The sequence below is a fragment of the Barbus barbus genome (assembly GCF_936440315.1).
Source record: "Barbus barbus genome assembly, chromosome: 17".
NCBI classification, from domain to species: Eukaryota; Metazoa; Chordata; class Actinopteri; order Cypriniformes; family Cyprinidae; genus Barbus; species Barbus barbus.
In genome coordinates this window covers 30341651-30413739 of record NC_136745.1, presented here as the reverse complement: position 1 = coordinate 30413739, position 72089 = coordinate 30341651, and the positions used below count along the sequence as shown (strand labels likewise).

The window sequence follows — 72089 nt, the reverse complement described above, 5'->3', positions numbered from 1 at the left end:
TGTCCTCACTGAACATGAAACTGCTGCGTTTTGTTACACAATCACAGTCAATCTGGAGCAGAGGTTGCGTTAGACTTTAACATTGTCCGTCATTTTGACGGAAAGGGTCGTAAAAATTCTGTCATAATCTATTATTACCTGTCATTTTCATTTTCATATTTTAATTATAATAACATATTTAATTGCTTTTATTTTTGTTCACATTTTCATTTTTAATAATTAACCTAGCGGACCAGCTTATTGGCTAATGCATTTATTTATTTATGAAGAGAACAGATGAATAGAGACTGCATCACTTTTCATGTTAAACACCGCAGTGACAGCAGAAGCCATATGCTTGGGCTGGGTAAAATAAAATATATAAAATATTTCTCTATATTAATAGATTCTTATTTTTATTAACCAATATCGTTTCTTAACTCCCAATCGATGCACAGTAGGCTACACAGTATAGCAAGCTTTGTGCGTTGTTACTAATCAAAGACATAGCAGAACTAGTGAGTTTTATTTTGGTTCTGGAGCTGATGATCCAGCGCTCTGCTGTCTCACTGGAGCGCACTCGTCACCAACTGGACAGGTACAAATTACAATATATCACCCTGAGTGTAATCTGTCAAAGTGACGGGCGGCCTTCAGATTTTTCCGTCACTGCTAAAAAAATTCAGTCAATAATGGAGAATTTTTGGTTTAAGCGACCTCTGATCTGGAGATATTTGATGTTTATTTATATGCAGTGTTGTGGATGAGATTAAAAAAAATCAAAAATTGAAAATCTGCTGAAAATGTGCTCATCCTCAGGCCATCTTAGATGCAGATGAGTTTGTTCCTTCATCAGATTTGGAGAAATGTAGCATTCCATCACTTGCTGCTTGGTTGAAACAAGTCCATCATTAAGGCATTTTTAAACTTCAAACCGTTGCTTCTGCTAAAAATATGAATCCATAATCCACAATAACGCTTCCTCCAGTGGAAAAAGTGGTCTGGTCTGAATCAGGAGAGAAATATGCACAGGTCAAGCACCGTTTACACAGATCAGTGGCGGAGGAGAAAAGCCGCAGTGGGTGATGAAACAATTGAAGAGTTTCAAAACATCTGATATGAAAAAGTTGATTCATTATCAAAGTCATTGCTGTGCTCAACTTCATCGCACTAGCGATCCAGCGATGAGCCAATCTTGAATATCTTTCAGTTCACATGTCACAAAAGGAGAAGTGGATTTATTTTTCAACCTGCTTACATCACTGGCATCTTCTTGAGAAAACTTTAGAAAAGTACAACTCTGACAAAAGTAAATGCACTAATTTTAAAACACTTCTTTTTACAATATTCACTCCAAATTCACCTAAAGACCTCATTAAAGAGTTTTTTCTGTCCATCTTGAGAGTGTACACCCACTTTCAGCTCTCCATACAGGATATGTTTTGGTAGATGTTTGTTGAACATTCTCACAATGTGTTCGGCCCAGCGGAGCTGAGATTTTTGCAGCATTGTGAAGATACTGGTCCTTTCAAGTATTTCTGTGTTGGGGACTTGGGGACCTGACACTTCACTTTCAACAGTTTGCGGAGGCAGCAGAGATAGAAGAGGTTTAGCTTCTTAGCATGTCACTGGTAGACTGTTCAGGAGGGCTGGACTGGACTGGGACAAAAAAACATTTTTGGTCCAGGTGGCCCACCACCACACACATATATGATATACACTACCAGTCAAAAGTTTTGAACAGTAAGATTTCTTCTGCTCACCAAGTCTGCATTTATTTGATCCAAAATGCGGCAAAAGCAGTAATATTGTGAAATATTTTTACTGTTTAAAATAACTGTTTTCTATTTGAATATATTTTAAAATGTAATTTATTCCTGTGATTTCAAAGCTGAATTTTCAGAATCATTACTCCAGTCACATGATCGTTCAGAAATCATTCAATATTCTGATTTGCTGTTGAAAACAGCTGAGTATAATTTTTTTCAGGTTTCTTTGATGAATATAAAGTTCAGAAGAACAGCATTTATCTGAAATATAAATCTTTTGTAACATTATAAATGTCTTTCACGAGTTCACCCTTACATCTAATCTGATAGCAAATAGTAAGCATATTTCGGCGTGCTGTCCTGGGGGAGGGCTCCGAGCCCAGAATATGGCTCGAACCCAGAGAACTCCCCAAAAGAAGCTTATAGGCATGGGACAGCAGTCAGAGAGCAAACATTTTAGTTGCCCCCCAAAGTATGCATGCTGTGAAGAGATAGGAGTTAAAATTTGCAAATAAAAGGAGGCAGGTGACCAGAGAGCTCGTGCAGTGCTCGACGGGAACTGCGGCTTGCAGCATCGGACTGGCGAGCCCTACGTGCCGCTAGAAGAGGAGCAAGATGGCAGATATCAAATGAGGGACTCTCATTAATAATGTGGTGAGATCTTGTTTTTTTTTTAGTCTGTTAGCTAAGACTTAACCATTTCTATCTAGTTCAGACTGTGAGAAAGCAATTACGTCCATTGTCTTTTCTCGAATGGATTATTGTAATTTCCTTTATTATGGAGTTGATGTTTGAGCACTTATGTGTTTACAGAAAATCCAAAATGCTGCAGCAAAAATTATCAAGTCGGCAAAGAAATATGAATCTTTGACTCCATTATTAATTTCATCAAGTGGCTGCCAGTACGACTTAGAATTATTTATAAGATCCTCGTACTTGTTTATAAGGCCTTGCACAATCTAGCTCCTGTGTATTTGTCTGGTTTGATGGCAATTTACACCCCCTCTAGATCCTTGAGATCAGAAAATCAACATCTGCTTTGCACTACCAGGACAAAATATAACCATAGAGGTGACAGAGCTTTTTCTCGAGCAGGCCCTAAACTGTGGAATGACCTCCCTCAATGTATTCGATCTGACAAATCCTTACCCATGCTCAAAGATATGTCAAAACAACATCTTTTAAATTCAAATAGGGAGCTTCTTTAAATTGGTTAATGTTTATGTGATGTGGATATGTTTATTTCTGCTATCTTTTTGTGTTTTTTAGCTTGTGATTGTGAAGCACTTTGGGCAACGCGAGCTGTATTAAACTGTGCTATATAAATAAATAAACAAACAAAAAACGTGAAAGATATTAAAAATAAATACGAAAAAAATAAAAATCACATGTACGTAAGCATTCACATACTTTGTTGAAGCACCTTTGGCACCAATTACAGCCTCAAATCTTTTTGGGTATGATGCGACATGCTTTGATCATAATTATTTGGCAATTATCTGCCATTCTTCTCCTCTCCTCTTCACCTCTCAAGCTCTGTCAGGTTGGATGGGGGTAGATGCACATTTTCAGGTTTCTCCAGAAATATTTGATTGGGTTAAATCTCAGGCTGTGGCCACTCAAGGACATTCACAGAGTTGTCTATAAGCCACACTTGTGTGTTTAGGGTCATTGTCCAGTTGAAAGGTGAACCTTCTGCCCTTCTGAGGTTCTAAATGCTCTGGGCTGGGTTTTCATTAAGGCTATCTCTATATCTTGGTGCATTCAGCTTTTATTCTACTCCGATGTGTTCTTCTGTCCCTGCCGCTGAAAAACAACCCCACAGCATGAGGCTGCTACCAGCACACTTTACTTTTGGGATGGTACTCTGCAGGTGATGAGCAGAGCTGGTTTCCTTCAAACATGATGCTTAGAATTGAGGTTCATCAGACAGAGAATCTTGTTTCTCAGAGGCCAGCTCGAGGACGAGTCCTGGTTGTTTGACACTTCTTCCGTTAAGGGTAACAGAGACTACGCTGTAAAAAAAGAAAAAAAGAAAAAGTGGATTCAACTTAAAATTTTAAGGCAACCAGCTTCAGCAGATTTTTGAGTTTTCTCAACTTGTTGTTTTAAGTTTATTCAACAAGAAGTTGAGAATCTCTTACAAAAATAAGTTGAGAGAACTTAAAAATCTGCTGAAGCTGTTTGCCTTAAAATTTTAAGTTGGCTCAACTTTTCTTTTTTTCTTTCTTTTTTTCTTTTATTACAGTGCATGTACACTGAAAAAAAAAAAAAAGGTTGAGCCAACTTAAAATTTTACGGCAAATTTTTAGTCAGATGACACAAAAACAATAAAACCCATTAAAAAGGAGGCATTTGTTGCATCCAGTGGGGACATAATTACTGATTATAATGACTCATACTGTCTTTTTATGCGCCGCGTTGCATCATGATTTGTGACATTTGTGATTGGAGAAACGACAAACAACAAGTGCTACTCTACACTGCTCAAAACTCACGTTTGAATCGTCAGTGGCAAATTCTTCAAAAAACAAAACGTATTTACAGGCTGTGAGTCAGAAGAGACTGTCCTTGCAAAATTGGAATTGCCCCACTTTATAGAAACAGCCTTTGTGCAAGCCAGCATTATATGTTACTCTTCCAGGTTCAGGACATAGTCCTCTGTAAAATGCACTGCACACACTCTAATATTTGGGTTGAACTGTTCTGGAACAGTGTTGTAAATACAACTTAACCACTGATTTCTAGTTGTGTCCTCTTTTGGAAGCCCAAACAAAGTACTTTTGCTTTCACAACGAAACACAGTGTCTCCAGGATATGACGCCGGCGGCAGCAACAATACTACAGACAGAATAATAGTTCTGCCTTCTTTCTTTGCGTAGACGTTTGGGCGGTGTTTTGCAAATTTCCCCACAGCGTGACGTAGACATGTGGTTCGTGTTTGAATGAGCCGTTTTAGGAGGGCATGGACAAGTCTTAACTTTTATAAAGAATATCTCTTTGGTTTTGAGACTTCTGGGATCTTATCTATGCACAAACAGCTTGTAACTCTCCAAAGAGAAAGGAAAACTTGAAATCGCATCATATGACCCCTTTAAGTTTATGGACCTGTTGCTATGACAGCAACTCCGGGATGGTCTTCAAAGAACCAAACAATCCAAGATCATGCCAAATCATCAACAATCAAATCCAGCTAACTGAGTGACGTACGAAGAACGGACCCCTGATATTTTATTCGTATCCAGAATGAGGCGATGTGAACATCAAGCTGAGCTTTGTCTCATCCTCAGACGTCATGCCCACAGACCGCTGGCTGAGGTTAGTTAGGGTTGTATGCGGTTTCATCACATGCAATGTTCAAATCTTTTGTTCTTACGCAAGTGCATTTTAAAGTGTATTATGGTTGCTGGTTTACTTAGTGTTTTAACACCAAATCAGATGCAATGTGACAGACATCTGTCCTCACTGAACATGAAACTGCTGCGTTTTGTTACACAATCACAGTCAATCTGGAGCAGAGGTTGCGTTAGACTTTAACATTGTCCGTCATTTTGACGGAAAGGGTCGTAAAAATTCTGTCATAATCTATTATTACCTGTCATTTTCATTTTCATATTTTAATTATAATAACATATTTAATTGCTTTTATTTTTGTTCACATTTTCATTTTTAATAATTAACCTAGAGGACCAGCTTATTGGCTAATGCATTTATTTATTTATGAAGAGAACAGATGAATAGAGACTGCGTCACTTTTCATGTTAAACACCGCAGTGACAGCAGAAGCCATATGCTTGGGCTGGGTAAAATAAAATATATAAAATATTTCTCTATATTAATAGATTCTTATTTTTATTAACCAATATCGTTTCTTAACTCCCAATCGATGCACAGTAGGCTACACAGTATAGTAAGCTTTGTGCGTTGTTACTAATCAAAGACATAGCAGAACTAGTGAGTTTTATTTTGGTTCTGGAGCTGATGATCCAGCGCTCTGCTGTCTCACTGGAGCGCACTCGTCACCAACTGGACAGGTACAAATGACAATATATCACCCTGAGTGTAATCTGTCAAAGTGACGGGCGGCCTTCAGATTTTTCCGTCACTGCTAAAAAAATTCAGTCAATTACGGAGAATTTTTGATTTAAGCGACCTCTGATCTGGAGATATTTGATGTTTATTTATGTGCAGTGTTTTGGATGAGATTCAAAAAATCAAAAATTGAAAATCTGCTGAAAATGTGCTCATCCTCAGGCCATCTTAGATGTAGATGAGTTTGTTCCTTCATCAGATTTGGAGAAATGTAGCATTCCATCACTTGCTGCTTGGTTGAAACAAGTCCATCATTAAGGCATTTTTAAACTTCAAACCGTTGCTTCTGCTAAAAATATGAATCCATAATCCACAATAACGCTTCCTCCAGTGGAAAAAGTGGTCTGGTCTGAATCAGTAGAGAAATATGCACAGGTCAAGCACCGTTTACACAGATCAGTGGTGGAGGAGAAAAGCCGCAGTGGGTGATGAAACAATTGAAGAGTTTCAAAACATCTGATATGAAAAAGTTGATTCATTATCAAAGTCATTGCTGTGCTCAACTTCATCGCACTAGCGATCCAGCGATGAGCCAATCTTGAATATCTTTCAGTTCACATGTCACAAAAGGAGAAGTGGATTTATTTTTCAACCTGCTTACATCGCTGGCATCTTCTTGAGAAAACTTTAGAAAAGTACAACTCTGACAAAAGTAAATGCACTAATTTTAAAACACTTCTTTTTACAATATTCACTCCAAATTCACCTAAAGACCTCATTAAAGAGTTTTTTCTGTCCATCTTGAGAGTGTACACCCACTTTCAGCTCTCCATACAGGATATGTTTTGGTAGATGTTTGTTGAACATTCTCACAATGTGTTCGGCCCAGCGGAGCTGAGATTTTTGCAGCATTGTGAAGATACTGGTCCTTTCAAGTATTTCTGTGTTGGGGACTTGGGGACCTGACACTTCACTTTCAACAGTTTGCGGAGGCAGCAGAGATAGAAGAGGTTTAGCTTCTTAGCATGTCACTGGTAGACTGTTCAGCAGGGCTGGACTGGACTGGGACAAAAAAACATTTTTGGTCCAGGTGGCCCACCACCACACACATATATGATATACACTACCAGTCAAAAGTTTTGAACAGTAAGATTTCTTCTGCTCACCAAGTTTGCATTTATTTGATCCAAAATGAAGCAAAAGCAGTAATATTGTGAAATATTTTTACTGTTTAAAATAACTGTTTTCTATTTGAATATATTTTAAAATGTAATTTATTCCTGTGATTTCAAAGCTGAATTTTCAAAATCATTACTCCAGTCACATGATCGTTCAGAAATCATTCAAATATTCTGATTTGCTGTTGAAAACAGCTGAGTATAATTTTTTTCAGGTTTCTTTGATGAATATAAAGTTCAGAAGAACAGCATTTATCTGAAATATAAATCTTTTGTAACATTATAAATGTCTTTCACGAGTTCACCCTTACATCTAATCTGATAGCAAATAGTAAGCATATTTCGGCGTGCTGTCCTGGGGGAGGGCTCCGAGCCCGGAATATGGCTCGAACCCAGAGAACTCCCCAAAAGAAGCTTATAGGCATGGGACAGCAGTCAGAGAGCAAACATTTTAGTTGCCCCCCAAAGTATGCATGCTGTGAAGAGATAGGAGTTAAAATTTGCAAATAAAAGGAGGCAGGTGACCAGAGAGCTCGTGCAGTGCTCGACGGGAACTGCGGCTTGCAGCATCGGACTGGCGAGCCCTACGTGCCGCTAGAAGAGGAGCAAGATGGCAGATATCAAATGAGGGACTCTCATTAATAATGTGGTGAGATCTTGTTTTTTTTTTAGTCTGTTAGCTAAGACTTAACCATTTCTATCTAGTTCAGACTGTGAGAAAGCAATTACGTCCATTGTCTTTTCTCGAATGGATTATTGTAATTTCCTTTATTATGGAGTTGATGTTTGAGCACTTATGTGTTTACAGAAAATCCAAAATGCTGCAGCAAAAATTATCAAGTCGGCAAAGAAATATGAATCTTTGACTCCATTATTAATTTCATCAAGTGGCTGCCAGTACGACTTAGAATTATTTATAAGATCCTCGTACTTGTTTATAAGGCCTTGCACAATCTAGCTCCTGTGTATTTGTCTGGTTTGATGGCAATTTACACCCCCTCTAGATCCTTGAGATCAGAAAATCAACATCTGCTTTGCACTACCAGGACAAAATATAACCATAGAGGTGACAGAGCTTTTTCTCGAGCAGGCCCTAAACTGTGGAATGACCTCCCTCAATGTATTCGATCTGACAAATCCTTACCCATGCTCAAAGATATGTCAAAACAACATCTTTAAATCTTTAAATGGGTTAATGTTTATGTGATGTGGATATGTTTATTTCTGCTATCTTTTTGTGTTTTTTAGCTTGTGATTGTGAAGCACTTTGGGCAACGCGAGCTGTATTAAACTGTGCTATATAAATAAATAAACAAACAAAAAATGTGAAAGATATTAAAAATAAATACGAAAAAAATAAAAATCACATGTACGTAAGCATTCACAAAGTTTGTTGAAGCACCTTTGGCACCAATTACAGCCTCAAATCTTTTTGGGTATGATGCGACATGCTTTGATCATAATTATTTGGCAATTATCTGCCATTCTTCTCCTCTCCTCTTCACCTCTCAAGCTCTGTCAGGTTGGATGGGGGTAGATGCACATTTTCAGGTTTCTCCAGAAATATTTGATTGGGTTAAATCTCAGGCTGTGGCCACTCAAGGAGATTCACAGAGTTGTCTATAAGCCACACTTGTGTGTTTAGGGTCATTGTCCAGTTGAAAGGTGAAGCCCTTCTGAGGTTCTAAATGCTCTGGGCTGGGTTTTCATTAAGGCTATCTCTATATCTTGGTGCATTCAGCTTTTATTCTACTCCGATGTGTTCTTCTGTCCCTGCCGCTGAAAAACAACCCCACAGCATGAGGCTGCTACCAGCACACTTTACTTTTGGGATGGTACTCTGCAGGTGATGAGCAGAGCTGGTTTCCTTCAAACATGATGCTTAGAATTGAGGTTCATCAGACAGAGAATCTTGTTTCTCAGAGGCCAGCTCGAGGAAGAGTCCTGGTTGTTTGACACTTCTTCCGTTAAGGGTAACAGAGACTACACTGTAAAAAAAAGAAAAAAAAGAAAAAGTTGAGCCAACTTAAAATTTTAAGGCAACCAGCTTCAGCAGATTTTTAAGTTCTCTCAACTTATTTTTGTAAGAGATTCTCGACTTTTTGTTGAATAAACTTAAAACAACAAGTTAAGAAAACAAAAAATCTGCTGAAGCTGGTTGCCTTAAAATTTTAAGTTGAATCCACTTTTTCTTTTTTTCTTTTTTTTACAGTGCATGTACACTGTAAGAAAAAAAAAAAAAAAGTTGAGCCAACTTAAAATTTTACGGCAAATTTTTAGTCAGGCGACACAAAAACAATAAAACCCATTAAAAAGGAGGCATTTGTTGCATCCAGTGGGGATATAATTACTGATTATAATGACTCATACTGTCTTTTTATGCGCCGCGTTGCATCATGATTTGTGACATTTGTGATTGGAGAAACGACAAACAACAAGTGCTACTCTACACTGCTCAAAACTCACGTTTGAATCGTCAGTGGCAAATTCTTCAAAAAACAAAACGTATTTACAGGCTGTGAGTCAGAAGAGACTGTCCTTGCAAAATTGGAATTGCCCCACTTTATAGAAACAGCCTTTGTGCAGCCAGCATTATATGTTACTCTTTCAGGTTCAGGAAATAGTCCTCTGTAAAATGCACTGCACACACTCTAATATTTGGGTTGAACTGCTCTGGAACAGTGTTGTAAATACAACTTAACCACTGATTTCTAGTTGTGTCCTCTTTTGGAAGCCCAAACAAAGTACTTTTGCTTTCACAATGAAACACAGCGTCTCCAGGATATGACGCCGGCGGCAGCAACAATACTACAGACAGAATAATAGTTCTGCCTTCTTTCTTTGCGTAGACGTTTGGGCGGTGTTTTGCAAATTTCCCCACAGCGTGACGTAGACATGTGGGGCATGTTTGAACGAGCCGTTTTAGGAGGGCATGGACAAGTCTTAACTTTTATAAAGAATATCTCTTTGGTTTTGAGACTTCAGGGATCTTATCTATGCACAAACAGCTTGTAACACTCCAAAGAGAAAGGAAAACTTGAAATCGCATCATATGACCCCTTTAAGTTTATGGACCTGTTGCTATGACAGCAACTCCGGGATGGTCTTCAAAGAACCAAACAATCCAAGATCATGCCAAATCATCAACAATCAAATCCAGCTAACTGAGTGACGTACGAAGAACGGACCCCTGATATTTTATTCGTATCCAGAATGAGGCGATGTGAACATCAAGCTGAGCTTTGTCTCATCCTCAGACGTCATGCCCACAGACCGCTGGCTGAGGTTAGTTAGGGTTGTATGCAGTTTCATCACATGCAATGTTCAAATCTTTTGTTCTTACGCAAGTGCATTTTAAAGTGTATTATGGTTGCTGGTTTACTTAGTGTTTTAACACCAAATCAGATGCAATGTGACAGACATCTGTCCTCACTGAACATGAAACTGCTGCGTTTTGTTACACAATCACAGTCAATCTGGAGCAGAGGTTGCGTTAGACTTTAACATTGTCCGTCATTTTGACGGAAAGGGTCGTAAAAATTCTGTCATAATCTATTATTACCTGTCATTTTCATTTTCATATTTTAATTATAATAACATATTTAATTGCTTTTATTTTTGTTCACATTTTCATTTTTAATAATTAACCTAGAGGACCAGCTTATTGGCTAATGCATTTATTTATTTATGAAGAGAACAGATGAATAGAGACTGCGTCACTTTTCATGTTAAACACCGCAGTGACAGCAGAAGCCATATGCTTGGGCTGGGTAAAATAAAATATATAAAATATTTCTCTATATTAATAGATTCTTATTTTTATTAACCAATATCGTTTCTTAACTCCCAATCGATGCACAGTAGGCTACACAGTATAGTAAGCTTTGTACGTTGTTACTAATCAAAGACATAGCAGAACTAGTGAGTTTTATTTTTGTTCTGGAGCTGATGATCCAGCGCTCTGCTGTCTCACTGGAGCGCACTCGTCACCAACTGGACAGGTACAAATTACAATATATCACCCTGAGTGTAATCTGTCAAAGTGACGGACGGCCTTCAGATTTTTCCGTCACTGCTAAAAAAATTCAGTCAATAACGGAGAATTTTTGATTTAAGCGACCTCTGATCTGGAGATATTTGATGTTTATTTATGTGCAGTGTTTTGGATGAGATTCAAAAAATCAAAAATTGAAAATCTGCTGAAAATGTGCTCATCCTCAGGCCATCTTAGATGCAGATGAGTTTGTTCCTTCATCAGATTTGGAGAAATGTAGCATTCCATCACTTGCTGCTTGGTTGAAACAAGTCCATCATTAAGGCATTTTTAAACTTCAAACCGTTGCTTCTGCTAAAAATATGAATCCATAATCCACAATAACGCTTCCTCCAGTGGAAAAAGTGGTCTGGTCTGAATCAGTAGAGAAATATGCACAGGTCAAGCACCGTTTACACAGATCAGTGGCGGAGGAGAAAAGCCGCAGTGGGTGATGAAACAATTGAAGAGTTTCAAAACATCTGATATGAAAAAGTTGATTCATTATCAAAGTCATTGCTGTGCTCAACTTCATCGCACTAGCGATCCAGCGATGAGCCAATCTTGAATATCTTTCAGTTCACATGTCACAAAAGGAGAAGTGGATTTATTTTTCAACCTGCTTACATCACTGGCATCTTCTTGAGAAAACTTTAGAAAAGTACAACTCTGACAAAAGTAAATGCACTAATTTTAAAACACTTCTTTTTACAATATTCACTCCAAATTCACCTAAAGACCTCATTAAAGAGTTTTTTCTGTCCATCTTGAGAGTGTACACCCACTTTCAGCTCTCCATACAGGATATGTTTTGGTAGATGTTTGTTGAACATTCTCACAATGTGTTCGGCCCAGCGGAGCTGAGATTTTTGCAGCATTGTGAAGATACTGGTCCTTTCAAGTATTTCTGTGTTGGGGACTTGGGGACCTGACACTTCACTTTCAACAGTTTGCGGAGGCAGCAGAGATAGAAGAGGTTTAGCTTCTTAGCATGTCACTGGTAGACTGTTCAGGAGGGCTGGACTGGACTGGGACAAAAAAACATTTTTGGTCCAGGTGGCCCACCACCACACACATATATGATATACACTACCAGTCAAAAGTTTTGAACAGTAAGATTTCTTCTGCTCACCAAGTCTGCATTTATTTGATCCAAAATGCGGCAAAAGCAGTAATATTGTGAAATATTTTTACTGTTTAAAATAACTGTTTTCTATTTGAATATATTTTAAAATGTAATTTATTCCTGTGATTTCAAAGCTGAATTTTCAGAATCATTACTCCAGTCACATGATCGTTCAGAAATCATTCAAATATTCTGATTTGCTGTTGAAAACAGCTGAGTATAATTTCTTTCAGGTTTCTTTGATGAATATAAAGTTCAGAAGAACAGCATTTATCTGAAATATAAATCTTTTGTAACATTATAAATGTCTTTCACGAGTTCACCCTTACATCTAATCTGATAGCAAATAGTAAGCATATTTCGGCGTGCTGTCCTGGGGGAGGGCTCCGAGCCCGGAATATGGCTCGAACCCAGAGAACTCCCCAAAAGAAGCTTATAGGCATGGGACAGCAGTCAGAGAGCAAACATTTTAGTTGCCCCCCAAAGTATGCATGCTGTGAAGAGATAGGAGTTAAAATTTGCAAATAAAAGGAGGCAGGTGACCAGAGAGCTCGTGCAGTGCTCGACGGGAACTGCGGCTTGCAGCATCGGACTGGCGAGCCCTACGTGCCGCTAGAAGAGGAGCAAGATGGCAGATATCAAATGAGGGACTCTCATTAATAATGTGGTGAGATCTTGTTTTTTTTTTAGTCTGTTAGCTAAGACTTAACCATTTATATCTAGTTCAGACTGTGAGAAAGCAATTACGTCCATTGTCTTTTCTCGAATGGATTATTGTAATTTCCTTTATTATGGAGTTGATGTTTGAGCACTTATGTGTTTACAGAAAATCCAAAATGCTGCAGCAAAAATTATCAAGTCGGCAAAGAAATATGAATCTTTGACTCCATTATTAATTTCATCAAGTGGCTGCCAGTACGACTTAGAATTATTTATAAGATCCTCGTACTTGTTTATAAGGCCTTGCACAATCTAGCTCCTGTGTATTTGTCTGGTTTGATGGCAATTTACACCCCCTCTAGATCCTTGAGATCAGAAAATCAACATCTGCTTTGCACTACCAGGACAAAATATAACCATAGAGGTGACAGAGCTTTTTCTCGAGCAGGCCCTAAACTGTGGAATGACCTCCCTCAATGTATTCGATCTGACAAATCCTTACCCATGCTCAAAGATATGTCAAAACAACATCTTTTAAATTCAAATAGGGAGCTTCTTTAAATTGGTTAATGTTTATGTGATGTGGATATGTTTATTTCTGCTATCTTTTTGTGTTTTTTAGCTTGTGATTGTGAAGCACTTTGGGCAACGCGAGCTGTATTAAACTGTGCTATATAAATAAATAAACAAACAAAAAACGTGAAAGATATTAAAAATAAATACGAAAAAAATAAAAATCACATGTACGTAAGCATTCACATACTTTGTTGAAGCACCTTTAGCACCAATTACAGCCTCAAATCTTTTTGGGTATGATGCGACATGCTTTGATCATAATTATTTGGCAATTATCTGCCATTCTTCTCCTCTCCTCTTCACCTCTCAAGCTCTGTCAGGTTGGATGGGGGTAGATGCACATTTTCAGGTTTCTCCAGAAATATTTGATTGGGTTAAATCTCAGGCTGTGGCCACTCAAGGACATTCGCAGAGTTGTCTATAAGCCACACTTGTGTGTTTAGGGTCATTGTCCAGTTGAAAGGTGAAGCCCTTCTGAGGTTCTAAATGCTCTGGGCTGGGTTTTCATTAAGGCTATCTCTATATTTTGGTGCATTCAGCTTTTCTTCTACTCCGATGTGTTCTTCTGTCCCTGCCGCTGAAAAACAACCCCACAGCATGAGGCTGCTACCAGCACACTTTACTTTTGGGATGGTACTCTGCAGGTGATGAGCAGAGCTGGTTTCCTTCAAACATGATGCTTAGAATTGAGGTTCATCAGACAGAGAATCTTGTTTCTCAGAGGCCAGCTCGAGGAAGAGTCCTGGTTGTTTGACACTTCTTCCGTTAAGGGTAACAGAGACTACACTGTAAAAAAAAGAAAAAAAAGAAAAAGTTGAGCCAACTTAAAATTTTAAGGCAACCAGCTTCAGCAGATTTTTAAGTTCTCTCAACTTATTTTTGTAAGAGATTCTCGACTTTTTGTTGAATAAACTTAAAACAACAAGTTAAGAAAACAAAAAATCTGCTGAAGCTGGTTGCCTTAAAATTTTAAGTTGAATCCACTTTTTCTTTTTTTCTTTTTTTTACAGTGCATGTACACTGTAAGAAAAAAAAAAAAAAAGTTGAGCCAACTTAAAATTTTACGGCAAATTTTTAGTCAGGCGACACAAAAACAATAAAACCCATTAAAAAGGAGGCATTTGTTGCATCCAGTGGGGATATAATTACTGATTATAATGACTCATACTGTCTTTTTATGCGCCGCGTTGCATCATGATTTGTGACATTTGTGATTGGAGAAACGACAAACAACAAGTGCTACTCTACACTGCTCAAAACTCACGTTTGAATCGTCAGTGGCAAATTCTTCAAAAAACAAAACGTATTTACAGGCTGTGAGTCAGAAGAGACTGTCCTTGCAAAATTGGAATTGCCCCACTTTATAGAAACAGCCTTTGTGCAGCCAGCATTATATGTTACTCTTTCAGGTTCAGGAAATAGTCCTCTGTAAAATGCACTGCACACACTCTAATATTTGGGTTGAACTGCTCTGGAACAGTGTTGTAAATACAACTTAACCACTGATTTCTAGTTGTGTCCTCTTTTGGAAGCCCAAACAAAGTACTTTTGCTTTCACAATGAAACACAGCGTCTCCAGGATATGACGCCGGCGGCAGCAACAATACTACAGACAGAATAATAGTTCTGCCTTCTTTCTTTGCGTAGACGTTTGGGCGGTGTTTTGCAAATTTCCCCACAGCGTGACGTAGACATGTGGGGCATGTTTGAACGAGCCGTTTTAGGAGGGCATGGACAAGTCTTAACTTTTATAAAGAATATCTCTTTGGTTTTGAGACTTCAGGGATCTTATCTATGCACAAACAGCTTGTAACACTCCAAAGAGAAAGGAAAACTTGAAATCGCATCATATGACCCCTTTAAGTTTATGGACCTGTTGCTATGACAGCAACTCCGGGATGGTCTTCAAAGAACCAAACAATCCAAGATCATGCCAAATCATCAACAATCAAATCCAGCTAACTGAGTGACGTACGAAGAACGGACCCCTGATATTTTATTCGTATCCAGAATGAGGCGATGTGAACATCAAGCTGAGCTTTGTCTCATCCTCAGACGTCATGCCCACAGACCGCTGGCTGAGGTTAGTTAGGGTTGTATGCAGTTTCATCACATGCAATGTTCAAATCTTTTGTTCTTACGCAAGTGCATTTTAAAGTGTATTATGGTTGCTGGTTTACTTAGTGTTTTAACACCAAATCAGATGCAATGTGACAGACATCTGTCCTCACTGAACATGAAACTGCTGCGTTTTGTTACACAATCACAGTCAATCTGGAGCAGAGGTTGCGTTAGACTTTAACATTGTCCGTCATTTTGACGGAAAGGGTCGTAAAAATTCTGTCATAATCTATTATTACCTGTCATTTTCATTTTCATATTTTAATTATAATAACATATTTAATTGCTTTTATTTTTGTTCACATTTTCATTTTTAATAATTAACCTAGAGGACCAGCTTATTGGCTAATGCATTTATTTATTTATGAAGAGAACAGATGAATAGAGACTGCGTCACTTTTCATGTTAAACACCGCAGTGACAGCAGAAGCCATATGCTTGGGCTGGGTAAAATAAAATATATAAAATATTTCTCTATATTAATAGATTCTTATTTTTATTAACCAATATCGTTTCTTAACTCCCAATCGATGCACAGTAGGCTACACAGTATAGTAAGCTTTGTACGTTGTTACTAATCAAAGACATAGCAGAACTAGTGAGTTTTATTTTTGTTCTGGAGCTGATGATCCAGCGCTCTGCTGTCTCACTGGAGCGCACTCGTCACCAACTGGACAGGTACAAATTACAATATATCACCCTGAGTGTAATCTGTCAAAGTGACGGACGGCCTTCAGATTTTTCCGTCACTGCTAAAAAAATTCAGTCAATAACGGAGAATTTTTGATTTAAGCGACCTCTGATCTGGAGATATTTGATGTTTATTTATGTGCAGTGTTTTGGATGAGATTCAAAAAATCAAAAATTGAAAATCTGCTGAAAATGTGCTCATCCTCAGGCCATCTTAGATGCAGATGAGTTTGTTCCTTCATCAGATTTGGAGAAATGTAGCATTCCATCACTTGCTGCTTGGTTGAAACAAGTCCATCATTAAGGCATTTTTAAACTTCAAACCGTTGCTTCTGCTAAAAATATGAATCCATAATCCACAATAACGCTTCCTCCAGTGGAAAAAGTGGTCTGGTCTGAATCAGTAGAGAAATATGCACAGGTCAAGCACCGTTTACACAGATCAGTGGCGGAGGAGAAAAGCCGCAGTGGGTGATGAAACAATTGAAGAGTTTCAAAACATCTGATATGAAAAAGTTGATTCATTATCAAAGTCATTGCTGTGCTCAACTTCATCGCACTAGCGATCCAGCGATGAGCCAATCTTGAATATCTTTCAGTTCACATGTCACAAAAGGAGAAGTGGATTTATTTTTCAACCTGCTTACATCACTGGCATCTTCTTGAGAAAACTTTAGAAAAGTACAACTCTGACAAAAGTAAATGCACTAATTTTAAAACACTTCTTTTTACAATATTCACTCCAAATTCACCTAAAGACCTCATTAAAGAGTTTTTTCTGTCCATCTTGAGAGTGTACACCCACTTTCAGCTCTCCATACAGGATATGTTTTGGTAGATGTTTGTTGAACATTCTCACAATGTGTTCGGCCCAGCGGAGCTGAGATTTTTGCAGCATTGTGAAGATACTGGTCCTTTCAAGTATTTCTGTGTTGGGGACTTGGGGACCTGACACTTCACTTTCAACAGTTTGCGGAGGCAGCAGAGATAGAAGAGGTTTAGCTTCTTAGCATGTCACTGGTAGACTGTTCAGGAGGGCTGGACTGGACTGGGACAAAAAAACATTTTTGGTCCAGGTGGCCCACCACCACACACATATATGATATACACTACCAGTCAAAAGTTTTGAACAGTAAGATTTCTTCTGCTCACCAAGTCTGCATTTATTTGATCCAAAATGCGGCAAAAGCAGTAATATTGTGAAATATTTTTACTGTTTAAAATAACTGTTTTCTATTTGAATATATTTTAAAATGTAATTTATTCCTGTGATTTCAAAGCTGAATTTTCAGAATCATTACTCCAGTCACATGATCGTTCAGAAATCATTCAAATATTCTGATTTGCTGTTGAAAACAGCTGAGTATAATTTCTTTCAGGTTTCTTTGATGAATATAAAGTTCAGAAGAACAGCATTTATCTGAAATATAAATCTTTTGTAACATTATAAATGTCTTTCACGAGTTCACCCTTACATCTAATCTGATAGCAAATAGTAAGCATATTTCGGCGTGCTGTCCTGGGGGAGGGCTCCGAGCCCGGAATATGGCTCGAACCCAGAGAACTCCCCAAAAGAAGCTTATAGGCATGGGACAGCAGTCAGAGAGCAAACATTTTAGTTGCCCCCCAAAGTATGCATGCTGTGAAGAGATAGGAGTTAAAATTTGCAAATAAAAGGAGGCAGGTGACCAGAGAGCTCGTGCAGTGCTCGACGGGAACTGCGGCTTGCAGCATCGGACTGGCGAGCCCTACGTGCCGCTAGAAGAGGAGCAAGATGGCAGATATCAAATGAGGGACTCTCATTAATAATGTGGTGAGATCTTGTTTTTTTTTTAGTCTGTTAGCTAAGACTTAACCATTTATATCTAGTTCAGACTGTGAGAAAGCAATTACGTCCATTGTCTTTTCTCGAATGGATTATTGTAATTTCCTTTATTATGGAGTTGATGTTTGAGCACTTATGTGTTTACAGAAAATCCAAAATGCTGCAGCAAAAATTATCAAGTCGGCAAAGAAATATGAATCTTTGACTCCATTATTAATTTCATCAAGTGGCTGCCAGTACGACTTAGAATTATTTATAAGATCCTCGTACTTGTTTATAAGGCCTTGCACAATCTAGCTCCTGTGTATTTGTCTGGTTTGATGGCAATTTACACCCCCTCTAGATCCTTGAGATCAGAAAATCAACATCTGCTTTGCACTACCAGGACAAAATATAACCATAGAGGTGACAGAGCTTTTTCTCGAGCAGGCCCTAAACTGTGGAATGACCTCCCTCAATGTATTCGATCTGACAAATCCTTACCCATGCTCAAAGATATGTCAAAACAACATCTTTTAAATTCAAATAGGGAGCTTCTTTAAATTGGTTAATGTTTATGTGATGTGGATATGTTTATTTCTGCTATCTTTTTGTGTTTTTTAGCTTGTGATTGTGAAGCACTTTGGGCAACGCGAGCTGTATTAAACTGTGCTATATAAATAAATAAACAAACAAAAAACGTGAAAGATATTAAAAATAAATACGAAAAAAATAAAAATCACATGTACGTAAGCATTCACATACTTTGTTGAAGCACCTTTAGCACCAATTACAGCCTCAAATCTTTTTGGGTATGATGCGACATGCTTTGATCATAATTATTTGGCAATTATCTGCCATTCTTCTCCTCTCCTCTTCACCTCTCAAGCTCTGTCAGGTTGGATGGGGGTAGATGCACATTTTCAGGTTTCTCCAGAAATATTTGATTGGGTTAAATCTCAGGCTGTGGCCACTCAAGGACATTCGCAGAGTTGTCTATAAGCCACACTTGTGTGTTTAGGGTCATTGTCCAGTTGAAAGGTGAAGCCCTTCTGAGGTTCTAAATGCTCTGGGCTGGGTTTTCATTAAGGCTATCTCTATATTTTGGTGCATTCAGCTTTTCTTCTACTCCGATGTGTTCTTCTGTCCCTGCCGCTGAAAAACAACCCCACAGCATGAGGCTGCTACCAGCACACTTTACTTTTGGGATGGTACTCTGCAGGTGATGAGCAGAGCTGGTTTCCTTCAAACATGATGCTTAGAATTGAGGTTCATCAGACAGAGAATCTTGTTTCTCAGAGGCCAGCTCGAGGAACAGTCCTGGTTGTTTGGCACTTCTTCCGTTAAGGGTAACAGAGACTACACTGTAAAAAAAAGAAAAAAAAGAAAAAGTTGAGCCAACTTAAAATTTTAAGGCAACCAGCTTCAGCAGATTTTTAAGTTCTCTCAACTTATTTTTGTAAGAGATTCTCGACTTTTTGTTGAATAAACTTAAAACAACAAGTTAAGAAAACAAAAAATCTGCTGAAGCTGGTTGCCTTAAAATTTTAAGTTGGCTCAACTTTTTTTTTTTTTTTTTTTTTACAGTGCATGTACACTGTAAGAAAAAAAAAAAAAAAGTTGAGCCAACTTAAAATTTTACGGCAAATTTTTAGTCAGACGACACAAAAACAATAAAACCCATTAAAAAGGAGGCATTTGTTGCATCCAGTGGGGATATAATTACTGATGATAATGACTCATACTGTCTTTTTATGAGCCGCGTTGCATCATGATTTGTGACATTTGTGATTGGAGAAACGACAAACAACAAGTGCTACTCTACACTGCTCAAAACTCACGTTTGAATCGTCAGTGGCAAATTCTTCAAAAAACAAAACGTATTTACAGGCTGTGAGTCAGAAGAGACTGTCCTTGCAAAATTGGAATTGCCCCACTTTATAGAAACAGCCTTTGTGCAAGCCAGCATTATATGTTACTCTTTCAGGTTCAGGAAATAGTCCTCTGTAAAATGCACTGCACACACTCTAATATTTGGGTTGAACTGTTCTGGAACAGTGTTGTAAATACAACTTAACCACTGATTTCTAGTTGCGTCCTCTTTTGGAAGCCCAAACAAAGTACTTTCGCTTTCACAACGAAACACAGCGTCTCCAGGACATGACGCCGGCGGCAGCAACAATACTACAGACAGAATAATAGTTCTGCCTTCTTTCTTTGCGTAGACGTTTGGGCGGTGTTTTGCAAATTTCCCCACAGCGTGACGTAGACATGTGGTTCGTGTTTGAATGAGCCGTTTTAGGAGGGCGTGGTCGACTCTTAACTTTTATAAAGAATATCTCTTTGGTTTTGAGACTTCAGGGATCTTATCTATGCACAAACAGCTTGTAACACTCCAAAGAGAAAGGAAAACTTGAAATCGCATCATATGACCCCTTTAAGTTTATGGACCTGTTGCTATGACAGCAACTCCGGGATGGTCTTCAAAGAACCAAACAATCCAAGATCATGCCAAATCATCAACAATCAAATCCAGCTAACTGAGTGACGTACGAAGAACTGACCCCTGATATTTTATTCGTATCCAGAATGAGGCGATGTGAACATCAAGCTGAGCTTTGTCTCATCCTCAGACGTCATGCCCACAGACCGCTGGCTGAGGTTAGTTAGGGTTGTATGCAGTTTCATCACATGCAATGTTCAAATCTTTTGTTCTTACGCAAGTGCATTTTAAAGTGTATTATGTTTGCTGGTTTACTTAGTGTTTTAACACCAAATCAGATGCAATGTGACAGACATCTGTCCTCACTGAACATGAAACTGCTGCGTTTTGTTACACAATCACAGTCAATCTGGAGCAGAGGTTGCGTTAGACTTTAACATTGTCCGTCATTTTGACGGAAAGGGTCGTAAAAATTCTGTCATAATCTATTATTACCTGTCATTTTCATTTTCATATTTTAATTATAATAACATATTTAATTGCTTTTATTTTTGTTCACATTTTCATTTTTAATAATTAACCTAGCGGACCAGCTTATTGGCTAATGCATTTATTTATTTATGAAGAGAACAGATGAATAGAGACTGCATCACTTTTCATGTTAAACACCGCAGTGACAGCAGAAGCCATATGCTTGGGCTGGGTAAAATAAAATATATAAAATATTTCTCTATATTAATAGATTCTTATTTTTATTAACCAATATCGTTTCTTAACTCCCAATCGATGCACAGTAGGCTACACAGTATAGCAAGCTTTGTGCGTTGTTACTAATCAAAGACATAGCAGAACTAGTGAGTTTTATTTTGGTTCTGGAGCTGATGATCCAGCGCTCTGCTGTCTCACTGGAGCGCACTCGTCACCAACTGGACAGGTACAAATTACAATATATCACCCTGAGTGTAATCTGTCAAAGTGACGGGCGGCCTTCAGATTTTTCCGTCACTGCTAAAAAAATTCAGTCAATAATGGAGAATTTTTGGTTTAAGCGACCTCTGATCTGGAGATATTTGATGTTTATTTATATGCAGTGTTGTGGATGAGATTAAAAAAAATCAAAAATTGAAAATCTGCTGAAAATGTGCTCATCCTCAGGCCATCTTAGATGCAGATGAGTTTGTTCCTTCATCAGATTTGGAGAAATGTAGCATTCCATCACTTGCTGCTTGGTTGAAACAAGTCCATCATTAAGGCATTTTTAAACTTCAAACCGTTGCTTCTGCTAAAAATATGAATCCATAATCCACAATAACGCTTCCTCCAGTGGAAAAAGTGGTCTGGTCTGAATCAGGAGAGAAATATGCACAGGTCAAGCACCGTTTACACAGATCAGTGGCGGAGGAGAAAAGCCGCAGTGGGTGATGAAACAATTGAAGAGTTTCAAAACATCTGATATGAAAAAGTTGATTCATTATCAAAGTCATTGCTGTGCTCAACTTCATCGCACTAGCGATCCAGCGATGAGCCAATCTTGAATATCTTTCAGTTCACATGTCACAAAAGGAGAAGTGGATTTATTTTTCAACCTGCTTACATCACTGGCATCTTCTTGAGAAAACTTTAGAAAAGTACAACTCTGACAAAAGTAAATGCACTAATTTTAAAACACTTCTTTTTACAATATTCACTCCAAATTCACCTAAAGACCTCATTAAAGAGTTTTTTCTGTCCATCTTGAGAGTGTACACCCACTTTCAGCTCTCCATACAGGATATGTTTTGGTAGATGTTTGTTGAACATTCTCACAATGTGTTCGGCCCAGCGGAGCTGAGATTTTTGCAGCATTGTGAAGATACTGGTCCTTTCAAGTATTTCTGTGTTGGGGACTTGGGGACCTGACACTTCACTTTCAACAGTTTGCGGAGGCAGCAGAGATAGAAGAGGTTTAGCTTCTTAGCATGTCACTGGTAGACTGTTCAGGAGGGCTGGACTGGACTGGGACAAAAAAACATTTTTGGTCCAGGTGGCCCACCACCACACACATATATGATATACACTACCAGTCAAAAGTTTTGAACAGTAAGATTTCTTCTGCTCACCAAGTCTGCATTTATTTGATCCAAAATGCGGCAAAAGCAGTAATATTGTGAAATATTTTTACTGTTTAAAATAACTGTTTTCTATTTGAATATATTTTAAAATGTAATTTATTCCTGTGATTTCAAAGCTGAATTTTCAGAATCATTACTCCAGTCACATGATCGTTCAGAAATCATTCAATATTCTGATTTGCTGTTGAAAACAGCTGAGTATAATTTTTTTCAGGTTTCTTTGATGAATATAAAGTTCAGAAGAACAGCATTTATCTGAAATATAAATCTTTTGTAACATTATAAATGTCTTTCACGAGTTCACCCTTACATCTAATCTGATAGCAAATAGTAAGCATATTTCGGCGTGCTGTCCTGGGGGAGGGCTCCGAGCCCAGAATATGGCTCGAACCCAGAGAACTCCCCAAAAGAAGCTTATAGGCATGGGACAGCAGTCAGAGAGCAAACATTTTAGTTGCCCCCCAAAGTATGCATGCTGTGAAGAGATAGGAGTTAAAATTTGCAAATAAAAGGAGGCAGGTGACCAGAGAGCTCGTGCAGTGCTCGACGGGAACTGCGGCTTGCAGCATCGGACTGGCGAGCCCTACGTGCCGCTAGAAGAGGAGCAAGATGGCAGATATCAAATGAGGGACTCTCATTAATAATGTGGTGAGATCTTGTTTTTTTTTTAGTCTGTTAGCTAAGACTTAACCATTTCTATCTAGTTCAGACTGTGAGAAAGCAATTACGTCCATTGTCTTTTCTCGAATGGATTATTGTAATTTCCTTTATTATGGAGTTGATGTTTGAGCACTTATGTGTTTACAGAAAATCCAAAATGCTGCAGCAAAAATTATCAAGTCGGCAAAGAAATATGAATCTTTGACTCCATTATTAATTTCATCAAGTGGCTGCCAGTACGACTTAGAATTATTTATAAGATCCTCGTACTTGTTTATAAGGCCTTGCACAATCTAGCTCCTGTGTATTTGTCTGGTTTGATGGCAATTTACACCCCCTCTAGATCCTTGAGATCAGAAAATCAACATCTGCTTTGCACTACCAGGACAAAATATAACCATAGAGGTGACAGAGCTTTTTCTCGAGCAGGCCCTAAACTGTGGAATGACCTCCCTCAATGTATTCGATCTGACAAATCCTTACCCATGCTCAAAGATATGTCAAAACAACATCTTTTAAATTCAAATAGGGAGCTTCTTTAAATTGGTTAATGTTTATGTGATGTGGATATGTTTATTTCTGCTATCTTTTTGTGTTTTTTAGCTTGTGATTGTGAAGCACTTTGGGCAACGCGAGCTGTATTAAACTGTGCTATATAAATAAATAAACAAACAAAAAACGTGAAAGATATTAAAAATAAATACGAAAAAAATAAAAATCACATGTACGTAAGCATTCACATACTTTGTTGAAGCACCTTTGGCACCAATTACAGCCTCAAATCTTTTTGGGTATGATGCGACATGCTTTGATCATAATTATTTGGCAATTATCTGCCATTCTTCTCCTCTCCTCTTCACCTCTCAAGCTCTGTCAGGTTGGATGGGGGTAGATGCACATTTTCAGGTTTCTCCAGAAATATTTGATTGGGTTAAATCTCAGGCTGTGGCCACTCAAGGACATTCACAGAGTTGTCTATAAGCCACACTTGTGTGTTTAGGGTCATTGTCCAGTTGAAAGGTGAACCTTCTGCCCTTCTGAGGTTCTAAATGCTCTGGGCTGGGTTTTCATTAAGGCTATCTCTATATCTTGGTGCATTCAGCTTTTATTCTACTCCGATGTGTTCTTCTGTCCCTGCCGCTGAAAAACAACCCCACAGCATGAGGCTGCTACCAGCACACTTTACTTTTGGGATGGTACTCTGCAGGTGATGAGCAGAGCTGGTTTCCTTCAAACATGATGCTTAGAATTGAGGTTCATCAGACAGAGAATCTTGTTTCTCAGAGGCCAGCTCGAGGACGAGTCCTGGTTGTTTGACACTTCTTCCGTTAAGGGTAACAGAGACTACGCTGTAAAAAAAGAAAAAAAGAAAAAGTGGATTCAACTTAAAATTTTAAGGCAACCAGCTTCAGCAGATTTTTGAGTTTTCTCAACTTGTTGTTTTAAGTTTATTCAACAAGAAGTTGAGAATCTCTTACAAAAATAAGTTGAGAGAACTTAAAAATCTGCTGAAGCTGTTTGCCTTAAAATTTTAAGTTGGCTCAACTTTTCTTTTTTTCTTTCTTTTTTTCTTTTATTACAGTGCATGTACACTGAAAAAAAAAAAAAAGGTTGAGCCAACTTAAAATTTTACGGCAAATTTTTAGTCAGATGACACAAAAACAATAAAACCCATTAAAAAGGAGGCATTTGTTGCATCCAGTGGGGACATAATTACTGATTATAATGACTCATACTGTCTTTTTATGCGCCGCGTTGCATCATGATTTGTGACATTTGTGATTGGAGAAACGACAAACAACAAGTGCTACTCTACACTGCTCAAAACTCACGTTTGAATCGTCAGTGGCAAATTCTTCAAAAAACAAAACGTATTTACAGGCTGTGAGTCAGAAGAGACTGTCCTTGCAAAATTGGAATTGCCCCACTTTATAGAAACAGCCTTTGTGCAAGCCAGCATTATATGTTACTCTTCCAGGTTCAGGACATAGTCCTCTGTAAAATGCACTGCACACACTCTAATATTTGGGTTGAACTGTTCTGGAACAGTGTTGTAAATACAACTTAACCACTGATTTCTAGTTGTGTCCTCTTTTGGAAGCCCAAACAAAGTACTTTTGCTTTCACAACGAAACACAGTGTCTCCAGGATATGACGCCGGCGGCAGCAACAATACTACAGACAGAATAATAGTTCTGCCTTCTTTCTTTGCGTAGACGTTTGGGCGGTGTTTTGCAAATTTCCCCACAGCGTGACGTAGACATGTGGTTCGTGTTTGAATGAGCCGTTTTAGGAGGGCATGGACAAGTCTTAACTTTTATAAAGAATATCTCTTTGGTTTTGAGACTTCTGGGATCTTATCTATGCACAAACAGCTTGTAACTCTCCAAAGAGAAAGGAAAACTTGAAATCGCATCATATGACCCCTTTAAGTTTATGGACCTGTTGCTATGACAGCAACTCCGGGATGGTCTTCAAAGAACCAAACAATCCAAGATCATGCCAAATCATCAACAATCAAATCCAGCTAACTGAGTGACGTACGAAGAACGGACCCCTGATATTTTATTCGTATCCAGAATGAGGCGATGTGAACATCAAGCTGAGCTTTGTCTCATCCTCAGACGTCATGCCCACAGACCGCTGGCTGAGGTTAGTTAGGGTTGTATGCGGTTTCATCACATGCAATGTTCAAATCTTTTGTTCTTACGCAAGTGCATTTTAAAGTGTATTATGGTTGCTGGTTTACTTAGTGTTTTAACACCAAATCAGATGCAATGTGACAGACATCTGTCCTCACTGAACATGAAACTGCTGCGTTTTGTTACACAATCACAGTCAATCTGGAGCAGAGGTTGCGTTAGACTTTAACATTGTCCGTCATTTTGACGGAAAGGGTCGTAAAAATTCTGTCATAATCTATTATTACCTGTCATTTTCATTTTCATATTTTAATTATAATAACATATTTAATTGCTTTTATTTTTGTTCACATTTTCATTTTTAATAATTAACCTAGAGGACCAGCTTATTGGCTAATGCATTTATTTATTTATGAAGAGAACAGATGAATAGAGACTGCGTCACTTTTCATGTTAAACACCGCAGTGACAGCAGAAGCCATATGCTTGGGCTGGGTAAAATAAAATATATAAAATATTTCTCTATATTAATAGATTCTTATTTTTATTAACCAATATCGTTTCTTAACTCCCAATCGATGCACAGTAGGCTACACAGTATAGTAAGCTTTGTGCGTTGTTACTAATCAAAGACATAGCAGAACTAGTGAGTTTTATTTTGGTTCTGGAGCTGATGATCCAGCGCTCTGCTGTCTCACTGGAGCGCACTCGTCACCAACTGGACAGGTACAAATGACAATATATCACCCTGAGTGTAATCTGTCAAAGTGACGGGCGGCCTTCAGATTTTTCCGTCACTGCTAAAAAAATTCAGTCAATTACGGAGAATTTTTGATTTAAGCGACCTCTGATCTGGAGATATTTGATGTTTATTTATGTGCAGTGTTTTGGATGAGATTCAAAAAATCAAAAATTGAAAATCTGCTGAAAATGTGCTCATCCTCAGGCCATCTTAGATGTAGATGAGTTTGTTCCTTCATCAGATTTGGAGAAATGTAGCATTCCATCACTTGCTGCTTGGTTGAAACAAGTCCATCATTAAGGCATTTTTAAACTTCAAACCGTTGCTTCTGCTAAAAATATGAATCCATAATCCACAATAACGCTTCCTCCAGTGGAAAAAGTGGTCTGGTCTGAATCAGTAGAGAAATATGCACAGGTCAAGCACCGTTTACACAGATCAGTGGTGGAGGAGAAAAGCCGCAGTGGGTGATGAAACAATTGAAGAGTTTCAAAACATCTGATATGAAAAAGTTGATTCATTATCAAAGTCATTGCTGTGCTCAACTTCATCGCACTAGCGATCCAGCGATGAGCCAATCTTGAATATCTTTCAGTTCACATGTCACAAAAGGAGAAGTGGATTTATTTTTCAACCTGCTTACATCGCTGGCATCTTCTTGAGAAAACTTTAGAAAAGTACAACTCTGACAAAAGTAAATGCACTAATTTTAAAACACTTCTTTTTACAATATTCACTCCAAATTCACCTAAAGACCTCATTAAAGAGTTTTTTCTGTCCATCTTGAGAGTGTACACCCACTTTCAGCTCTCCATACAGGATATGTTTTGGTAGATGTTTGTTGAACATTCTCACAATGTGTTCGGCCCAGCGGAGCTGAGATTTTTGCAGCATTGTGAAGATACTGGTCCTTTCAAGTATTTCTGTGTTGGGGACTTGGGGACCTGACACTTCACTTTCAACAGTTTGCGGAGGCAGCAGAGATAGAAGAGGTTTAGCTTCTTAGCATGTCACTGGTAGACTGTTCAGCAGGGCTGGACTGGACTGGGACAAAAAAACATTTTTGGTCCAGGTGGCCCACCACCACACACATATATGATATACACTACCAGTCAAAAGTTTTGAACAGTAAGATTTCTTCTGCTCACCAAGTTTGCATTTATTTGATCCAAAATGAAGCAAAAGCAGTAATATTGTGAAATATTTTTACTGTTTAAAATAACTGTTTTCTATTTGAATATATTTTAAAATGTAATTTATTCCTGTGATTTCAAAGCTGAATTTTCAAAATCATTACTCCAGTCACATGATCGTTCAGAAATCATTCAAATATTCTGATTTGCTGTTGAAAACAGCTGAGTATAATTTTTTTCAGGTTTCTTTGATGAATATAAAGTTCAGAAGAACAGCATTTATCTGAAATATAAATCTTTTGTAACATTATAAATGTCTTTCACGAGTTCACCCTTACATCTAATCTGATAGCAAATAGTAAGCATATTTCGGCGTGCTGTCCTGGGGGAGGGCTCCGAGCCCGGAATATGGCTCGAACCCAGAGAACTCCCCAAAAGAAGCTTATAGGCATGGGACAGCAGTCAGAGAGCAAACATTTTAGTTGCCCCCCAAAGTATGCATGCTGTGAAGAGATAGGAGTTAAAATTTGCAAATAAAAGGAGGCAGGTGACCAGAGAGCTCGTGCAGTGCTCGACGGGAACTGCGGCTTGCAGCATCGGACTGGCGAGCCCTACGTGCCGCTAGAAGAGGAGCAAGATGGCAGATATCAAATGAGGGACTCTCATTAATAATGTGGTGAGATCTTGTTTTTTTTTTAGTCTGTTAGCTAAGACTTAACCATTTCTATCTAGTTCAGACTGTGAGAAAGCAATTACGTCCATTGTCTTTTCTCGAATGGATTATTGTAATTTCCTTTATTATGGAGTTGATGTTTGAGCACTTATGTGTTTACAGAAAATCCAAAATGCTGCAGCAAAAATTATCAAGTCGGCAAAGAAATATGAATCTTTGACTCCATTATTAATTTCATCAAGTGGCTGCCAGTACGACTTAGAATTATTTATAAGATCCTCGTACTTGTTTATAAGGCCTTGCACAATCTAGCTCCTGTGTATTTGTCTGGTTTGATGGCAATTTACACCCCCTCTAGATCCTTGAGATCAGAAAATCAACATCTGCTTTGCACTACCAGGACAAAATATAACCATAGAGGTGACAGAGCTTTTTCTCGAGCAGGCCCTAAACTGTGGAATGACCTCCCTCAATGTATTCGATCTGACAAATCCTTACCCATGCTCAAAGATATGTCAAAACAACATCTTTTAAATTCAAATAGGGAGCTTCTTTAAATTGGTTAATGTTTATGTGATGTGGATATGTTTATTTCTGCTATCTTTTTGTGTTTTTTAGCTTGTGATTGTGAAGCACTTTGGGCAACGCGAGCTGTATTAAACTGTGCTATATAAATAAATAAACAAACAAAAAACGTGAAAGATATTAAAAATAAATACGAAAAAAATAAAAATCACATGTACGTAAGCATTCACATACTTTGTTGAAGCACCTTTAGCACCAATTACAGCCTCAAATCTTTTTGGGTATGATGCGACATGCTTTGATCATAATTATTTGGCAATTATCTGCCATTCTTCTCCTCTCCTCTTCACCTCTCAAGCTCTGTCAGGTTGGATGGGGGTAGATGCACATTTTCAGGTTTCTCCAGAAATATTTGATTGGGTTAAATCTCAGGCTGTGGCCACTCAAGGACATTCGCAGAGTTGTCTATAAGCCACACTTGTGTGTTTAGGGTCATTGTCCAGTTGAAAGGTGAAGCCCTTCTGAGGTTCTAAATGCTCTGGGCTGGGTTTTCATTAAGGCTATCTCTATATTTTGGTGCATTCAGCTTTTCTTCTACTCCGATGTGTTCTTCTGTCCCTGCCGCTGAAAAACAACCCCACAGCATGAGGCTGCTACCAGCACACTTTACTTTTGGGATGGTACTCTGCAGGTGATGAGCAGAGCTGGTTTCCTTCAAACATGATGCTTAGAATTGAGGTTCATCAGACAGAGAATCTTGTTTCTCAGAGGCCAGCTCGAGGAACAGTCCTGGTTGTTTGGCACTTCTTCCGTTAAGGGTAACAGAGACTACACTGTAAAAAAAAGAAAAAAAAGAAAAAGTTGAGCCAACTTAAAATTTTAAGGCAACCAGCTTCAGCAGATTTTTAAGTTCTCTCAACTTATTTTTGTAAGAGATTCTCGACTTTTTGTTGAATAAACTTAAAACAACAAGTTAAGAAAACAAAAAATCTGCTGAAGCTGGTTGCCTTAAAATTTTAAGTTGGCTCAACTTTTTTTTTTTTCTTTTTTTTACAGTGCATGTACACTGTAAGAAAAAAAAAAAAAAAGTTGAGCCAACTTAAAATTTTACGGCAAATTTTTAGTCAGACGACACAAAAACAATAAAACCCATTAAAAAGGAGGCATTTGTTGCATCCAGTGGGGATATAATTACTGATGATAATGACTCATACTGTCTTTTTATGAGCCGCGTTGCATCATGATTTGTGACATTTGTGATTGGAGAAACGACAAACAACAAGTGCTACTCTACACTGCTCAAAACTCACGTTTGAATCGTCAGTGGCAAATTCTTCAAAAAACAAAACGTATTTACAGGCTGTGAGTCAGAAGAGACTGTCCTTGCAAAATTGGAATTGCCCCACTTTATAGAAACAGCCTTTGTGCAAGCCAGCATTATATGTTACTCTTTCAGGTTCAGGAAATAGTCCTCTGTAAAATGCACTGCACACACTCTAATATTTGGGTTGAACTGTTCTGGAACAGTGTTGTAAATACAACTTAACCACTGATTTCTAGTTGCGTCCTCTTTTGGAAGCCCAAACAAAGTACTTTCGCTTTCACAACGAAACACAGCGTCTCCAGGACATGACGCCGGCGGCAGCAACAATACTACAGACAGAATAATAGTTCTGCCTTCTTTCTTTGCGTAGACGTTTGGGCGGTGTTTTGCAAATTTCCCCACAGCGTGACGTAGACATGTGGTTCGTGTTTGAATGAGCCGTTTTAGGAGGGCGTGGTCGACTCTTAACTTTTATAAAGAATATCTCTTTGGTTTTGAGACTTCAGGGATCTTATCTATGCACAAACAGCTTGTAACACTCCAAAGAGAAAGGAAAACTTGAAATCGCATCATATGACCCCTTTAAGTTTATGGACCTGTTGCTATGACAGCAACTCCGGGATGGTCTTCAAAGAACCAAACAATCCAAGATCATGCCAAATCATCAACAATCAAATCCAGCTAACTGAGTGACGTACGAAGAACTGACCCCTGATATTTTATTCGTATCCAGAATGAGGCGATGTGAACATCAAGCTGAGCTTTGTCTCATCCTCAGACGTCATGCCCACAGACCGCTGGCTGAGGTTAGTTAGGGTTGTATGCAGTTTCATCACATGCAATGTTCAAATCTTTTGTTCTTACGCAAGTGCATTTTAAAGTGTATTATGTTTGCTGGTTTACTTAGTGTTTTAACACCAAATCAGATGCAATGTGACAGACATCTGTCCTCACTGAACATGAAACTGCTGCGTTTTGTTACACAATCACAGTCAATCTGGAGCAGAGGTTGCGTTAGACTTTAACATTGTCCGTCATTTTGACGGAAAGGGTCGTAAAAATTCTGTCATAATCTATTATTACCTGTCATTTTCATTTTCATATTTTAATTATAATAACATATTTAATTGCTTTTATTTTTGTTCACATTTTCATTTTTAATAATTAACCTAGAGGACCAGCTTATTGGCTAATGCATTTATTTATTTATGAAGAGAACAGATGAATAGAGACTGCATCACTTTTCATGTTAAACACCGCAGTGACAGCAGAAGCCATATGCTTGGGCTAGGTAAAATAAAATATATAAAATATTTCTCTATATTAATAGATTCTTATTTTTATTAACCAATATCGTTTCTTAACTCCCAATCGATGCACAGTAGGCTACACAGTATAGTAAGCTTTGTACGTTGTTACTAATCAAAGACATAGCAGAACTAGTGAGTTTTATTTTTGTTCTGGAGCTGATGATCCAGCGCTCTGCTGTCTCACTGGAGCGCACTCGTCACCAACTGGACAGGTACAAATTACAATATATCACCCTGAGTGTAATCTGTCAAAGTGACGGGCGGCCTTCAGATTTTTCCGTCACTGCTAAAAAAATTCAGTCAATAACGGAGAATTTTTGGTTTAAGCGACCTCTGATCTGGAGATATTTGATGTTTATTTATGTGCAGTGTTGTGGATGAGATTAAAAAAAATCAAAAATTGAAAATCTGCTGAAAATGTGCTCATCCTCAGGCCATCTTAGATGCAGATGAGTTTGTTCCTTCATCAGATTTGGAGAAATGTAGCATTCCATCACTTGCTGCTTGGTTGAAACAAGTCCATCATTAAGGCATTTTTAAACTTCAAACCGTTGCTTCTGCTAAAAATATGAATCCATAATCCACAATAACGCTTCCTCCAGTGGAAAAAGTGGTCTGGTCTGAATCAGTAGAGAAATATGCACAGGTCAAGCACCGTTTACACAGATCAGTGGCGGAGGAGAAAAGCCGCAGTGGGTGATGAAACAATTGAAGAGTTTCAAAACATCTGATATGAAAAAGTTGATTCATTATCAAAGTCATTGCTGTGCTCAACTTCATCGCACTAGCGATCAGGCGATGAGCCAATCTTGAATATCTTTCAGTTCACATGTCACAAAAGGAGAAGTGGATTTATTTTTCAACCTGCTTACATCACTGGCATCTTCTTGAGAAAACTTTAGAAAAGTACAACTCTCACAAAAGTAAATGCACTAATTTTAAAACACTTCTTTTTACAATATTCACTCCAAATTCACCTAAAGACCTCATTAAAGAGTTTTTTCTGTCCATCTTGAGAGTGTACACCCACTTTCAGCTCTCCATACAGGATATGTTTTGGTAGATGTTTGTTGAACATTCTCACAATGTGTTCGGCCCAGCGGAGCTGAGATTTTTGCAGCATTGTGAAGATACTGGTCCTTTCAAGTATTTCTGTGTTGGGGACTTGGGGACCTGACACTTCACTTTCAACAGTTTGCGGAGGCAGCAGAGATAGAAGAGGTTTAGCTTCTTAGCATGTCACTGGTAGACTGTTCAGGAGGGCTGGACTGGACTGGGACAAAAAAACATTTTTGGTCCAGGTGGCCCACCACCACACACATATATGATATACACTACCAGTCAAAAGTTTTGAACAGTAAGATTTCTTCTGCTCACCAAGTCTGCATTTATTTGATCCAAAATGCGGCAAAAGCAGTAATATTGTGAAATATTTTTACTGTTTAAAATAACTGTTTTCTATTTGAATATATTTTAAAATGTAATTTATTCCTGTGATTTCAAAGCTGAATTTTCAGAATCATTACTCCAGTCACATGATCGTTCAGAAATCATTCAAATATTCTGATTTGCTGTCGAAAACAGCTGAGTATAATTTCTTTCAGGTTTCTTTGATGAATATAAAGTTCAGAAGAACAGCATTTATCTGAAATATAAATCTTTTGTAACATTATAAATGTATTTCACGAGTTCACCCTTACATCTAATCTGAAGTAAGCATATTTCGGCGTGCTGTCCTGGGGGAGGGCTCCGAGCCCGGAATATGGCCCGAACCCAGAGAACTCCTCCTATCCCTAATATGGGATAAAATAGATTAGGGGTGAGGAGTTGGGGTGGAGGAGGGATGCCGGAAAACTGTCATTGGACAGAGGTAGGCAGGCTGCATATTTATACGCATTGTGCTCGTTAGGATAGTTAACTAAATGAGTTGCACCTGCGCCAAATTAGTTGATTATCTGATCGTGCTCCTCCCGATCCTTGTTAATAAAACATAATTTACCATAATTTTTTATCAATTTAAAGCATCCTTGCTAAATAAAAGTATTAATTTCTATAATTTCTTTCCCAAAAAACTAGACAAAAATTATACTGGCTCCAAGTTTTTGAATGGTATGGTGTATAATGTTACGAAACCTTTTTTTATTTCAGATAAATGCTGATCTTTGGATTTTTCTATTCATCAAAGAAAAATGTACTGGACTGTTTTAAATAATGATTATAATAATAATAATAATAATAATAATAATAAATGTTCTAAAGCAGCAAATCAGTATATTAGAATGATTTCTGAAGATCATGTGACACTGAAGACTGGAGGAATGCTGAAAATACAGATCTGATCACAGAAATAAATTACACTTTAACACATATTCACATAGAAGACAGATATTTTAAATAGTAAAAATATGTCACAATATTACTGCTTTTCCTATTTTGTATCAAATAAATGCATGTTTTTTAAGTTGTTACATACATACATACATACATAGGAATTCAAACAACTTTATTCAAACATACATACTGTATAATTAAAAGAATATAAGCTCTTTAATCGTTAACTAATGAACTGTGAGCACTGGATAGATTTCCTGAGGTAATTGCATCGTTAAGAGACATTGTTCAAAAGCTGTTTTATCTGATGTGTTTATTTCAGTTGAAACTCTGATTGAGTGATTATATGAGACATGATCCATTTTAGTAAGTTGCACCGTATCTTTCGATACCTTCCGATGTTAATTTATTTATTTTGTGCTATAACTCATATTAATCACTCATAGGTGCCGATAGCATCATACAGCACCCTTGCGCTTCTGGCATCCCGAGTTCGAGTTCTGACTCGGGGACCTTTCCCGATCCTGCCCCCCATCTCTCTCCCGCTTTACTTCCTGTCAGCTCTGATCTTTCCTATCATAATAAAGTCGAAAATGCCAAAAATAAATAAAAAAAGTAGAAGAGACTCATGCTCCGTGCTGCCACTTGAACTGAAGCTGCTATAGTGATCCGTCATGCCACGCTCAAGACAGCATTTATTGTTTGAATTTTCAGATAAAATTAACGTTATTTGAGAGCTAAGACTCTGTTTCTTATCAGAAGTAACAAAGAACAAAGCTCCTCGTCTTGATTGAAAGGATAGTCGGCCCTGATCCTTGGCTGCTTATAAACAATTGGCCGATACAGATTATTGGCCGATGCAGATTATTGGCTGATACATCGGTGCATCCCTAACCAGGAATCATTTTTCTAGTGGAAGGATAGCATTTACGGATCGTATTTTTTTAGCTAATATATATAGTTTTGGCTTCAATATTTGCATTGTGTGCTAACTTTTATATAAAAGCAATGAGGTACTCAAGGTGCGCTGTATGGAAACGTTAGAAAAACATTCTTTGAACATTTTTGTTTACATTCTCACTTTACATACAACTATACATTTAAACTGTGCTTTACTAGCTTATGCTCTTATACATTATCATTGTTTTTACATAATAAACAATTTTTCTTAATATATGAAACCTACAGTATTTAGCTGGTTAATGCAATACAAAACAACAACAACATATTGCTTTGATAATGAACCTTTATTGTCTCAGACAGATGCATTGGGATAGAGGTTTTGCAGGAGCAGAAAAGCACAATGTCAACACATTTTAATTTATTTTTTCACTATAATTCTTATTTTCTCAGTCAATAATGAGTGGAGCTATTTCATATTTGAGGTTTCTTGACATTTTGAAATATTATTCATCTTAAAAAGCCAAGGGACTTGTCTGTCACCGTATTTTAAGAAAGATCCACATGTATGCATAAAGTTGTGGATGCATGCACAAGCTGCAGTGAAGCGTTTGTAAGGCCTGCTCTACACCACACGTTTGATCTTCATGGTGATGGACTTCAGAGGAGCCCAGCTGTTCTTCCAGTAGTACCAGGTGACTCCAGGATTCGATGCTGTACCCGTTTTCTTCCCCAAATAGTCACCAGTGGGGTTTGTGTGAGCACAATCTTTGAACCAAAACCCTCCTTGATAGGTCTTAGCGCAGTTGTCTCCTGAAAGGTCTTGGTCTTTGTCAAAGGTGGAGAACTTCATTCCATTGTGATAACTCAAAGAGTCACCTGTAGAGAGGAGAAACGTTCATTATAAAGACACTTTCATTTGGACATCTAAAATAAAATGAGTTTTTAAAATAAATAATATAGGTTTTATTAAAAGCATTAGTTTAAACATTATGGTTTAAAAGTCCCTTACTATCCTTTTATTTTCTTAAATTCTTCTTTATTGAAAATGAAATTTCTGTAGTTTGTTTCACCTGCTCCTCCATTAACAAAGCCGCTCACATGCAGTCTGTACCCATCAGCCTCAGACCTCACAGAGAAAGACCTGTACAGAGCGTAAGCCTTCTGCCCTTGAAAGTCCTCCACATCTACTCTGAGCATATATTGATGCTTGAGCGTCAGCTGGTGAAGAAACTCTAATCCTGTAAAAACATTAAATGAAACTGATTTAATAACAAATATAATCTGCATTTATACTGCAGTCTTGATTAAATGGCCATGTTTTCCATATGTTTGATTGTTTATTATTTCTCTGTTTGCCTTTTTAAGCCCAAAACTTCACAAAATCACTCACCCAGCCAGTGTTCACCGCCTGTTTTACCAAAACCCCATTTATAACTCTTCCACAGCCTATAGAAATTCACATCGCCGTTCATTCGCCTGAGAATCACCTGAAACATTCAGAAATCATCCACTTTCACACATCACATCATTTCACGTCATTCATCTTTTTACCAACAAATGCAACAAATGTAAATTATGTTGTGTGATTTCAATGACTGCTCTCCAACATATATAAAGAACAGAAATAAAAGAACTGAGCGACTATCTGAATAATAGTTTATTAGAAATCATGGTGTCACACTGGGGTGCATCTGATAATAAAATATCCTTTTTCAAGATAAAACACTGAAACACTTACCATCCAGTTTTCTCTGTAATTTCCACCGTAGACCATCTCACAGTAGACATTCACCGGTCCATTTAGTGTGTTGATGGTGTACACACCACTGGTATAATATCTCGCATAAATATCAGAGCAGTCTTGGACATTTGATCTGACCACAGATCTGCCCATCAACACGGGAAGCACAGACAAACACAGCAACACCTGAGAGACACAAACTCAAGATCTGAGTCTGATGATCGACATCTCATAAAATCACTCACATTCTCACATACAGAAACTCACAATCCCGTTTTTGATCATCGTTTCAGACGTCCAGCTCAGAGGATCAGATGCACCTGAAATACAGTTCAGACAAATAAAATCATTTTGTTATAACATGAACGTCCATTCTGTTATTATCTGAAGAAAGAAGCCATATTATATATTTGCTGAGACCTGCATTTTTAGAAAACTCACCGTATGCGCTGAGAATCTTGTGAATGTTCAGGTGACGGATGCATCTTTAAATATCTTTCGGACTGTCAGGATCCTCCTCTTTATCTGACATTTACAAAAAAAAAAAAAAAAAAAACTCTTTATTGGACAGTCATGGGTTTGATGCCATAAAAGGAGAAGTTTTTGTTAATTTCGCTTTTGGCAATCTGCTTTATCATCTTCAACAACCGACTGCAACAGACTCCTAGTTAAGAAAGCCATCAGTGTTGAATTGTATTTTCTCAGGTTAAGGGCTCTGTTACATCCAGGTCCTGATGACCCTTTGACATGCAAACATTCAGAAATCTTTAATCTGATGTTTACTGAAAAAAATAAGATGAAACAATTTTAACCCAGAAATTGATAGTAAATTGATAGCAATGCTCAGATTACTAATATAACCTCGGTTCCCTTATATAAGGGAACGAGCATTGCATATATGCACGTATGGGGAAGCTCCTGTTTACTCTGAACACTGAAGCCTGATGTGTTCAAATTTGTCTAGCTGCACAAACAACGGCAGAAATGGATAATTGGCCCCAGGAAGACGAGTTACTGGCTGGAACACAAAATGTGACCCTGGACCACAAAACCAGTCATAAATAGCACGGGTATATTTATAGCAATAGCCAATAATATATTGGATGGGTCAAAATTATAGATTTTTCTTTCATGCCAAAAATCATTAGGATATTAAGTAAAGATCATGTTCCATCAAGATATTTTGTAAATTTCCTACCATAAATATATCAAAACTTAATTCTTGATTAGTAATATGCATTGCTAAGAACTTCATTTGAACAACTTTAAAGGCGAATATTTAGATTTTTTCCACCCTCAGGTTCCAGATTTTCAAATAGTTGTATCTCAGCCAAATATTGTCTTATCCTACAGTAACAAACCATACATCAATGGAAATCTTATTCATTCAGATATATGTCTAAATCTCAATAAAAAAAAAATTGAGCCTTATGACTGGTTTTGTGGTCCAGGGTCAGAAATGCTCTTTTGTCTCGGCTGTAAAAGCCTGACTCGCTGTTCACTGTTAAAACCGGCTCCTTTTGCAAGCAGACCTTGCACTTCGGTCAGGAGAACCTGTGAATCGTTGTCCTGTACTGAAGTCTGAATGGCGCCTCTGAAGGGAGGTGGTCTGCCAATGAATTGGAGCAAGTAGCCTCCTCCTATGGTCAGCAGAACCCAGCTTGACATGTCTGGGATGACTTAACAAGCCTAGAGCTGGGCTGCAAGTGGTCTGAGTTTTCCGAGTGGCAGGTCGCTGCATGGAGACAGGGAGCTGACATCTGTGGTATTGTGAAGAGGAGAAAGTGCTCTTTTGAGTATTACAGTTGAAATTTGCTTGGGAACGTGCTGAATGGGAAGCAGTATGAACAAAGCTTCCATCGCCCGGAGTTACACGGGGAACTGGACAGCGAGCACAAGATTTCTTTGATGTCGGTCTAGCCTCGACGGGACCTGACCCTCTCCTCTTTCTCTCTGCATTGAGATCTGGACAGCTTCTGTGGCTCAGGGTCCAATGCCATTCTAAGGCGGGGTCCCTGGCACTTATGAAAGAGGCAGGCCCGGCTCCAGAATCAAGTACAGTTTATACATATTGTTGTGTAATATGCATAAGAATACAATTACCCTGCCCCACTGTTTTATGTATTTAGTTAATATAATATATCTAATAGTGTATTATTTAGTTCATTTCCTGGAAAAGCCTCATATTGTCAGTTATGTAACTGCTACATGTTATTGTATTCATTGTAATAAGAAAGTGGTTTATTAACAAAGACACCACACGTTATTGTAAGTGTTTTATTGAGAAAGTAGTTTAAGAAATACACCATACATGATATTGTATTTGTTTTATTGAGAAAGTAGTTTATTAAGAAATACACCACACATGATGTTGTAAGTGTTTTATTGAGAAAATGCTTTATTAATAATAAGCTTGTATTTATATAACACAAGTCTGCCTCCCTGGCATTGATTTATAGCGAAGCCAGAACAGACCACGAAGTCTTCTGTGACCTGTTTTGTAAGTATGAACTTAGATGCTTATGAGATAGGACAGATTTGACTTACTTTACCTAACCTGAGAATAAATAAAATAAGGTAGTTGTAGGAAATTTAGCACCACAAAACAATAACTGTTCGGTACGAGGCTTTCGGTTCGGTACGCATTACAAACTGAACGATTCGTTGGAGTAATCTGATTACATTTGGAAAACAAAAAAGAGCTTAAAAATGTGTGAAATATAATGTACTCCAAGTTGTGATGGTGAGCTAGTTTTCCTTCTTTTCCTCGCTTTTAAATTGGCTAGCTTGTAAATGCCTGTGCGCATTTTACTTTCACTTTCGAATGGACTCTTTGCACGGCCCACCGCCTACGTATTTCCGCTAAAATCTCAGTTGTACGCGAGCTTCCAGTTTAGCGTTCTCCGATAGCAAGCTGTTGTAATAGCATGCTCTTTCTGTCAAATTATGACAGAACACTCCCAGCCTGAACTTTACCGAAAGCAGAATCCACCAACGAATCATCAGTGGACATCCCCATTGTGGTGACTAAAGGGGCTGTAGTGCTGATAAAGTCTTTATACACCTCTGCCACTTGCACGACTGAGAGGTCAGGCAGGTCGCTGGTAACACCTTTATACAAGGTACTCCTGAAATTAAAATTGTCAATACTAATAAGTTGCACATTTTCACAGGCTTAGTCACCATTATCTTCACTGTATGGAGAAAAGTGCTTTTGTGTTAAAGAAAGTTTTATGGGTTTGTAAAGACATGAGAGCGAGTAAAAGCCATGACTTTTTTGTGAACTATCCCTTTGTCCACATAGTAAACAATCCCATATTATACTTCTACATTAAGTAAGTAACTGATTGCAGTGTGCACCTTAAGCTGTCAGCAAGTTTCCTTTCTTTAGGTCGTGCAGATATAACTATCATCCCACTGACGGGACCTGGCCGGACTGCCTAGGAATACCAATGGCCACTTTAGTATGAGTTAGAGTCAGTTGCCTGACTTATTCCTGGAGGCCAACCAACAGTGCATGTCTTTAGACAACTCACTAATCTGACACACAAGTTTTAGGTCTTTTAAAGAGCAATGAGTTGACAGCTGCAGAAGACCATTAGACAACTGCAGCTCATCCAGAATGCTGCTGCCAGGATTCTGACTAGAACCAGAAAATCTGAGCATATCACACCAGTCCTCAGGTCCTTACACTGGCTTCCAGTTACATTTAGGATTGATTTTAAAGTACTTTTACTCGTTTATAAATCACTCAATGGCATAGGACCTAAATACATTGCAGATTTGCTCACTGAATCTAAACCAACAGACCACTCAGATCATTAGGATCGAGTCAGTTAGAAACACCAAGGGTTCACACAAAACAAGAGGAGTCCGTTTTTAGCTATTATGCCACGCACAGCTGGAACCAGCTTCCAGAAGAGATCAGATGTGCTAAAACATTAGCCACATTTAAATCCTGACTCAAAACTCATCTGTTTAGCTGTGCATTTGTTGAATGAGCACTGTGCTACGTCCGAGCTAACTGCACTGTATTTTATATATAATAATTTCCTTTTAAATTCATTTTTTAATCAATTTTTAAATCATTTTAAAACCTTGTTTTATTGTTGTGATTATTTTAATATGATTATTTTACTTCCTTTTATGTAAAGCACTTTAAATTACCACTGTGTATGAAATGTGCTATACAAATAAACTTGCCTTGCCTTTGTTATAATGAGATGATTCGTGCTGAACACATACCTGAACAAAAACTTTGTTCGATTTGAGCGGTGAGTGAATTCTAACTTAAACACCTCTGATTGAAGTAATCAACAGATATGTCTGTGATTGGCTACATTGCTTAACGCTGCAAAAACACTTTGAAATAGAAACCGATCCCAGAGCACAAACCATAACGCACTGGATAGTTTGCCAAATCTGCAATGAAATGCCATTAATTTAACTGAGGATGCTATTTATTTCGTTTGAGGGTGCTTGAACCAGGCCTGGATGAGGTAGCGTTTAGCTGTCTAAGAGCGCAGGCTCTAATTGTGACTGAGGCTGAGCTGGAGACAATATAATTCACAATAATAATATAATTCAGCACACTGCATAGGATGATGCGATGACAAATTCAATCACGCAACTTCAACTTATTAATTATTAATTTAGTTTAGTTATATAATTTATAATTTGAATAAGAGAACAACACCTCTAACGACAACGCTTTCTACGCCTTTAATATGTTTTTGTGAAGTAATTGTAATTCAATATTTGTTTTCTGTCTTGTAGTTAAGTCAGATCACATACTCCAGTTTTAAGAAGCCATCTCTTGTAAAGGTTCTTTCTCTCTCTCTCAGCTTTGCCTTTCCTATTTTATCAAACTGGAACTTGAACTCGAAGCTCAAATTCATATGATGTTGTACAAGCGTACTCATACAAAATTCTACGAATTCTACGAACTACAGTATGTTGTTGTCTGCTATTTGTTGTTGTCAATGTTTTTATTGTTCATCATGTGATAAATTCTTTTTCTTCCTGTCTTGCAGGATTTCTCACAGATTACTCCATCAGCTCTTCACAATATCAGCTCTTCCAAAAGCTTCCACATATCTCTCTCTCGTGTGGCACATCTGCTCTCAGCCCTTTACTGCATGTCTACTTGTTTTAATTTCTACTTTACAGTCAACACTCCCATCTCCCACTCCTGTCACTATATACACTCACCTAAAGGATTATTAGGAACACCATACTAATACTGTGTTTGACCCCCTTTCGCCTTCAGAACTGCCTTAATTCTACGTGGCATTGATTCAACAAGGTGCTGAAAGCATTCTTTAGAAATGTTGGCCCATATTGATAGGATAGCATCTTGCAGTTGATGGAGATTTGTGGGATGCACATCCAGGGCACGAAGCTCCCGTTCCACCACATCCCAAAGATGCTCTATTGGGTTGAGATCTGGTGACTGTGGGGGCCATTTTAGTACAGTGAACTCATTGTCATGTTCAAGAAACCAATTTGAAATGATTCGAGCTTTGTGACATGGTGCATTATCCTGCTGGAAGTAGCCATCAGAGGATGGGTACATGGTGGTCATAAAGGGATGGACATGGTCAGAAACAATGCTCAGGTAGGCCGTGGCATTTAAACGATGCCCAATTGACACTAAGGGGCCTAAAGTGTGCCAAGAAAACATCCCCCACACCATTACACCACCACCACCAGCCTGCACAGTGGTAACAAGGCATGATGGATCCATGTTCTCATTCTGTTTACGCCAAATTCTGACTCTACCATCTGAATGTCTCAACAGAAATCGAGACTCATCAGACCAGGCAACACGGTCTTCAACAGTCTAATTTTGGTGAGCTCGTGCAAATTGTAGCCTCTTTTTCCTATTTGTTGTGGAGATGAGTGGTACCCGGTGGGGTCTTCTGCTGTTGTAGCCCATCCGCCTCAAGGTTGTGCGTGTTGTGGCTTCACAAATGCTTTGCTGCATACCTCGGTTGTAACGAGTGGTTATTTCAGTCAAAGTTGCTCTTCTATCAGCTTGAATCAGTCGGCCCATTCTCCTCTGACCTCTAGCATCAACAAGGCATTTTCGCCCACAGGACTGCTGCATACTGGATGTTTTTCCCTTTTCACACCATTCTTTGTAAACCCTAGAAATGGTTGTGCGTGAAAATCCCAGTAACTGAGCAGATTGTGAAATACTCAGACCGGCCCGTCTGGCACCAACAACCATGCCACGCTCAAAATTGCTTAAATCACCTTTCTTTCCCATTCTGACATTCAGTTTGGAGTTCAGGAGATTGTCTTGACCAGGACCACACCCCTAAATGCATTGAAGCAACTGCCATGTGATTGGTTAATTAGATAATTGCATTAATGAGAAATTGAACAGGTGTACCTAATAATCCTTTAGGTGAGTGTATATATATAAAATTGTTAACCATTTTAATTGGCCCTGCATTTAGTCACAATAGAAGCAAACAATGATTACAGGATAATAATAATTTTAAAATATTAAAATATTATACTTAATAATTTTTGCCTATTTGTTTATTAATGGTAAGAAATTTATTTTGGTATTTTCAACTGGAGCCTCAAAACTCCCGGTTTGTAAAATATTATTTGGCATCTTATGACATTTTCTGTAAAGAAATTGTCTTTTTATTTTTGAATATTATAAAATGTTTTTTTAATGGGGTTACATATTTCTTAGTTACATGTTTATTAATTACTTTATCAATCAGTCATTCTTTTAAGTTGTTATATTTCAGTATTTTTTCATAGTGGCACAAACTGGAGAGAGAGTGCTGTTCTGGGTGCTATGTTTGTCTTGGAAAAGTTTGACATATCAATAAACATTAGGACATTTGTAATGTGTGTTTTCTTTCTTTCTTTTTTAATTCTTTCTTTCTTTCTTTCTTTCTTTCTTTCTTTCTTTCTTTCGTTTATATTCATGTAGTTCAACTGGCAGAGCTAATAATGGCAAGGTTGTAGGGTCCATTTCCAGGAAACATAAAAGTCATTAATTGTATACCTTTAATACATTATAAATACACTGTAAATGTTACAGAAGCAAAATTTAATAAATACTGCGAATTTGATAAGTGAAGTGACATACTGCCAAGTATGGTGACCCATACTCTGAATTCGTGCTCTGCATTTAACCCATCCAACGTACACACACACACACACAGCAGTGAACACACACACACACAGCAGTGAACACACACACACCGTGAACACACACCCGGAGCAGTGGGCAGCATTTATGCTGCAGCGCCCGGGGAGCAGTTGGGGGTTTGGTGTCTTGCTCAAGGACACCTCAGTCGTGGTATTGAGGGTGGAGAGAGCGCTGGACATTCACTCCCCCCACCTACAATCCCTGCCGGCCGGGGACTCGAACCCGCAACCTTTGGATTACAAGTCCGACTCTCTAACCATTAGGCCACGACTTCCCCAATTTTAATAAATATCAGGTGTTTTTTTTTTGTTTTTGTAAGCAAATGAAAGATTTTGACATTTATTATTTATTTTTCACACAGTATATGCACACTTTTGAGTTTAAATATAAATATTATATTTAATATTTTGCCACTCTGATCTCCTTTTCCAGTGTGTATTTGGTCTGTTTATACAAGACTTTATCCCCCTTTCTGTGAGCATCTTTTTTGGCCTGTCGGAGCTGTCTGTGTTTGGCAGTGAACCATGGTTTGTCATTGTTGTAGATTAGATGAGTCCTGTAAAGAATGCACATATCCTCACAGAAACTTATATAAGATGTTACAGTCTCTGTGAGCTCGTCCAGATCGATGGCAGCGGCTTCAAAAATAGTCCAATCAGTGAGAGAGAAACAGGCTTGTAGATCCCGCTCTGTTTCATTAGTCCATCTTTTAACAGATCTTAATAAAGGCTTTGCAGATTTAAGTTTCTGCCTGTAGGTCGGAAAATGATGAACCAAACAGTCATCAGAGAGTCCTAAAGCTGCTCGTGGAACCGAGTGATATGCATCCTTTATTGTTGTGTAACAGTGATCCAATATATTACTGTCACTGGTGGGACATGTAACATGCTGTCTGTATTTTGGCAGTTCACGGGAGAGATTTGCTTTTTAAAAAAACCCAAGAGTGATTAAAACAGAGTCCAGGTATTGTTGCTCACTCTCTGTGATCAGATCAGCAAGTTTCTGTAGAGCTGTGCTCACGTGCGCTTGCGGTGGAATGTAAACACTCACGAGAATGAACGAGCAGAACTCCCGCGGCGAATAGAACGGCTTGCAGTTAATGAAGAGCGTTTCTAGATCTGAACAGCACATCTTCTTTAACACAGTTACATCTGTACACCACCTCTCATTGATGTAAAAGCACGTCCCGCTGCCACGCGATTTCCCCGTTGATTCTGCGTCGCGATCTGCTCTGATCAGCTGGAAGTTAGGCAGATGAATCGCGCTGTCTGGTATGTCGCCATTTAGCCAGGTTTCCGTGAAACACAGAGCAGCAGAGTTAGAGAAATCCTTGTTTGTCCGGGAGAGCAGAAGGAGTTCGTCCATTTTGTTGGGTAGAGAGCGGAGATTCGACAAATGGATGCTAGGCAACGCCGTTCGAAATCCACGCTGTCTGAGCTTCACAAGCGCTCCAGCTGTCTTCCCCCGCCTGCGCCTCCTGTAGCGTTTGACCAGAGCTACGGCTCCGCCAACTACAATGTCCAGCAAAACATACAAAAAAATCTAAATCCGGTAAAAGTTTTTTTTGGTGTGTTCTGCCGAATGTTCAGCAGGTCATCCCTGGTAAAACTGATCGTATTTGAGTAACAAAAAAACAGGAAAAACAAACAAAAACAGTACAAACACTGAAGAGCAATACACAGTAGCTGCCATCAGCAGCGCCATCTCAAACCATTTTTTTTTACAGAGAGTATAATTCAGAATATTATAAACGATTTAAAAAATTCTAATGCCAAAGATATAGATGGTTTAGACTGTAATTTATAAAAAAATAATAGTGATATCTTTTTAGCACCAATTACTCATTTTGTCAATTTATCAATTACACAAACTACATTCCCAAGTTGTTGGAAAACGGGGTTATTTACCCCAGTCTTTAAGACAGGTGATCCAACTAATGTGGTAAATTATAGGCCGATTTCAATTCTGTCAGTAGTGTCTAAAATAGTAGATAAAGTAGTAACTGATCAAATTGTGAATTTTGTAGATATACATAATTTATTGTGTCCTATGCAATTTGGGTTTCATAAACAGCATTCGACAGAAACTGCTGTATGTTATTTAATTGAGCAAATTCGGTCAAAATTAGATAAGGGTGGGGTTGTGGGTGTTGTGTTCCTTGATTTACAAAAGGCATTTGATACACTATGATACGCCTCCTGTAGCGTTTGACCAGAGCTACGGCTCCACCAACTACAATGTCCAGCAAAACGTCCGAGTAGTCAAAATTTGGATGGTAGTTTCTATGTGAGGGATCATATGGAGGGATTTTACTGTAAATGGTATTATACTGATGTTTGTCGTCACATAATTTGTTTTGTTTTGCCCAGGGACAGCAAATGAACTTTAGCTCTGTAAATAATTCTGGGGCAGTTTTCTGACTGTCTATTGTCCCTGAATTAATGAATTAAATAAAAAAATAAAATAAAATAAATAAACTTCAAAACATTGCTTCTGCTGAAAATATGAGTCCGTAATCCACAATAACGTTTCCTCCACTGAAAAAGTGTTCTGGTCTGAATCAGTAGAGAAATATGCACAGGTCAAGCACCGTTTACACAGATCAGTGGCGGAGGAGAAAAGCCGCAGTGGGTGATGAAACAATTGAAGAGTTTCAAAACATCTGATATGAAAAAGTTGATTCATTATCAAAGTCATTGCTGTGCTCTACTTCATCGCACTAGCGATCCAGCGATGAGCCAATCTTGAATATCTTTCAGTTCACATGTCACAAAAGGAGAAGTGGATTTATTTTTCAACCTGCTTACATCACTGGCATCTTCTTGAGAAAACTTTAGAAAAGTACAACTCTGACAAAAGTAAATGCACTAATTTTAAAACACTTCTTTTTACAATATTCACTCCAAATTCACCTAAAGACCTCATTAAAGAGTTTTTTTCTGTCCATCTTGAGAGTGTACACCCACTTTCAGCTCTCCATACAGGATATGTTTTGGTAGAACATTCTCACAATGTGTCCTTTCAAGTATTTCTGTGTTGGGGACTTGGGGACCTGACACTTCACTTGCAACAGTTTGCGGAGGCAGCAGGGATATAAGAGGTTTAGCTTCTTAGCATGTCACTGGTAGACTGTTCAGGTTTCAGAAGCGTAGAGGAGGGCAGATGGGACTTCTGCTCTGTAAATCTTCAGCTTGGTGGTCAAGCTGATCCCTTTTCATTCAGAAAAATGTATAGCCTGCTCCAATCTCATTCAGTTGCCCTTGCAATGTGAGTTTCTCTAAGAGTGGCAATGTCTATGTTGTATTGAGCTAGCCTCTCTGCCCACTAGGGCTGCTCATCTTTCTGGTCTATCCACTTGAGCATTGGCCATTAGTGCGCACACATTATATGCAGCAAAGGTGGAAGGAGACACCTAAAATTTTATTAACAAATAATAAAGTGCTTTACTATTTTTTTTTATTTACTATTCTGCCTTTCTTGTAAAACAGTCAATTTGAAAAATCATGTATAACAACAATAATTACATTGCTGTCTTCAAGCAGAGTTTGGCCCACTTGATAGTGGATGCCATCGCCTTGACGTACCAATGCCAAGGCGAGCTGTGCCCCTTGGGGGTGAGGGCTCACTCCAGCGTCAACACAAGTGCTACAGTCCTCACCTGTGTGCTCCAGCCTAAAAGTGCAATTAAAAGATTGTTAAAGTATGGGATTAACCCATTTCTTTTCACCACAACAACTCAGGATTACAGGTTATAGCATTAGTGTTGAATTGACAAAACCAAAACAAACAAATCCAAACCGGTTTTGTTGGTACCATGATGCTGATCCTAAACTTTCTCGGTCAGCTCAAGCTTTAATCCTGAGTTAATGAAGCGCATGCACTTGAAAGCATGACATCAGCAATGAACAACCAATCACATGCCTTTTAGCGCTGGCACACAGCTGACCCCGGGGTCTGCACAAGTATGCCTTCCCCCCAGTGAGCCTCCTTGCAAAAACCTTGTGCAAGATCAGAACCCTCCTTGGAGAATTCCCCGGGAGCTTCTCTCTCAAGGTCTGGGCACAATTTGACACCCGCACCCTGATCTGTGGAACCTGCATGTTTGGCTTCTGGACGGGATGCGGTAGACATCTCTGGCCTTTCTCAGTATCACTCATGCTAGAGCCCCCTCTACTAGGCAGGCATATGTTTTGAAGTGAGGTCTGTTCATTGACTGGTGTTCTTCTTGCTGAGAGGACCCCCAGAGATGCCCGGTTATTGGGGTGCTTTCCTTCCTGCAGGAAAAGTTTGGCAAAAAATGTATTTATAGGACAGGTTTTATGCCATAAAAGGAATTTTTTTAAATTAATTTCACGTTTTTTGGGGGGGCAAACTGCTTTATCATCTTCAGAGAAATTAAGAGAGAAATGTGTTTAATCTGAAAGTGTTGATTCTGCCCCTGCTGCAAGTAGGTTGCACCTCGACAGATAGTTCAACAGGATGAGTGCTGAAGAAAAAGTCGAAACTGAAGGAATTCTTTTCCAGTGTTTTACTTAAAATCTTCAGTTGCTCAACATTGTTTTGTTTTTCTTGTGAAACTATAATGCAAACACAAAACGTACATTAAGTATAAAGTATGTCTAAAAGTAATTTTTAGGAAAGAGAGTAGCAAATCTATATAAACAGGTCCTGAGGACTTTTTGACGAGCAAACTGCAGGTTTTATGAGGGTCTTATCAACTGTAGGTTTTATTTTTTTTGTAAGACCTTTTTAAGATCAAGTAAATGCGATTTAAGGACCAAAATGAACACAATAATGTCAATATGTTCTCTAAACATAAACATAAACAAGCAATAGAAAATACAACTTCCAGCAGATCTCCATTACATTTTAATTCATTTTGCAAGTAAACGTATCTTAAATTTTTCTCTTTTTTGTGCAATGCATGCAACATTTAATACAATGCCTTTATGAATTTAACAAACTTTTTAAGGCCTTCATTTGTTAAAAGGAAAACTAAGAAACACTGTATTAATAAAATATAGATTCAGTGATCACCAACTGGCCATAACCAAACTTCTTCCCAAAATACTCATCTTTAAGAGAATCACTCTACAGATTTTTTTTTTTTGTTCTATGAAAAAGATAAATTAATAATCTTACATGGTGTTGGAGCCACTTCCTCATCAGTGGCCCTGCGTTTAAACAACCGCCACAATCTAAGAGATACAGAGTGAAACTGTCATTTATTTCAAATAGGTTTTTTGTAACATTATACATGTATTTATTGTCATTTTTGACCAATTGAATGTGTCCTTGATTAAGTGTCAATTTCTTACAGACAAACAAAAAAATTATATAGTGATCCCAACTATGCATGAATGAATGGCCAAGCCATAAAAATGTTTTATCTAAATATTTAGCTTTTAAAGGTTTAACATTTGACCAAATCTCGGGTCAGGAAATAAACAAGACTTACACAAATACTGTAGATGAAGTAAATTCCCAGGGAAGAAAGTTAGGTTTATAAAAACATTGTAGGATCATTTTTAAATGTTTCTAAAATGTTGAAATTTGCAGCTTCCTTGTCGTGATTATAACCTTATTTAACTGTTACTAAAACATTTCTAACAACATTCTACTAACAAAATATAATGCCAATTGAACGTTTATTTTTTAAATATTTTTTGAATGTTAAAATGTGTCTATTAATCTGTCTTTTTTACTTCTCTCTCCTCTTCCTGCAGTGCTTTGGCAGACCCTACAAATGTATGTTATGCTAATAAATCAAATCTGCATTTGGTATAACTGACTCACTATGGATTCATGCTAACCAGTCATACTTTGGTTTCTTGTGATGTCTTCATCTCTTCACTAGAAGGCATTGCATTGTTGTTCTGCTCAAGAACAATGGTTGTAGCAAGTCATCAGTTCTGAATTAACTACACATGGCACTGGGCACAAAATCAGCACCTCTAATGTACACCAGAGAGATCTCAAGCCATACAGAATGTCCATATAATTTCCCACTCATCTTTTAATGAGATGTACAGTATGTGTGTATGTGTGAGAGAGAGACCAAGAAGCTGCAATTGAATACAAGTGCAATATTATTTCTTAAAACTGAAGGGATTACTCATGGGAATGTATGCGTAATAATGTGTTTCAAATTTTATAGGCCGAGTTGTTATATCTTTCACTTTATTCATGTTTTTACTCTTCAGTTGTGCAGGTTTTGGGGGCTTTATGGTATTTTAGGTATTTTCCTAAATTTGTAATTCTAAAAAATAATACAATTTTATGTAAAATTCACTTTAAAGACCTACATGTCTCAATTTCATTCATAGAGATGACATGGAAAATGTATCATGGTTTTGTGAAAGACTGCTTCCATCTACTGGAAGACAAATATTTATAAAAAATGAAATACTAGATGGCTGCAGAAGATCATTGACTCATTTGCCATTTCCACACAGGCAAACAAATAGTTTTTGAATTAAACTTAAAATGTAAAAAATAGCTAGTGTTAAAAAAAATATATTATTTTATTTATTTTTTATCAGCATGATAAAATGCATTAAACATTAGCCTACATTACACCAGGGTTTCCCAAGCTGAGTTGATAAAAAGCTAATATATAATGAATTATATCGTAAAAAAAAAAAAAAAAAAAATATTATAATAAAACTATAAAATTAAATATACACTAACTACAAGTACTTGATATTTGGAATCTGATTACGTAACCCAGTTTACATGTAATCAGTTACTAGCCAGGTCTGCCTGCTGTCACACAAACACAAACCACGATTTCACTCACCCTGTCCTTCATTAGCATCATCTCTGTGTGGCGTCCTCAACACATTTTTGTTCTGTGCATTGCTTAAATTGTTCTGTGTGTCTCTAAATATCCTCTCTCCCTGCTCACTACCAGAGTACTCAATACTACATATTTATTTTACAAAAACACAACATCGTTTATATTGTCATGCATGCAGTTGGTTTCGTTTTAATGCATTGTCCTATGTGGAAATGGGGGCGGAATGATGAGCATACAAGCAACCTCCAAAAGACTCTACGTAAACACGTGTAACCGGTTCTACTTCACCCACTCCACCGCGGTCTCCAGTGCTCTAACGAGGAGGCTAAGGGCCACAGCCTCTAGCGTCTGTCGCCAGAGCGCCTCTTTTTTTTGAGATCAGGGGAGTGAGGTTTACACGCACCAGCATACTTGCCTACGTCTGTTACACTCACCCCCCTAAACCTCACTCCTGTCCGGGTCACGGCACCAATGTCACCGGTTCTACTTCACCCACTCCGAGCGGGATTCGAACCGCGGTCTCCAGCGCTCTAACGAGGAGGCTAAGGGCCACGGCCTCTAGCGTCTGTCGCCAGAGCACCTCTTTTTGAGATCAGGGGAGTGAGGTTTACACGCACCAGCATACTTGCCTACGTCTGTTACACTCACCCCCCTAAACCTCACTCCCATCCGGGTCACGGCACCAATGTCACCGGTTTTACTTCGCCCGCTCCGAGCGGGATTCAAACCGCGGTCTCCGGCGCGGGAGGCGGGCGCTCTAACGAGGAGGCTAAAGCCCACGGCCTCTAGCGTCTGTCGCCAGAGCACCTCTTTTTGAGATCAGGGGAGTGAGGTTTACACGCACCAGCACTTACTTGCCTACGTCTGTTACACACACAACTCAGTATATACTCTACAACTAACATAACTAAACAGTCAATAGGAATAGGAACAATAAACAGGGAATAGGCTTAAAAGGACCATGCTCTCTTTACTAAAATATTGTGAGTATACACAAATAAAAGTAGACCCTTGACAGTTATGAAATGGTGTATTACTCTTGTATATATGAGCGAAAATGGTGGCGTATTTTAAGTTGTTTCTGGTGTTATCAGGGGAAAAAATGCCAGTGATTGTGCCTAATAACATACAATTATCTAGGTTAACAATAGAGTGAGGTTTTCCATGACCTTGTATAACTGTCTCAACAGTCTGAGCACTTTGACTAGTGAATAAAGCGCAATAATGAGACACAGCTGTCATTTGCTCATGTGACAATCAGTTGCATTTCTGGGATCAAAAGAGATCAGACACAAGCCTCAGAAAAATAAATAAAAATGAATGAACATCAGAAGGTATCTTATTTCAACTACGGAAAGACGTCATTACACCATTTGAAAGTTCAAGTCCACCGATGTTAATCTACTCTCCTATCTGCAGGTGTAACAAGGGGAAAAAAAGAAACAAGAAATTAAGTATGAATGGTGTCAAAATGCTTGTTTTGGTTAAAATGTTTATCCATCTTCTTCCGCTTATCCGGGGCCGGGTCGCGGGGGCAGCAGTCTAAGCAGAGATGCCCAGACTTCCCTCTCCCTAGACACTTCCTCCAGCTCTTCCGGGGGGACACCGAGGCATTCCCAGGCCAGCCGGGAGACATAGTCTCTCCAGCGTGTCCTAGGTCCTCCCAGTGGGACGCGCCCGGAACACCTTCCCGGGAAGGCATCCAGGAGGCATCCGGAACAGATGCCCGAGCCACCTCAGCTGACCCCTCTCAATGTGAAGGAGCAGCGGCTCTACTCTGAGCTCCTCCCGAGTGACCGCGTTTCTCACCCTATCTCTAAGGGATCGCCCAGCCACCCTGCGGAGAAAGCTCATTGAAGTTCTATGACGTCAGCAAGCCTGTTCAGAAGGTGCTGTTATCTTGCAGGAAGGGAGGCCAATGGCTTATGGGTCTAGAGCCCTAAGTGACTGTCAACGCAGATACGCACAAATGAGAAAGAGCTGCTGGCGATAGTATATGGCTGTGAGAAATTCCACCAATATGTGTATGGAAAAGAAGTCAAAATTGAAAGTGACCACAAACCGTTACATCAAGCTCCAGAAAGCCATTACATCAAGCTCCGATGAGACTTCAAAGAATGCTTCTACGTCTGCAGAGATACAATCTCAATGTGATGTACAAACCTGGCAAAGAATTATATATTGCTGATGCTCTGAGTTTATTATATGACAGGAAAAAGAGGATCTGTTGGGAGAAGAGTTGGAGGTGAATTGGGTGGCATCACAACTTCCCATTTCTAAAAAAAAACCTGGAACGTTTTCAAGAAAGCCACAGCAGAGGATGCTGAGATGCAAGCATTAAGAAACGCTGTCAGAGATGGCTAGTCAAAAGAGAGATCTGCATTACCAAGATCAATTCAACCCTACTGGACGTTCAGAGAGGAAATCAGCTATGCTGATGGTCTGTTTTTTTAAGGCCAATAAGCTAATTGGTCCACAGCAGCTCAGACAAGAAATGCTCAGTAAAATACACGAGTCTCACCTCGGAACTGTGAAGTGTACTCTGTTGAAAAAATCTCAAAGTAACAACAGTGACCCATATGTTGCACTACTTAAGTACCGCAACACGCCAGTCAAAGGGATAGGTTTGTCTCCTGCACAGCTGTTGATGGGGCGTCGTCTCAGGACAAAGGTGCCAACATCATCTGCGCTGCTTACCTCTGATGCCATGAAACAAGTGCAAAGAAAGCTCAAAGAACGGCAGAGTAAGCAAAAGTTTTATTATGACAGGCAAAGCTCTTACTGGATCTGCAACCTGGAGAAAAGATCAGAATTCAGAGAGGAGAGTCTTGGCAGCCTGCTGTAGTTCAACGGAGACATGAGCATCCCAGATCCTTTGTGGTCAAAACCAGTGCTTGAAGTGGAAAAAAAGAAGTGCCGGTAGGTGCATAGAAGGATTCAGTGTGTTTTCGTTTGTGTCATCTTAATTTAATTAAGTAAAAAAATAAAAATGTGTAGGCCTATTTATTTATATAGTTTATTTATAAGTTTTTCTCAGTTTTTAGAAGCACTGCAGGTGCGTGATAATTTGTCGGTGTGTGAATCAAGGTTCTGTTGTTACTCCGTTTACTTTTTTTTGTATGCTGCTGTTTGCGCGTTAAAATAAACCTGTGAAAACTTTTTTTTTTGGTATTTTTAATGGATCACACACACTCATCCATTCTATATGTATTTAATGCTAATTTATGAGATAAGCAGATTTTTATCAGATAAGCAGTTGTGGTTGGGAAAATTAACCGGAATTAGCATCCCTACTCTTAGCCTTACCCTGGAGTCGGTTCACCCTCCGCCTATGCAACACAGGTGTTCAGTTCCTGAATAAATCCACATTTTGAATGAGTCACTTCGTTCCTGAACAAGTCTGTCCTTTTAAACAAAATCTAATGACTCAATTACTCATTTAAATCAGTGATTTGCCGCCACCTACTGGTGGCTTTAGTTTCATATTTAAATACTTTATTTTCCCTGTCATTTTCATAATCTTGCCTAGGGCCCCACAAACCTATGGGTCAACACTGAATGATGTTTTAGAAAATCGATGCATAAACGACACTTTTAAAACTTTTTTCGTACATTTTGCACAACCTTTATTTATTTATTTGTCTTTCATTGACAGTGATTTTGAGTTAATGTTGTGTCTACAGACATTGAGAGGAACCTGCTCTCCTAAATACTTTGATTATAATGTCAAAGTCAACTTTGTCATTTTTAGTACATCGCATGGCAATGAACAAAAATGAACCCGTTTCTTCAGGTGAGCATACAGTGACATGTAGAAAACTGTCTCGAGTAAGGCCGGGTGATATGGCCAAAAATTCACATCTCTGTATTTTTGGCTGATTTGCAATATATGGTATATATCTCAGTATTTTCATTTTTGTATTTGTATTTAAAAATCTGTATTTAAAATATATGTGTATATATAATTAGTATTTCACATACCGCCCAATGTTGTCCAAGCATTGGCCTATTAAAGGCTATGAAAACAAATAGTAAATGTAACCATGTAGGCCTAGGCCTATATATTAAGTGCAAAAAGGGTTAAAATCACATTTTATTCTAAAGGTCTCTGCACACTGAGTCCGAAATTTTCGCATGCGTTTTTTCGCATTCGCAATCTTAAAAATTCGTCACGCACAGAGACCTTGCACACTGAGTCCGATGCGTTTTAATTAATCCGTTGCGAAAAAATTCGCAAAACTATACAAAATATCTTTAAGTAGTGAGGATGATTTTGTTGTCCTCTCTCTTTTTAAAAAAAGAAAAAGGAAATATTGGGTCCATCCAATCCATAGATTGCGCAGAGAGGAAGGTTCCACCAGAGCTGCGGGATTATCTCGAGAGATTCAAAGTTTATTTCAGGATGTCAGTGCCTCAGTTTGATACTTTGCTAGCGATACTGAATCCACATTATAAAAAGAAGACCACCAATTTCCGTGAACCAATTTATCCTGAACAGAGACTGTCTGAGGTATGGACACACACACACACACACACACACCGAACTGCGGCATTGGAAAGGTGCGCGCCAGGCATAAAAAATAGGCTACAGCAGTTCTTTATATTCTGTATTCTGCAAGACGAAGTGTATTAATTTGTCTGACACTATTTTGGATTTTGGCTTTCGCTTGTACGGTGGCTCTGAATGGTCAAAACACCTTCTCAAAGCATCTCAATATGCTTTACACGGATGCGAAAAACTGAAAAAAATCTAACCCGATCCGACTTTTTTTTTGACGGACGAAAATTTCGGAGGCAGTGTGCAAACGTGATTGACAAAACGTGAGGTCGTATTTATTTTTCAACGTGCGAAAATTTCGGACGAAAAATTCAGACTCAAGGTCTCTGCACACTGAGTCCGGAATTTTCGCATGCGTTTTTTCGCATTCGCAATCTTAAAAATTCGTCACGCACAGAGACCTTGCACACTGAGTCCGATGCGTTTTAATTAATACGTTGCGAAAAAAATCGCAAAACTATACAAAATGTCTTCAAGCAGTGAGGATGATTTTGTTGTCCTCTCTCTTTTTTAAAAAAGAAAAAGGAAATATTGGGTCCATCCAATCCATAGATTGCACAGAGAAGAAGGAGCTCCCATGCTTGGAATTTGCAGTTGGGGGTTTGGTTCCTTGCTCAAGGGCACCTCAGTCGTGGTATTGAGGGCGAAGAGAGTGCTGGACATTCACTCCTCCCACCTACAATCCCTGCCGGACCTGAGACTCAAACCTTCAACCTTCGGATAACTAGTCCAACTCGTTAACCATTAGGCCATGACTGCCCCCAATATCAGAATCAGAATCAGAATGAGCTTTATTGGCCAAGTATGTATGGTTACACATACAAGGAATTTGTTGTAGTGACAGAAGCTCCACAGTGCAACAGAAAGACAGTAACAGGACAGGACACAGATAATAAAAGAATAACAACAATTAGCCAAAAGGCAATGTACAAAGCAGCAGAAACACAATATATAATATAGACAACTTGTTGTCTATATTATATACTTGTTGCACATACAATTGTCAATTTGTATACTGTTATTCCTTATGTACTTGTTCTATTTTTTAATTCTTCTTTTATTATCTGTCCTGTCCTTTGAGTTTAGTTTGATCTCTAATTAAACACACCTGAAAAAACTAGTCAAGGGCTGTATCCGAAATCGCCCCCTATAGCCTCATTCACTATTCCCTACATTAGTCCACTCATACAGTTCACTTGAAGGAGTGAATGAAAACGAGTGAGTGAATTCGGACACAGTGCACCGGAAGGACTGCCGCTTTTGCATAGTTTGCTTGCTGTTTAATAATCATTTGATACGGGCAGCTCCAGTAGTAAGATTGAAGGATTTATCTTGAACTCTGTCACGGAAATTATTTATAAACCCTAATAGTCAGTTTACAATTAATTTTGTACCTGTGTTGTATTACGCTGTATTACGCATGGAGTGCTTCTAAAATGAATGGATGGGTGATTCAGCTGCGGGCGCCATCTTCTGGTGAGACGCAGGAATATATTCGGCGCACGGCTCTCTCAGTGCATTCTGGGGATTCTCTAGCCGTTGAGTGTAAATCGGCTGTAAATCGTTTTTGCGGTGCATTGTGGGATTGAATGAGTGCACTCAAGAACATCCACTATGGTTTCGAACACCACTTAAAATGGCTGAACCCTCAAATAGTGCCCTATTTGAGGGTATAGGGGGTGATTTCGGATACAGCCATGGTCTTTGCATTTACTTTAATAACAGTCAGGTGTGTTGAAACTAAACTCAGGAATGAGGAACCTGTTTTACAGACACACTTGTTTTGCACACGTCACTCAAACACAGAACCAGGAAACAGGAATCACGTGATTTCAGGGAAAGAGAAACTGAAGTGTAGTTGAGCCGTTGTGTGTTTGTGTCTCTGTATTAGTGCAGTAAAATGGCTGAAGCCAGATTTTCTCAGGATGAGTTCTTGTGTCCGGTGTGTCTGGATCTCCTGAAGGATCCAGTGACCATTCCCTGTGGACACAGTTACTGTAAGAGCTGTATTACAGACTGCTGGGATCTGGAGGATCAGAAGGGAGTCTACAGCTGCCCTCAGTGCAGACAGACCTTCAGTCCAAGACCTGCTTTATCTAGAAACACCATCTTGGCTGAAATGGTGGAGAAACTGAAGAAGACTAAACTTCAAAGTGCGGTTCCTGCTGGAGCTGGAGATGTTCAGTGTGACGTCTGTACTGGAAGAAAATACAAAGCTGTCAAGTCCTGTCTGGTGTGTCTGAACTCTTACTGTCATAATCACCTCGAACAACATGAGAGTTTGTTTAAAGGAAAGAGACACAATCTGACTGAAGCCACTGGACGACTGCAGGAGATGATCTGCCAGAAACATGAGAAGCTCCTTGAGGTTTTCTGTCGCACTGATCAGAAATGTATATGTATGCTGTGTTTGGTGGATGAACATAAAAACCATGATACTGTATCAGCTGCAGCACAGAGGACAGAGAAACAGGTATTTAACACTAGACACTGGTGAAATATTGCTGACACTCGTTTCAAATGTGTTTATATCAGCACCATATTAACAGCTTACAGCATTCACTCTGAACACGACAGCAGAAATGAACAGCAGCTGCAGGAAGAGTTTCACTGTTTGCTGAAAATGAACCATAAACCTTTATCAACACAATCTTTCATAAAATAGGCCTTGATTAAGAAACATACATATATATATATATACTTCTATCAGTCTAAATGCAGTGACAGACACAGAAACACTGTCAGTGTGAAGCTATGTATGTGTCAGGTTAACTTTTATGATAGTTACACTTACAGTGTGAAACAGGCCTTAATCTTTATAATAATTAATGTACAATAGTGGTAAATGATTAATCATACCTTCTAGAGTTTTATTAATCTACAGCCCTTTTTTGTGAGATTCACTATCATCTGTTTGTCCTACAGAAGCAGCTGTTGGAGAAGCAGAAGACGCTCCAGAAGAGAATCCAGCAGAGAGAGAAAGATCTCCAGCAGCTGAGAGAGGCTGTGGTGTCTCATAAGGTGAGTCTGGAGAAGAAGAGAAGTTTGTCTCCGTCTCAGTTCAGACTCACTGAAGCCTGAATCACTGTGTGTCCTAACAGCGCTCTGCACAGACAGCAGTGGAGGACAGTGAGAGGATCTTTACTGAGCTCATCCGCTCCATTGAGAGAAGCCGCTCTGAGCTGATACGGCTGATCAGAGATCAGGAAAAGCAAGCAGTGAGTCGAGCTGAAGGACGACTGGAGCGACTGGAGCAGGAGCTCAATGATCTGAGGAGGAGAGACGCTGAGCTGGAGCAGCTTTCACACACACAGGATCACATCCAGTTCCTGCAGGTAACACAGATCTAGAAGAACAGGATCATAGTGGACTTGAGCAGATCCTGCTGTGACACCAGACTCACACAGAAACATTTCATGAGTGTCTTATTATATAATCGTCAGTCAGACTCTCTTCTTTTAAAAGAGACGCCTCTTAGGTTTCAGCACCAGAAATCTTGCTCAGATGGGTCTTATGTCAGTACTTTTCTTTAAATCACGTGTAAAAGCGGCGTCCCACTGCTCCGTATAGTCAGTCCATCCTTGCTCACTTTACAATATTGCCTCCCCCTCTCAAAATTACTAAAAAAGACCAAAATGCAAGCTGCCACAAATAATCTGTGTTTACTTGACTGACTGAACAATGCTTCAGTGTACTGAAACCAAACCTGAGTGTGTCTTAAGGATCTTTTTGAAGTTTCAGTGTTTCTATTTGCTTTAAAGTAATAAATAATGGTCAATCTAATCATAGCCTTTCAGCTGCTTTTCTTGAGCAAATCTACTCAACTCTACAATCAGACTCCATTGATGTGCTTGAGATGTTAGATGGACATTTATGTTCTTAGCAGATGTTTTATCATACAAACTATTTCCTAGAAAGTTCACATATAGTGTAAGCAGCAAATACTATAATCTGTAGCTCTAATGTGATGTAATGAATATGAGAAGAATAAAGCTGATGCTGTGAAAGTGCTGGATTGAGTTACTAAAGATCAGTCAAATCTGATGTTGGAGCAGGTTATTGGGTGAAGTGTGGAGCTGATGAGTTTTGATTTCTGTTTTCTGTAGAGTTCCCAGTCTCTCTCAGCTCCTCCTGAATCTACAGACGTAAATGATGATCTCTTCAGTTCTCTCTTCTCTTTTGATGATCTGAGAGAATCTGTCCATCAGCTGAGAGACAAACTGGAGGATTTCTGCAAAGAGGAGCTCAAGAAGATCTCAGACAGAGGTAAAGTCCTGGAGATTCATCTGCTCATCATCATCTCATATCATGGAGAACATCATATTAGAAATGTGTTAGGAATGGATGCAGGATCATGAGAATCACACTGTTCATGTCTGTTGATTTCCACAGTCACATTCACCAACATTGTTCCCAGGACCAGGAACGACTTCCTAAAATGTAAGTCAGTAAGAAAACTAGCAGAAAACCTCACTGAGTGTGTTCATGTTCTTCTGTAGAAGGAGAAAGAAGAGTTTTATAATTGATGATGTAAACGGGGTGTAAATTTGGTCTAACAGTAGGGGGGACAATTTCTCAAGAGCAGTTTTTGAAGGGGACACAAATAATACAGCTAAAATTTACTTGTAAGGATATACACAGAGGAAAACCTTACTATTAGTGTAGCAGGGAGACTATTGCGTTATTTTATGACAAATGTCGACGAATCTACAAATGTAGAGCGAAAGCACATTAATAGACCATTTCAGTGTTTCGCAGACTCAAAATGATGAAAACCGGACGTAAACAATAACAAAGGAAAGCTACTGCGCATGTCTGGTCCTGAAGCATTTCCGGTAGCGCCATCTTCAAATCTCAGATCTGTCAAAACAAGAGCGTACTATTTAAGTCTAGCGAAGACGTAACAGTTAAGGTATTTCCAGACGGCTCTGATTGATGCGTGCGTTTACTCGAGAGATGGTGGTAATGTTAAATGTATTGCTGTCTGGATGCTTACAATTAACTGCATAGCGGAAAGTTTGGGATCATTTGTTCGTACAATGGATGACATCAGTCTTATGTTTGGTTAAACTGAAGCGAGACAAACAGTGTCACTTACGATCTTATCATGGTTTGTCACTAAGATGTCCGGGGAGGTTTTTAGTGGACATTTCACTTGCATTGCTGGGTCAGTCTGTATATCTATGCAAATGTTCTTTTTCATATTTATTTATACAGCAGTTTTCACAATACATATAGTTTCACTGCAGCTTTACAGAACATGCATGTTTATTACAACACTAAATTAAAGCTAATAAACTAATCACTACATCCCATTATTACTGATTTCAATCGTTTTATAATGTGTGCTTAGTTTGGTCAAGTTTGTTGCTGTGGAACAGTGCGAGAAAGAATTTGAGTGCTCTATCTGAGCCATCCTGTGGTCATAAATAAACAAGATGAATGCAGTTCAGTGCTGGCTACCATGTTTTGCATAAACCTATATTCGTTTGTTTTTTTAAAACTATAGCCTACATGCAGATTAATAAATGCACACACACTACATACAGCATATATGTGGGTATGCATGTCTTTATGCACATTTACTGTAAACACACACACATACAGAAGTACTGGTCAAAAGTGTGGGCACTATTACTATTAATAATAATATGTTTTTGAAGGAAGTCTCCAATGCTCATCAAGCCTGCATTTAATTGATCAAAAAAGAGGCATATTTTGAAATATTATTACAATTTAAAATAATGGTTTTCTATTTTAATGTGCTTTAAAATATTATTTATTTCTGTGATCAAATCTGAATTTACAGCATATTTACTCCAGATATCAGTGTCACATGATCCTTCAGAAATCATTCTGAAATGCTGATTTATTATCAGTTTTGGAAACAATTGTGCTGTTTAATATTTTTTATAACCTGTGATAATTTTAGGATTATTTGAAGAATGAAAGAACAGCATTTATTTAAAATATAAATATTTTGTAATAGTAATAAATCTAATACTAATAGTGATGTATAGTGTGACTTTTGACCAGTACTGCATATAAACAAAAGACATCCTCTCACTTTACTTACTTTTTTTTGCCGCCATTGTTTTGAATGCGCTCCAACACTAACCGGAAACGTCCGAGGAACAAAGACATCACTTCCTTAAACAGCCGAATAGCCGTTTGAAATGTGCGCGAAACCGGACGCGCGCTCTCAGCAGTGGCGCCTCCAGAAATTTTTCATTGGGGTGGCCAGATGGGGCCACTTAAAATCTTGGGGTGGCACACCAAAACTATAAACCCTAAAAATGTATTGGTGATTTAAAAAAAAAAATCCCATTGTTTTTGCCTTTTTTATGTCTATTCATGCCATTTTATTTTTTAGGAAAAAAATATGAATAAAATATATTTTTTCAAAAATTTTAATTTTCCATTTTTTTTCTAATGCTCTAAACAATGTAATGACATGAAAAAAAGCTTTTTTGGGGGGGTCTCAGGAGGATATAGCGGACACATGACAGAATCGGGCAATGAAGTCAGCACACGCTTTTGACGCGTGCCATTTTGAGAACACTACAGAAAGAGCACGTTGTTTTCGCCTGTGTGGATACTTCAAAAGACGTTTGCTCTGCCTGTGTGGTTTACCTGTAACACGTTCAGAACGTGCGTTTTGTCCTACTCCAAACGCACGCATTCGACGCCCATTTCCTGTTATGATAAACGCACGTCAAAAACGAACAAAAAGGAACAAAGACATCACTTCCTTAAACAGCCGAATAGCCGTTGAAATGTGCGCGAAACCGGACGCGCGCTCTCAGATGCGCAAACTGTGTCCTGTGCACGCGCAAAGAGAAAATAATCACTTCATCCGATGTTTAAGTGAATAAAATAGCCAATTGACAGCCTGGAGTTCCACAAATATTGACTTGTTCTCTCACCGGACTTGTGTTTATGATATAAAAGAGGAAAGCATTTGGACCAAAGCACTGAGAGTCAAGGGAGGGAGACTCAAAATTACATTTTTGCCCCGATTGTGTTGTTTTACTACTCAAATTATTTTAAGTATAAAACATTATTTACAGTACACCGTGTGGTTTTAATCCTATTTTAGTGGGGACAAGGACACCCCTCAGATAGGTTGGGTGTTGTGAACCCTGAAGAGTTCAGTTACATGAGAAGATCAAACAGATTCATAATTCCTGATTCTGATGTGTTTTATCTCCATCAGATTCCCATCAGCTCACTCTGGATCTGAACACAGTGAATAAACACCTCCGTCTGTCTGAGAACAACAGAGTGATTACTGTCACTGGCACAGTCCAGCCGTATCCTGATCATCCAGACAGATTTGATGTGTATCAGGTGTTGTGTAGAGAGAGTGTGTGTGGACGCTGTTACTGGGAGATTGAGTGCAGTGGAGATCATGGTGTGTTTATATCAGTGTCATATAAGAGCATCAGCAGGAAGGGACAGGGTAATGAGTGTGTGTTTGGATATAATGATCAGTCCTGGAGTTTGTTCTGCTCTTCCTCCAGATACTCATTCATACACAATAACATAGTGACTGATCTCTCTGTGAAGCCCATCATCAGGAGGATAGGAGTGTTTGTGGATCCCAGAGCAGGAACTCTGTCCTTCTACAGCGTCTCTGACACAATGAGCCTCATCCACACAGTCCAGACCACATTCACTCAGACCCTCTATCCTGGGTTTTGGGTTGATTATATTGGATCATCAGTGAAACTGTGTTGATGAATCAGAATAGACCGATGAGAGATTCTACCCATAATGCTTTGAGCTGCAGGATCAATCAGTAACAGATGTTATAGAGTCTCTTCATCACATTAATATGAACATGAATCAGAAATCCTCATCTAGACAGTAAATCAGTGATGATCTGTGTTTCTGGGCTTTTCTCAAACTCACATCAGTCATTTGTATTCTTACTATCAAACTCAGCCTGATATTATCATTCATCTGATTTTCTCAGATGTTTGTAATAAAACACAATGTCAAATCATCTGATGAATGTGTCAAATGTCTGAATGCTGCATGAATTATGAATAAAATTTATGAATCGACTGAAATCAGCTTCAGGAGAGTTTCTGATGTTATCAAATATGACATAAATCACAGCATTTAATCAAATACATTCATTCTAACTACAGTAAAGACATATTCAATTATTATGAGATCTTCAGTGAAAGATCATGACAGAATATTTACTTCCTGAAATATGTCTTTTCTTCTGAGTAGGGAAATGTTTTAATGACTGTATATTCACTGAATCAGTCAAATCAGCTCTTTTATTTATTAAAACATGTCCAAATGTGTTCAAACATCTGCAGGCTTTGCTTAATTCATTTAAACAAATATTACCATAGAAATAAAGCAAATATGACTTTAGCTGAAATATAATCCTTTTTATTCATTTAATTATTAATTCAGTTGAAATGTGCTACAAATACAATAATTCTGCTGTCAAATAAAGAGACTATTCAATCATATAAAATAATACAAATACATAACAATGACCAAAATATTAATAGTAGTTCATTATTATTTAAATCATAACAAATCAAAGAAATGTTGCAACTGTAATAATTATTTACATTATTTATTTAGCAGATGATTTTATCCAAAGCCGCTTACAAATGATGACAATAGAAGCAATCAAAACATTATATATCAAATATATATAAAATAAACTCATCCATAAAACTGTATGATTGCAATAATGCTTCTGCACTGTAAAAAGGTCAGTATTTAATAATAATAATGATGATAATAATAATAATAATTTCCAAAATATAAATGTTATTTTATGATTGATTTTTAATTATATCAATTGAACACAAAATATTATGATTGCAATAACACTTCTGCATTGTAAAAAAAATCACTATTTAAAAACAAAAAATCAGTCAGAATTTAATAATAATAATAAAAATGGATAATAATAATAATTCTTTCAAAATATTAATTTGATTTCATACTAAATTTAAAAACTGTATTTAACAATAATATTAATAATAATAAAACCAATAATAATAATAATACTTTCAAAATATAAATTACCTTTTATTATTTTAAATATGGTATGCTTGCAATAATGTTACTGCACTGGTAAAATCAAATTATGAATATTAATAATTTCCCAAATATTAATTGTTATTTTTTTATTATATCAATTAAACACATAAATAAAAATTGTATGATTGCAATACAATAATGCTACTGCACTGTAAAAAATACATTTACATTTAGTTATTTAGCAGACTCTTTTATCCAAAGTGACTTACAAATGAGGACAATAGAAGCAATGAAAACCAACAAAAGAGCATTTAAGAATAATAATATTCCCTGAGCACGTAAAAACAATAAAACGAACGCACACTCAATATACTTTAACTTACATAGTAACAAAAACATTTGCTCATACTGTCTAACTCCTTTGACATGTATTGCAATGTCAACTTGTGTCATCAAGTAAACAACAGCTGAATCAAGAGAAAACATGAAAATAAACACGCAAGAGCTTTCCTCTCTGTGTTGTGCCCAAGCAGGACAGCAATGCCACGGAGAACTGCAGTGTGTTGAAGAGTAACCTCAGTTTGCTGAAAAGAGGGAAGAGTATATAGAATGAGATTGCATGTTATTCTGTATAAAGAATGTCTTATTTATTGTTTTTAATTTGCTGACAATCCATTTCATTTAATGAGGTAGTCCTTCTAAAAATGTAAATTCTCTTATCATTTATCACCCTCATGCTAACCTCCATGTATATTACTTTCTTCTGATAAATACAACGATTTTTAGAAAAATCCTCAATCCCTGTGAGTCCATATTTGATGCTTTAAAAACACCACACACAGCAATTGTGACAGTAATTCATATGAGGAGGAATAAATATCTGCTAAAGACATCTTCTTCACAACATCGCTCTCGTTTTTGAAGCATTAACTTTAAGGGTCCCTTCCTCTAGCATTATATGGTCTCACATAGATGGATTATTTTTCTAAAAATCGTTGAATTTATCTGAAGAAAAAAAGTCATAGGACAGTATAAGAATGAATAAATGATCAGATCATTTAGATTTTTGGCAAGAACATCCCTTTAAAACATCCTTTTCTGCCAAACAAAGTCATCACATACCTTCTCCAAGCTGTCTGTTTTTCCTGCCAGGATTAAGAGATTTAGAGAAAAGAACTGATTAGTTGTAGAACAACAAAAAACACATTAATGATCAATAGCTTTAGCATAATTTTCACTCATGCACTTTGTATTATATTAAAGAAGCTAACCTCATATACGTATTGCTTTGGAATCAGCTTTGGTATCTGCTCAAATCATATTAATCCAGCAGGCACGGGTCTGTAATATGATGATGCACATAAACAACTCCGTTAATTCATGAACAACAGCAGATAAAACCTAACTGACCATAAATATATACCTAAAAGACTGAAAGTACTTACTTCTGTGATGTGATAACACCTAAAAAAAAGACAAGGACAGCAATTATTAACTGGATTGAAGGAAAACAAAAGCATAGAAAATAATAAAACATTAAAATGACACACACACACATATATATCCATTAAAGAATACTTAGAGTTTTTTCAAGCTACAACAGTTATTTAGTAAAGGACAGTTATTTATTAAAGAGTTATTTTCTCTTTATCTTTTGTTTGATTAACATTAATAACATTCCACAGCAGGTTTATTTAGGCTGCTGTCACTTTAAGAAGAAAGAATCTAATATACTGATCCACATCTGTTTTCTCCTAACTGTTCGCCTTCATTTTAGACATAACCTGTGTTTATGAGAATACTAAGAAAGATTGGTATTTTACAACTCTGTGTGTTTATGTCTGTTATGAATCAGAACACATTTCTGAACTTGAACGCGTTCACAGAGATCAGGTTTAGAGGATCAATCAAGCACGTGCCGTTCTTTAATCTCCATTCATCCGTGCTTCAACACGTGCTTTAATCCTTTAACTTTGACTTTAATATCATATAATCAAGTTCCTTAACATTAAACTCAAACTTATATGTTTGATGTTGATTTTGAATGTTCTCTAAACCATCTTAGATGAACATCCAGCTGTTTCAGAACTCTCCATAAACGTATAAATCATGTTTTTGTGCTAAAGTTTTGAGAACGCTGTTAAAGATCAGATAACTTTGAATGAATATTCTATTAATGTTACTGGAAGAACGTTTGTTCATAACTTTGAGAGAACAGAGTTGTCACGCTGCTAAACTTTACATACTCTCATAAAAGTGCAAATATCATATTTGACTCAGAATTGTGTTATATAAAACGTTGCTGTTATTACTTAAATTAAATACTGGGGAATATAAATCACTTTCATAGAGGTTGTTTTCATAATTTCTGCATGTGTTTACACTATTTTTTATTCTAAATTCTATAGTTTATTATTTTTTATTTTATTTTATATATCCATGGTAATGAGGAGCATTGTTTTACTGTGATTATGACCTTATTAATAGTTAAACTTTTTAATCATTGTAATGAATTTCAATAGAAGTAAAAGGTTAAGTTGTATGTATATGTATGTGTAATATATTTTGAAAACCTGACAATACATGTTGATATTATATATTTTTTTAACGACAAAAGCATTTATAAACACAGATTTGTGTGTGTGTGTGTTTTAAATAAGTTTTATATATAAATAAAATATTTCTGACATATGGTTGCAATAAAATACCAAAAACATTATTAACATATGTACATATATGTAAAATTTTTACTAGGGGGATTTTATATAGACTATTTTATTAAGTTATACCTTCACCCAGAAGTGTATGCGAAAATGATGCTATATATCGCCTTATAAGTAGCATATATGGCAATAACACTCTTGATATAGAGCAATGTACTGTCATAGGTGTAAGATATCAGAGACAGAATCAGACGAATTTAAGATGCATCAGAAGATTGAAACCTGAGGAGCTGGAATGCAGAGAGGCCTCAAAGCTGTAACAGGACAACGTCATAAATCAGATTCCTGGCTCCTAACAAGCAAACTAACCAGCAAGCCTCTTTCACAGAATTGCTTACAACCTTGAGACAAAAGAACACTTATTGATAATTCCAATTCAGGAAGGAGACCGTCAAATGTGTTGCAAGTAATCAAGACTGATGTTCACATGTAAACCTGTGATAGAAAATCACGAGCTACAGACTCTCTTGGGGGGGGGGGGGGGGGTCTCCACACATAGAAGACAGACCAAACCAAAATCCCTTTGTCTAAAGAACATGCCTTCGTTCTCCTTAGAACCACACAAAGACTTTCTTTTTCATACGCACATAAAATCATCCTAAAAGGACATTTTTATACAGAACCCCATATTATGTTGTAACCCACATATCATGTTTTAATCAAATAATATGTGTCTTTTTAATCATTATTGAATAGCTGAAGGATTCAGATGCATGTTTGATATGTATGAGTTTGAAAATTCATGCTTTAAATGTTTCTTCCAATCAATTCTTTGTCAAATGTATCGTAGTCTTGTTATAGAAATCGATGTTAAAAGTATACTTTGCAAGAGCCTGTAAAGAAAGCCTCTGACTGAACAGATAACAAGTTGATTTATTAGGGGGGTTGAGGAACAAAGCAATACCCCAAGCAAGGACAGTATCTAATTGGTCAAGACGTCCAGATGGGACGGTCTGAAAGCCGAGTTTAAAAGCTCAGGACACCATATTTTAATCGCTCTTTTTCAAAACCTCTTACTCTCTTACGCCCTTTGTGCTTCACTTTTGCCACCGCGTGCTGCTCTTTGAGCGTGCTCTGGCCCACATGCCAGCTGCTACCGTGATGGAAAGAAAACCAACCTAGTCTCGTTACATCCTTTTAGTCTTTTACTTTAGTTTCTTTTCTTTCCGTGGAGTATCGTGTTCTAATGTAAGTTTGCTACAAAGTCCAGCTCCGACTGCACTCGCTTCAAACTTCGACCAGACCAACTCCGCATCCTCAGCCAACGCCCAAGACCTCACTTCAAAGACTACTGAACCCTCAACCCATCAGACACTTCGGGGAACCCCGTCTGCAACGACGACACAACCCAAAGCAAGCAAGTAACGCCTCCAAGTTCTGAATTGGTGACTTTAATATAAATCTTAGCCTCATTGAGAAACTCAAAACGAGGGTTAAATAAGTGATTGATGGTTGTTCAGGTCTATGCAACTATACAACTAAACTTGGGATTTCACATTTCCATTCTCTTAAACTCATCCTTTCCTCACTTTCTCTCTTTCTGCAACGTGTGAATGCGTGTGTTCATGTGTTAGATTAGTTTGTCTTAGGTTTATATAAATAAAATCTGATTATATTTATTCAAATCTACTGTAAATCATACGTAAAAATTGCTATTTTTTCACAACCGAATGGTTTTTATACTGTACAAACTGCTTGTGCTATTGCCCTACACCTAAACCTACCCCTTACAGGAGACTTTCTGCTATTTCAGATTTTCAATACACTCCATTCTGTGTGATTCCATTCTATAACGAATTGTCCTCTCGCAAACTCCAAATAGCTCTGCAATGTCACGTGCTCTTAAGTTCGATCTATACCGTGGACTTTGGGGGAGCCTACCTTTTTTTTTTTTTTACGTTGGGGGTGCTCTATGGGATTGTGGACTTAGAATGACTTAGAGCTCTGCACGGGCCTCAAATTTAGGCCCTAGCCCGACCCATGTCCGACAGTTTATCAGAATTACCGACCCGAGCCCCCCCCCCCTCCTCTCCTAAAAGAGTTTATACTACTGTTTCGGCTATTAAAATAGTTCAGTTTTGTGTGTAATGGCAAAATGATTATATTTCGTTTTGTTTTTTTTATTAGGTTAATTTAGAAAGACGTTTGGAGCATTTTTGTTCGTGAAATAGCCTATAAGTTTTTTTTTTTTTAAAGTAACGACCAAGCGGCCAGCGGCATGAGCTGATCATAGCCTATGTTTGATCAATTTAGCCTTCTCATATCATCACGACTTGCCTAAAATTAAATCTATAGATATACTAAAACAGTTCAAGTATATAACAATGTTTAAACGTTAAACCTGCGCTATAATAATAATGTGTATAGCCTAGGCTATATCTGTTTGTGCGGCGAGTGGAAGCTAAAGCGCGCTCTGCAGGACATGGAGGCACCAGCAAACACTTGCATTGTTTTCAGTGGAAACCAATTAAAATAGCATACACCCTCATTTTTTATTTTTATTATTTATTTTTTGATAAAGGTAAGAGTAATACATCATTCGGACCTGTAAAGGGTCTACTTGTATTTGTGCGCACTCACAATACCAACAAAAGGTAGTTCTTTTATAAACCAAAGAAAACAAACATGATGCGCTTTCTGCCGTCTCGTCTTGAACAGGAGCGCTTCATAAAAATGAACCGAAGCTGAGCGAATACATGCCTCACAGACATGATAAATATATCTATAGAAAGCTTAAAATTATTACTTAATGAAATAAAAAAATACGAAATCAAAAACTATTTTATTATAATCTTAATCATAATCAATAAAGATGCATTTCTCTCTAAAGGCGCGTCTAATGAGGAGACAGCGAGTCAGGATCAGCAACTTCATCCTTGCGATACAGACTCAGAAAACATTAGTTTATTAGTAAATAATTCAAATATCTCCTTACTATTTCCCGCAGACACATTCATGGTTATGTTTGCTGGGGTTTTTCAGAAAGCTTTGGTCTATTGCGTGCATTTGAACACAGAACTATTCAGCTGCTCTGAAGTCACTTGCGCACCTGCTGCTGCTGCGGGACACTAAACACCATCGAGCTGCTCTCAGTCCCGGTCTCGTGTTGTTTCCACCAGCCTGCCAATTTTTTTCATCGATGGATGTCTACAATATAAAAATAATGAGAAACCCAAAACAGGCCCGATGCCCAGCCCGCGTCTGAACTATGACGTGGAAATTGGCCCGAAGCCCGGCCCTAGAGGCGTAAAAAAGTCGGGAAGAAATCCAGGGCTCTACAATGACTTACTTCTTGGGTTGTGCTAACAGGGCTTGCAGCAGGTGATTCGGTCGTGCCATTAAACTGCCTTGTGTTCTTTTTGCCATGGTGGCTGTACGATGCTATATGATGCTAACTGCAGAATGGATTTCAAGGACTACGGCCAATGTTGAATCCAACGTTTATATTTTTCCTACGAATCTTTGAGTTAACGTATTAAACATGAGTGGAATGAATTTGCACCGCAGCGCCCCCACACCTTGATGCTCATGACAAGAATAGCATGTATAGTTATCTTTATTGAAGTGAATTAGGTTTAAATCGCCGTCATGCATGAATTAATATTTTTGCGATTTTACACATACTAATCCAAGATGATCACATTACACAAAACTGAAATTGCACGTAAAAATAACACATTGTAAATATTTTTTGAGACCCCCCAAAATTTCACAAATCACGTTTTCAGGGGAGCCCATGTCTTATTAAGGGGAGCCGAGCTCCCCCTAGCTCCCCCGTAGTTCGCACCCTGCTCTCTTCACCCTCAATACCACGACTGAGGTGCCCTTGAGCAAGGCACCGAACCCCCAACTGCTCCCCGGGCGCCGCAGCATAAATGCTGTCCACTGCTCCGGGTGTGTGTGTTCACGGTGTGTGTGTGCATTTCACTACTCACTGCTGTGTGTGTGCACTTGGATGGGTTAAACGCAGAGCACCAATTTCGAGTATGGGTCACCATACTTGACAATACGTCACAACTTTTTTTTAAGCCTGATAATAAATAAGACTCAATTGCACTTGCTGGAATAGGGAGTAAAGGACGTCCAGTTACATTTCTGTTGACACCCGTATGTCTTAAAATGAGAGTAACCTGTTCCAGCTTTTCGAGGACAAAAGGATCTACAGCCACATCAAATGTAGCTGCTAACTGACCTAAAGAGTGTATAGATGAATCTACTCTGAAGAGAATATAATCAGCAGATAGCGTACTACTAATTTCAACAGTGTCAGCTAGCCTTCGCAAGTCTCTGGCAACTGTTTGCATGATGACTTCAACCATCTCTCTAAAACACAATGCTGAATCGATGCTTGTCAGTTGCCTTTACGTTAACGGGCATTGCGCAGGCAAACAATCGAACGCAGAACTTTTATAACAATCAACCAATGGTGGCATAAAGACCGCCTTCTCTGATGCTTGATAGACACCCTCTCATTAGCATGTTGAGCTGAGGAAAAATAAATACGGAACTACATTCAAAAATGAATAAACATTTGATGGGGGGGGGGCTTATTTCCCCCAACATTCGTTTAATTTATTTAATTATTTATTTTCTTGCATATTTAATTATTTATATATTTATTTATACAGGAATATGTGGATTTATATATTTATTTATGTATTTATTTGCACATTTATTTATTTATTTATCTATTTATGTATTATTTTGTAGAGTTATTTATGTATTTATTTATTTATTTGCGTATTTATTTATTTATTGTTTTTGCAGGTTTGGTCCTCCATAAACAGGACTTAATAGTAATAATTAAAATAAGAAAATGTCCAAGTTTTGAGTTGCAATCCTTCAAACATTTCCATTGTTTTTAGCATATTTTATTTTATCAGACTACATCAATATATTTAATGGGCTCTTAATGGATAAAGCTGCATTTTGTCTTGTTCTCCAGTGCAAATGTATAAAGTTTAAATCAAGACAAACTGACAAATTAAGTGAGTTTATGATTAAAACATCTGCCAACAGGCTCAGAAAAATTCAGTGTAATTCAAAAGGTTTTCATAGCTCACTGATACATATTTGTTCTTGTTTCAAGTATAAATTCACTTAATTTCCGTGGGTATAAATCCCCGGTGGCGGAGTTGGAATCAAGTGTGACTTTTGGGTATCACTCACTTACACAAAGGTTACAAAAACATTTCCATCTACCCAGAGAATGTACGTGTGTGCAAATTACATATATCGCCTTACAGATAATATATACTGTATAAACACTGGCAATATCACTCTTGAAACAAGACAATATATG

At 38.0% G+C, this 72089-nt stretch overlaps 2 protein-coding genes across 4 annotated transcripts; one reads left to right on the top strand and one right to left on the bottom strand.

Annotated features, from left to right (window-relative positions):
* Positions 1-35092: 35092 nt before the first annotated feature.
* Positions 35093-36966, bottom strand: LOC306883125 (microfibril-associated glycoprotein 4-like). The gene is made up of 6 exons (XM_079438227.1): positions 36948-36966; positions 36774-36826; positions 36504-36692; positions 36156-36252; positions 35836-36003; positions 35093-35641 (listed from the first exon to the last, which is right to left on the bottom strand). Exons 2-6 carry the CDS (start codon positions 36789-36791, stop codon positions 35388-35390), a joined length of 726 nt encoding a protein of 241 aa, XP_079294353.1. The 5' UTR covers positions 36792-36826; positions 36948-36966; the 3' UTR covers positions 35093-35387.
* Positions 36967-56853: 19887 nt separating this feature from the next.
* On the top strand, positions 56854-63367 carry LOC306883446 (E3 ubiquitin/ISG15 ligase TRIM25-like). 3 transcript variants are annotated; one of them, XM_079438718.1, is made up of 7 exons: positions 56863-57516; positions 57969-58064; positions 58145-58378; positions 59150-59309; positions 59436-59483; positions 62260-62457; positions 62567-63115. In XM_079438718.1, the coding sequence occupies exons 1-7, from the start codon at positions 56944-56946 to the stop codon at positions 62590-62592; spliced, it is 1335 nt and encodes a 444-aa protein (XP_079294844.1). In that variant the 5' UTR covers positions 56863-56943; the 3' UTR covers positions 62593-63115. The 3 variants fall into 3 exon arrangements, with proteins under 3 accessions (XP_079294843.1, XP_079294844.1, XP_079294845.1); XM_079438717.1 differs by having other exon boundaries at positions 56854-57516; positions 62260-63367; XM_079438719.1 differs by lacking the exon at positions 62260-62457 and having other exon boundaries at positions 56878-57516.
* The last annotated feature ends 8722 nt before the right edge of the window (positions 63368-72089 follow it).

Bases quoted from the DNA above. Each gene is read 5' to 3' on its own strand.
- LOC306883125 (XM_079438227.1), bottom strand. The intron at 36,004-36,155 runs GTGAGTGATTTT...ATGTTTTTACAG, and splicing joins AGGCGGTGAACACTGGCTGG to GATTAGAGTTTCTTCACCAG. The intron at 35,642-35,835 runs GTGAAACAAACT...TCCTCTCTACAG, and splicing joins CTTTGTTAATGGAGGAGCAG to GTGACTCTTTGAGTTATCAC.
- LOC306883446 (XM_079438717.1), top strand. From the start codon at position 56,944: ATGGCTGAAGCCAGATTTTCTCAGGATGAGTTCTTGTGTCCGGTGTGT. The intron at 58,379-59,149 runs GTAACACAGATC...TGTTTTCTGTAG, and splicing joins ATCACATCCAGTTCCTGCAG to AGTTCCCAGTCTCTCTCAGC. The intron at 59,484-62,259 runs GTAAGTCAGTAA...TATCTCCATCAG, and splicing joins CAGGAACGACTTCCTAAAAT to ATTCCCATCAGCTCACTCTG.